At 55.7% G+C, this 70,160-nt stretch overlaps 1 protein-coding gene across 3 annotated transcripts; it reads left to right on the top strand.

The window, feature by feature from the left end:
* Positions 1-21,788: 21,788 nt before the first annotated feature.
* Positions 21,789-61,057, top strand: UNC93A (unc-93 homolog A). Of its 3 annotated transcripts, none has more exons than XM_045500281.1 (9): positions 21,789-22,036; positions 33,226-33,363; positions 39,000-39,181; positions 40,186-40,415; positions 41,911-42,036; positions 46,189-46,400; positions 48,191-48,326; positions 49,326-49,457; positions 60,270-61,057. In XM_045500281.1, the coding sequence occupies exons 2-9, from the start codon at positions 33,274-33,276 to the stop codon at positions 60,533-60,535; spliced, it is 1,374 nt and encodes a 457-aa protein (XP_045356237.1). In that variant the 5' UTR covers positions 21,789-22,036; positions 33,226-33,273; the 3' UTR covers positions 60,536-61,057. The 3 variants fall into 3 exon arrangements, with proteins under 3 accessions (XP_045356237.1, XP_045356235.1, XP_045356236.1); XM_045500279.1 differs by lacking the exon at positions 21,789-22,036 and adding an exon at positions 25,953-26,237; XM_045500280.1 differs by lacking the exon at positions 21,789-22,036 and having other exon boundaries at positions 33,112-33,363.
* The last annotated feature ends 9,103 nt before the right edge of the window (positions 61,058-70,160 follow it).

Raw genomic sequence — 70,160 nt, 5'->3', positions numbered from 1 at the left:
TCTGAGGGCAGCAGAAGCTGAGAGGAGATGTCCCAGCTCAAGGGCGAATCAGAAAAGGGGTGCAAATTCTCCTCTGCCTTTTCTCTCCGGGCCCCCACGAGGCCGGACGAGGCCCCTCACGCTGGGGAGGCCATCTGGGTTACAGAGTCACAGACTCAAATGTGGATCTCACCAGAACACCCCGTCCCAGACACAGCCAGGATGGGGTCTACTCGGGGCACCACGGACGGCCAGGTTGACACAAAACATGAGCCACCACGTTGACTTTCCTTCCACTTCTTCTTCCTACGAAAGGAAGGCATCAGATTGCTTTTCGCAGCGGCACGCGATCTGTGACCCCATCTCAAGACCGTAAAGGAGGGTCACAAAATATTTGTTGGGGTGGAGCGTGTGGGTCCCACGGAGGGGAAGCTGTGGTCCCCTACCCTCAAGGGCGAGGCCACGTCCGTCAGGCCCCCTTACAGCTCTAACAAGAGTCTATTTCTAATGGCGAGATTTCAGAAAACATGACAGCAAATTCAGGGATAGGTGGGCGATTTTCTGGGGCCCCCTCGAACCATCCCTCACGGACGGCACCGGATTCCGATTTCACAACACAAACAGCATGTTAATAAGCTGGGCCCAGACTTGTTAAGCCTGAAATAATGGTTCCTTTTGAGCCAAGCACGGGATCAAATGCGCGGTTCTCAGGCAGGAGGAAAGGGCTCCTGCCCTGTCCGTGGGCGTTTGGGCAGAGGGAGGGGCCGATGTGCACCTTCAAGGTCGGCCCTCTCCCGGTCCACGCTGCTGAGGTGGGCAGGCTCCGACGGCAGCGCTCGGCCCATGGCCTCCAGGATTTTTTTGTTTACTTGTCTCCGCTGATGCATCACGCAGCTCCAATCGGCTCTAGGGAGACTCGTGTTGGATCGGAGCCTCATGCACACACTGACCCGCGGTCTGGAAGCCGCCCAGGCCCTCCCTGCCTCTGCACAGGTGCCTGGGGACACAGCAAGGAGGGGCGGACGGCGCCTCACTCCCCACCAGTGCACGACATCGGTGGACAGTTAGTGGGGGCTCCGGGGAGAGAGATCCCTGTTTTTGCCCCAATGAGCCAGGAAACCACACACGAACCGGAATCTTCAATACACACCTGGCTACTTCGAAGGCCCTCCCTGCAGAGCTGACGGCTCCCCAGCCATCGTGCGCGAGGCCTAACGGGAAGCCCGGCCGTTTCTGCTCCAAGACCCAAGGGGGCCACTCGGGACACGGCCTCGTCTGGTTTGGAAAGCCACCTTGAAGTAGCTGTCCGTTGTTCAGGGACAGCACGCGGTTTCTACGCTTTCCTACTTCGGGTTTCCAGCCGAGTTAGTGCAAAACGGGCTCTCACCTGCCGCCTGGCGGTTTTTTCCACGGCGCTTCATGAAATTGCCCGATTTTCGAGAGATCAGACATGGAGGGAGGACCGGGAGGGAGAGAGACCTCATTGCTGTCCCCTCTGCCGGGCTCCACGCGCCGCCTGGGAGGTGGGGGGCAGGCCTGCTAGGGGAGGGAGGCTCCCGGTCCCTGACCCCTAGGAGAGGTAAGCCGCCAGCCGTCCTCCCAGGCACCTGCCCGGCCTTAGTGGTTCGCAGACCTCGGCCATGGGCGTTCTCATGCTCCTTCTCGAATTTTCCCCGCTCCACAGGGGAGGACGCTGGGCTTCGGAACTTAAGCCTGAGAGAAAGCGTGGGCGGGGTGTCAGGCTGAGGGGGTTGGGCGTGTGACCCCGATAGCGCGTGTGGGTGGCCTCATTCTCCACTCCCCACCTGGCAGGCCAGCCCCCGGTACTGCGTCTGGCTGAGGGAAAGTGGGCAGATGAGCCTGTGCTCCTGCTGGCTGGGTCCATCTGGAACCTTCGGAAAGGGAGGGGGGACCCTTCTCCTGCCTCGTTCTCTGACTGAATGGGGGGTGGGATGGCCTGCGGGGGTGGAAGGGTAGAGACACTGGAGGACTCCCGCATGACCACAAGGGAGGGGACACCACGGGACCCCAGCATGACTGACAGAAGGTCACTTACTGATGGGGAACCCTGGGTTTTTCTAAGCAAAACCGAACTTTCTTGGACAAGCGCTGAGAATGGAGAGTCTACGCGTCGGGGGAGGGAGTCCTGCTCCAAACACGGGCTGTGGCGCCCTCTCCGAGGCTTCGGTTTCCCCTCCGCACGACGGGGAGGGGCAGCGACTCCCTGCTGCGTCCCAGCCAAGGTCACAGGACATGAACCTCCGGGGGCTCCTTGGCCAACATCTGGCCCCGTAGGCGCCTGATAAATGTTTGCTTCCCTCCTCTTCGGGCGGCCTCTCCACCTGTCCCGTGACCTCAGCGGCCTTTCTCGGACCCTCGTCCACCCCTGCGTTGGGTCACGTGTGTGAGAGGAAAATCGTCGCACCTGCCCGTGGCTGCGCCCTGCCCTCTGTCCTTTGCGGTGATATCTCACGTCGCACCCGGGACACGCGGGTCTGTCGACAAACCTCCACCAACTGATGGAAGAGCCTGGGTCCCACCGTTACCGGGGGGACGAGCTGCCCCAGTGGGAGCCAGACTGAAATCCCACCGCAACAGCTCGTCATGACGCATCCCCGCCGAGCTCGCATTCAGGCAGGACACGCTGAGCGCGGGCCCCCGGGGGGGGGGGGGGGGGGAAGAGAGAGCGCGGCCCCGGGGGCCCCGTGTTTGAAAAACTAACCGACTTTGGCCCGGCTTTATGCAGGAACAACTGACAAGCGAAACCTGTCCGTGCAAGGCGTGACGTTCTGACCCAGGGGTGCCTGGGCCACGGCTCCCGCAACCGAGGCGATGAACACACTTCCTGAGGATCCGGTCTCCGGGCACGTTCAAGTTCACAATACTGAGAACGGCCCTCGGCGTGCCGCACCTCCGGCCCCCAGAACCTACTCGTCCTTCACCTGGGAGTCGGGACCCCAGCCCCAGGGCGGGCAGGCACCGTTGCACTGCCTGGGGCCGTCAGCCCATTTCCATCCCACGGGCGGGTGAGCGAGCGTGTCCGTCCGTCTGTGCGGAGCTTTCCCACCTGCCACGACGCCCCCAGGCTCGTCCCTGCGACGGCGGCACCACTTCCTCCCTTCTCGTGGGGGTGGCCGCACGGTAACCCCCAGACCAGGTCCCCGCCTGACGGAGGAAGTGCGGACACTCGCTCAGGGTCCGAGCGTCTGGAAGCCCAGAGCCCCCTCTGAGGTGGGTGCAGGCAGGTGCCCCACTGCACGCGAGGGGGACTCGGGGACAGGCCAGCGGAGGAAGCCCTTCCAAGGAGAGCCGCCAGGCACATCCAAGTGCCCAGGCTCAGATGCAGAGCGCACCCCTGAAGATGCTACGTGGGCGTCACACACGCACTTACGCACAACGTCACACACGCACTAATTCGCTACGTAGGCGTCACACACACGTTTATACCACGTACACGTCACACGCACGTACGCTTATTACCACGTATACATCACGCGTACGGGCACCACACGTGCGTCACACACGCATAGCACGTCTCCATCGCGCACACACACCTGTCACCTCACACACACACGCCGCGTGTGCATCATGCACACACGTGTGCATCTCCCACGACTCCCTCCCTATGCGCTGGCTGTGTGCCGTATGTCACATCGTTGTGGTCACACTCGCCTGGAACGCCTCCTCTCCTGGGTGTGGGGTCCACACCCGCTGCCAGCTGGGATCCGCCCCTTCTCTCGAATAGACGTGAACTCCGAACGCCCCGGATGCAACGAGACGGCGTGCACGGGCTGAGGCGAGGATCGCCCTCCGTAAGCTGGGTCTTGCGAAGGGGACCCCCCTGGTGTCCGGAGGGTGCGCTGGCTGAGCTGGGACACCGGCTCCCGTCCCCTCCGGCGCGGCGGCCAGACTCCGCCTGAGAGCAGACGCGAGCAGCCAGCAGCGGAGAAGCGGGCGCGTGTAGTCAGTCTGCGTGCACGGGAACCTGCAGAAAGGGACACGAAGCCGTGAAGGAGCGCACGGGCACCGGCTTGTGCACACCAGGGCACGCGCGCCGTCCTGCGCAGGAACGCGGAGCCGCGGGCTCACGCGGGGTCCGCTCTGGCCGGGGGGGGGCGGGGCGCCGGGGAGGCGGGCGACAGCGACACTGGATGGGTGGTTTTAGCAGGTCCGTTCGTCCAGGCGCGTTTCGTGTCGGGATTACCGTCGGCAGTTGTCGCCTCCTGGACCAGGATGTCCTCTTCCTGGTGGGGGAGGGTCCAGGAAATCTCATCACCTGCGTTTAGCTAGGACGAGGGAGGGCAGGGAGCCCCCCCTGCAACTGCTGCTTCCCTCGAGCGGAACAGTCGGCCTAGTGAGGGGCATAGCGAAGGCGTGTTCTGAACCCCTTCAAGAGTTGGCAAGGATACCAAGAAGCTGAGAGGTGGCTGGGCTTGAGAGACGGAGCCAGCGGTGAACACGGGGTGGGGAGCGGCCGTCCCCGCACAGCGCGCACTGTCACTTGAGCCTGCAGCCAGCCTGCAGACCGTCGGTCCGTCGCAGGAGGTGTTAACACGCTGGCGGAGAATCCACAGCCCTCACGCTTAAGCGTCAGCGTGGCGTCACAAGCGGACCCTGCCCACGGCTTCCCGCCCGCATTCCCACACTCGGCCGCACCCGACTCACCCGGAGCGCCCCACCCGAGCTTTGGTTCCCAGGGGACACGATGCTGCCCTGCCGGCGTGGGGACACATCTCGGGGGGCGGCCATCCTCCGTTCCTGCGGGGCAAGCCTCCGCTCACGTGGCGGCCCAGGCGTGGCTCGGAAACCTTCCCGGGGCCAGCGGCCAAGTCCAACAAGCGGGGTGGCCTATCCTCTCCCAGCTCTGGAGGCTGAAATGTGAGCAAGGGTCAGCTGGGCGGCGCTCCTGCAAAGGCCTTGGAGGAGCCCTCTGTTCCGGGCCTTTCTCTCGGCCTCTGGTGGGGCTGCATTCCTTGGCGGTGCTTGGTCTGCACACGCGTCTCCCTGGTCACCGTCTCCGTCATCACATGGCTTGTCCGTGCGTGTCTGTGTGCGTCTATGTGTGTGCATGTGTGCATGCGCGTGCATGTGGTGTGTGCGTCTGTGTGTGCATCTACGTGTGTCTATGTGTGTGCATGCGGTGTGTGCGTCTATGTGTCTATGTGTGCATGTCTGTGTGTGCACCTGTGTCTGTGTGTCGTCTCCTTTCCGCCCCGTGGTTTGTGCACTCCGGGGTCCAGGATTGGATTCCCGTCACTGCTGACCCTTTGGGCATCAGAGAAAGATTCCAGGGGCAGTGGCCTCGTGTCCTTGTTCACACTGGTCCAGGGTCATGTCCCTGTGTGCAGTGACCTCGTGTCCATCCCCGGCCTGGCCACAGGACCAGTTCACGCCCTTCTGCTCCTCCTATCCACCCCTTCCCCGGGGCCCTTGTCTCTCACTCACACATGGAGCACAGGTCGGCATGGGAGCACCGTTTCCTGCCGCCTCCTGTAGCACGGCCTCGGTGGGACAGTTCCTCTTGCCCCCAAACGCCGCTCTCTCACGGGTCTGCATCCACTAGGGGAAGGTTGAAACCCAGACCTCAGCAGCAGCTGGGTGGGCACCTTCCGGCACCTTCTCAGCCTTGCTCTGCTTTGTTTCCTGTCCTCTAGCAAAACCGGTGGTGGAACGGCTGCGTGCACGCACTAGGGACGTAAGAAAACGCAGCCCTCCACACGCACCCCCGTGTTTTTAGCAGCGCTGTCGACAGTAGCCAAAGTATGGAAAGAGCCCAAATGTCCCTCGATGGGTGAATGGATAAAGAAGGTGCGGTCTATACATACAATGGAGTTACTACTCAGCAATCAAAAACAATGGAATCTTGCCTTTGGCAACTACGTGGATGGAACTGGAGCGTATTATGCTAAGTGAAATTAGTCAGAGAAAACAAAAATCAGATGACTTCACTCATTTGAGGGCTTTAAGAGACAAAACAGATGAACATAAGGGGAGGGAAACAAAAATAATATAAAAACAGGGAGGGGGACAAAACACAAAAGACTCTTAAATACAGAGAACAGAGGGTTGCTGGAGGGGGGGTGGGAGAGGGGGTGGGTTACATGGGGAAGGGGCCCTAAGGAATCTACTCCTGAAATCATTGTTGCACTAGCTGCTAACTAATTTAGATGTAAATTAAAAAATAAATAAATGAAATGCCGCCCTCATGACCCGTGAGAAACTTCTCTAGGGCTAATACCGTCCGTAAACGTTGGGTCTTGTGAATCTGTGTTATGCCTAGTCACCTGGTTGTCCTGCTAAACCCCCAGTCTCGGGGGGTCACCGTTAGGCCGGGTCAGCCCGTCATGCTGCCTCCTCCCCGGACCCTGGGACAGCCGCAGGCCCTGGAAGAATCTGGAAGGATCGGTCACTGCGGAGGCAGCTGGCTGCTTCAGGGACATGGGGCTCCGTGGACTTTCTGTCTGTCCATCTGTTTATGACAGTCTGATCTTCCATTTTCCAGAAGATTCTCAAGGCTGCCCCCAAAACGCAGAGCCGTGTCTGGGAAGTGGTGCCCCAGACGTGGACTTTCCTGACACCTGGTGGCCACTGCCTGCCCCCCCGGCATCACAGGCTCTCTGCCGTCGTACGGTCGTTGCTGAGGAAGACAGATGAGCAGGAGAGAAACCACAGAAGCCCAGCAAGCATGCGGGGGAGCTCGGGACCAGTAACGCAGGGGGGTGGCTGGAACCTGGCTTCAGCGACATCTCTGCCGAGGAACAGTGCGTTTGTAGACAAGGGACAAGAGAGGGAAGGGGCCTGGGGATTCCACGCTGGCGAATACACGGGGAGAGGAGGGAAGATGGGGCTGTCTACACAGGGTCTGCGATCCGGGTCCTCCGGTGCCAACTCTGCGCGGAGTCTAGGCTCCTCTCGTGATTAAGAATCACCTTGCCCTTCCTGGTGGGGGGAGGGCAGCGGGTTTCTCTGTGTCCGCCTTTTCTCAGCTGCCTTCAGCTGGGAAAACTCCTACAGCAGGGGCCGTGTGACCCCCAGCAGCTTGCGGGAGGCCAGCTGTGGCCGGCGGGCCGGGCGGGGGGGGGGGGGGGGTTGGCTCTTTCCGGCTCCCCGCCAGCTGCCGGAGGAGCCACTGCGACATCTGTACGAATGTGGCCAGGTGGCCCACATTTAGTGTCTCCCGAATAGTCAGAGGCAGCGGGCCTGGCTTTGTGGAAGTCACAGAAGTGTGCGGACTGGCCGGACCAGCCGGTTTGCCCTCAGCACCCGCCCCCCAGCAGAGTCGGCCAGGCAGTTGCACCCAGAATGACCGGACAGGCAGCCCTCCCCGAGGTTCGAGGTTCGCGGCCTCGCCTTGGTTCCTGCCCCACTCTGAACACTCGCTGGGCCCTCGGGAGCCGCGGGCACTGGCATCCCCTTGCGAAGGCGTCTTTCTTTTGATTTGGATCTGAGCTCAATTCTCCGGGATCAGGGAACAGAGGACAAGGATGGGCTCTGGCAACATTGACGTTGGAGGAATTTAAGAATATTATCATCTGGAGGGAAGAGAAGAACTTTTCCCTCAAAAGTTAAGGAGTTTCACGAGACTCTCAGAAAGGAGGCCTTTTCCTTACGCTACTGAAAAATTCTTACTCTGTGTGGGACCATCCAGGGACCACCGGGTGCTGTTTGTTCAGGAACACCCAGACGGAGGTGGGACTGGCGGCCCCAGGCTGAGACTCTTCCTGAAAATCACCTTTCAGACATAATACGTAGACGCAATGCACGGAACACATCGTACGGTTGGGACTTGCGATTCGTTGCCAACGTTCTGTTCTACGTGCGTGACCGTCTTAGGCTGCGGGCTTCCAGGAATCAGAAAACATATTCTGTCCTTGATTCTGTTCTGAATAGGACCCTAATGATGTGTCCAACACTTACAGCACGTCTGCAGAAAATATTTGTAGAGTTTGCCTCGGACAAGGTATGGCCACAGAAACAGCAAGGGGCGAAGCATTTAGTTAGCACCGATTGTGTGCCCACAAGGTGCAGGAGAGAAGCAGGAGCCCCGCTGGAGAGTCGCAAGAGAAGTGGGTGAGACAGCACACCACGCCCTGTCCCAGGGGGAGACGCCCAAGCATCCCCGGTGGATCTGAATCTGTGTTTCAGTGGAGTCCAGCTGGGAAGATAAGACTACAAGAAATACCTCAAAGACCCTACTGAGCCACACACAGTTTTTCGTGAAGAAGTGTAAAAACACATGCTCTCAAAGAAGTCTAAGAAAGCAAAGGCCGTCAGAGGCTCAAGAAAGCGTTTGCTTTGGATAAAACCCGGTGCCCGTCTCCTTCGGCTCCTGCCATGGCCTTTCCTGGACACCTGCTAGTTTGGGGTCTGAGAACCGAAGCTCATCTTTGAAGCTACAGGAGCATCTGTGCGTGGGGTGTTCAGAAGCAGAGAACCGGGTCCCAGGATCAGCAGACTCCCCTCCTGGCTTGGCCAGCAGCCTCATGGCCCCTGCGTGGCTGCCTTAGGCCAAACGGCACCCGTTCAGACACTTGAGAGGGTAGAGCAGGGGTGGGCACAGATTCATACTTGTTTCTGAGAATAAAAGCTCTGTGCTGTACAGGGAAAGATGCTAAACACGTTGCCACCGTGTCCTGATGACTGTCTCCACAGAAGGCAGTGGGCGCCCTCCCATCTCAATCAGACCGTGCCTTTCAAAGCTTCGCTCCCTGTTCTTCAGGTTTCTCATCATCAAAAGACTTCCTGTGCCTAACCAGGCATGGGTGAGCTCCCCTGTTTTGGTCCTGCTGTTTGGAATGACGATTATTCCAGTTAAAGAGATCCGAGAAAGCCTAAGGCAGGCTTAGTTTGGAAGCCTTAAGCAACTCCATTTGTGCGGCACAAAGCTGGGTTCACACTGGCCCCCAGAAGAATGAAGGGCGAGGCCCTGAGCGCTTCGGGACCCGACCTCCCAGACCAGCGTGTGGGGACCCACCCAGGCCTAAGCTTCTCTGCAGCAGGTGGATGGGGTTGGTGGGCCCTTCCTGTGCCCAGGGTGAGTCTGGACCCCAAATCCAGAGCTGGAGTTTGCAGGGGGCATGGGTACCAGAGGAAGTAGAGGACGCAGGTACCAGAAGGTCCCCACTAAGGAGTGGCAGAATATGCCATCCCAAAATGTGTCTCTTTGGCACAAGGATTATTTTGAGCTGATTCTTTTGAGAAATAGCAGACACAGGAGAAGCTCTGAAGCCGAGAGGTTACCCTTTTGCAGGGGACAATTACATTTGTAAAGGAAATGTCCATCTGTGAGGGCGTCTCCCTCCTGTACCAGGAAGAGGAGGTGACTCAATCACGAGGGAATCTTGTCAGTGGAGAAGACAACAACCTGACCCTTGCTCACCGTGTTCTTCCTGGTCACTGCCCGTGACTGGTCTCCCCCACCCCTTCTCTTGTCTTTAGCTAAAGATGGTATTGAATTCAGCCTGAGTTCTAAGCCGTTTCTGGGAGTTGCTCATTTTTCCCTGGGTGCCTCCCATGGAAATATACGTGTTAATAAACTTGCATTTGTGTTTCTTTTGACACCTGTCTCCTGTTACAGGGTTTCCAGCTGAGAGCTTAGAAGTGTAGAGGAAGAATTATTTCCTCCTCCCCTACGTGACCCAAGGTCAGTGTCATTCTCATGAAGGAGAGATGGAAATTCAGACTTCTCCTCCTTCCCTTGGGGGGTTTGAATAAACAACTACAGTCGTAAGATGATTTGCATGCTGTAACTGGAAATGTGTAAGATTGAGAGCTAGCCATCCCCTCCTTCTCAGCTTACCAAGCATCTGCCAGAGGTAAGGAACCTGATGAGCGATGTGAGGACGTCACTGTTACAAGGTAAACTGAGGCCTAATAAACATTTGAAGAGTTCATTTGAGCAAAATTGATCTCAACTGGGCAGCAACAAACCAGAAGTGTTTGGCAGCCCTGCGTGGACAGAAGCCTGGCAGAGACTGATACAGAGAGAAGGCAAAATAAGGAAATTACTGATGGGCTGAAGCATAGAGCCTAGTGGCTGTTTCTGACGGGTTGTCCTTACGTTTTCACTCCGTAGCCGGAGACATTTTGGGCTTAGATCTTGCTTTGTTACTTAGGCTGCAGACGTATTAGAGCCTCCTCGTGGCCGCCTTGGTAAACTAAGTTCATTGTTATGTCTGCCTTGTGGTCAAAGTCCATCCTCGAGGGGCTGACCGCGATTTGGGCATCAGCGCCGCTCTTGGGCACATCCGAGTTGAGCGACTCTCGTCTTGTCGTGAGACGCGCAGGGTATGGCGCCAGGTCTGCAGAAAAGCCGTCTTCCCTATCCACCTGGCTTCTTTTACTCTTCGTGCCCGGACCGTGTGATGTCCTGCTGAAGGCTGGGAACTCGCGCTTTGAACCAGCAGAGAACGCGGTGCCTGAGAGACCACAGTGGTGGCCGTGATGGAGACAAAGCCAAGAGCCTGTGGTGCATGCCTCGGCCAGGCCGCTGTGAACCAGACCAGCTGATATCAAACACATGGGAGAATGTGCCTGAAGGGGCATCCGCCTGGCTTTACCGAGTGGCTTCTGTCATTTCTTGTGTTTGTCACGACACCAGTGCGTCCGTCCAGGTGCAGCGGGAGGGATGTTCTGTGGTGCACACTGGCTCAGCCAGTAAGTACTCGAAAGCAATCCTATTATCCAAAACCACCTTAGTGAGAAAGCCCCGTGACCCTCGTCGTGCTGCTACGGCCTTGGCCATAGATTCAGCGATTGTTACCAGAGTTAAGGAGCAGTGTCCTCCCTGCATTAACAGAAAAGTCAAATAGCGAAACGGCCAAAGGAATGATACAGGCTTCACACTGGAGATGAGGGTCCAGATCTGTGAGGTCAGGACAGTGATCTGCTTCATGGCCTCTCACGTCCCCAGCCATTGTGAGTTTCCAGAGTCTGAAGGAGCCTCTTCTCGCTGAGACACGTGGACCCAAGGTGCGAGTCGCTGGCTGGGCTGCCCTCTGGGGTGTGGTCCGTGCAGGGAGGCTGGAGGGCAGTCTCTGCTCCAGCCCGGTGGTATAATCCAAGCGTTGTCAGAAAGCTGTGTTTGTTAGAGTCTTTCCGTGTCTGTGTGAAAGTGAGGCACTTTGCGAAAGCATCAGAGCAAAGCCATAGCTACAAGTGACAAAAAGACTTTTAGAACGGCCTTGGTTACAGGTACGATGAGAGCTCATCTGATAAGGAAACCTAGTTATTTCTGAGGCAGTCAACAATTAAGATCATGACTGGACAACGAGGGTACAGACAAATTTCTGTGAAGTTCAGGTGATTTCTGGACACCTATGGTGGTGACGCACATCCATTCCCACGTGACCTAGGGAGATGTGTATCCCCTCGTTTGACAGTGCTTGCCAGTTCCCACACTAACATGCCAACGTAAGCCCGCTTAGCTTGACATCTCTTCCGCCAGGGTCCTTCTGGGAAGTCTCAGAGTTCATTTGAGGTCAGGAAGATTCACAGTCTACTTTCTGTAGACAATTGTTTCCTTTCAGCCTTATTATTTCTGGTGGGGTTCATTATAGGTACTGATTCAAAGTTTTAGCCCTTAAGACCCTTCATTTTTAGTGAAGGTCAAGAAAAAGATTGTGGACTCTTGGTTACACTGGCATTCTGTGGATTGGCTACTTTATGAACACATTTCATAGTTTCCAGAAGTAATATGCTTCCTCATAGCAGATATTTCAAATCGGCACAAAAAGTGTTTACAAATCGGCTCAAATGTCTTCAGCAATTTAATAAGAAGCCCAAAAGTAGATAACCTTCATTGCAGTATTTTATCTTATTTGGAAAAGATCTGAATATTTAATGAATATCTTAAATTTTAAGGTTTCAAGTTACCAAGAAGATGTTGGAAAATAATTTTTTAAGTTTATTTATTTATTTTGAAAGTGAGGGAGGGTCAGAGAGAGAGAGAGAGGGAGAGAGAGAGAATCCCAAGCAGGCTCCATGCTGTCAGCACAGAGCCTGGTGCGGGGCTTGAACTCACAAAGCGTGAGATCATGACCTGAGCGGAAATCGAGAGTCTGACACTTAACCGACTGAGTCACCCAGGTGCCCCAAGATTCCGGAAAATATTTTTAAGTAGACATATCATAAAACACAATTATTCTTCAAAAGTATATTTATTAACTTTTATTTTACATCTGTTTAATGTACTTGTTTTTAACAATTATAGTTAGATCGTTCACGAAAATTTTATGAGATGTTAAACCAACTCTCCATCGTCTTGTCATTTCTCTTGATGACAAAGTCTGCAAAAGGGGCAATGCAAGCCAATATGGTTCTCAGTAAACTCAGGTAGAACAAAAGTTGTGTCATTTGATGCTGATAGCTCTGAACATGCCTATTTTAATTAAACCAACAAAACACAAACTAGCTTTTATTTACCGACAACTATCCTAGATCACATGCACTTGAAAAACATTTGGGTTAGGTTCTGTATTTCTGAAAGAACACTTAATGTTTACAAACACGTAACTTTTTGTTAAGCCAAAGGGGCTCCCACCTGACAAGGGAGGCTTTGTCCGAACCCGGGGTCCTGGGAAACAGCCACAATGCCCCCCTTCCGTGTAGCCGAGGCCCCGTGACCCTCTCGTGCACGTGTAGTTATCAGAAGTCAGTCTGTGACTTGAAACTTTAGACTAAGGAGACCTAAAGGCCACTAAGAGAAACTCAGGAACCGTGCAGATGGGACAGTGTGCTGGGAAAGGCGAGGCTTTCACGTGAGGCCAGGGTCCACGCTCTCTGCCCTAAACTCCAGAAGCCCAGCCCGACCCGCACCCTTCACGAGGCCAGTCGCACACAACAAATGGCACAAAGTGTTTGGCAAACTGGAAAGCACGTGAAGGGAGAGTGACGAGCAGAGAAGCGTCTCCCACGTGGGCAGGAAACCTGCTTTGGGGTCAGGCACAGGCCACGGGCCTCGGTCTGCTGTCCAAAAGCCCACATTGATGGCCAGCTCTCGGACCCTCCATTGTCTTCCTTCACAAATGGTTTTTATTTTTAAAATTCATATTGTTACTCAATATAAGTCTGATACTCAGAGCATACCCAAGGGTGTGGTGTCGCATATGTGCCCCAAAACATCCCCTCGACCCCGTGTCTCCACAAGCTGTCAGTCATTTGACTGTTAGTGTCTTTGAGCTACTTAGGGTCTCCAGGGCCAGCTGCTACCTGGGTGGCTTTGGGCAAACTGTAAGTTCAGTAAACTTACACTGCTTCATGGGCTAAGTGGGGAAAACACCTCTACCTTACAGGCTTATCGTGAGAACATCATTAAATAACATATGCAGATCATCTGGTTAGGCAGCTGCTGTTGGAAAAAATCGCCCAGACATAGCAACGAGACAAAGAAATGATCTGTCTGGTTTCCCTTTAGCGGAATCCTGGGATTGTGCCTAAACCCCCCAGGATGCTTCTCCGGGAGAGCGCATCTTTGATCGGTGCTGTTTCACCGCCTCACAGCCCTGGAGGGATAGCAAGTCACTCATTGAAAATGGATAGTAAAGCAAATTATTGCTGTCCATAGTGATGCAAAATAAATTTTGTTCAGTAGAGAGTCAATGGGTTTCCTATAGGAAAGATAATCCCAAAGGCTACCTTCCTGCTAGATATTAACTGGTTTTGCATCTACTAGAACATTTATTTCAATGTGCTTGACTATATTTCTGTATGTGTATTTGTGGTATATGTCCACACGCACACACACACACGTACACAGCGGACCCTTGAACAATGCAGGTTCTGCATGAATCGGCTTACATACAGATTTTTTCAACAGTTACAAGTACCGTAGATATATTTTCTCTTTTTTATGACTTCCATAATAGTTTCTTTCCTCTGGCGTACTTTATTGTAAGAAAAAGTCTTATATTTTGTATATGTGTTCATCGACTGTTTATGTGATCGGAGAGGCTTCTGGTCAACAGAAGGCTACTCATCCAGTTTTTGGATGGTCAAAATTCATACCCAGATTTTCGCCTGGGCAGGGGTCGGTGCCCCAAACCCCGTGTAATTCGAGGTCAGCTATACATGCGTTCCGTTCTTCCAATTCTCTTTGGAACTGGCTTTAACAACGTTCTGGGTTCCTCACGGATTAATGGTTCGGATAAAATCTTTGCTGTGTGGCCATTGAAAATTTGCGTGAGAGTCAAATTTGTGTGAGCGTCACGATTCTGCCATTTTGAATATTAGGCTTCGGCCATGCCCCGTGGGGCAGCACGAGTCACTACAGAGCTCTACACACCCCACGTGGCAAGTGCAGAGCTGTCCCCAAAGCCGGGTCTGCGGGCTCGGATGGCCGTGGTTTTCCCTCCACACCCCGCCGTCTGCTGGGAGGCTGACAGGAGGCTCCCGCCCATGAAGCGATGAGGGGAGCAGGTACTTCGGACGGGCCCCCTTGCTGGCCGTTCCGGGGACAGCAACAGACACAGCCGACGCTCTGGAAACCCCACTGAGGGAGGCACTTCTCGCACCCCCTCGTCTGAGCTCAGGCCGCTGGTGGGGGTGTGGGGAGGGGACTGGGCCGCTGGGGAAGTTTGGAAAGTAGAGGTGCTTGGGGCACGTGGGGCTGGCCCCACAGACTCTCCACAGCTCCGGGCACAGCAGCCACGTCCACGCAGCTCCGGGGCACATCCGACACGAGTCTTAAAGCTGGCGTGGCTGGGAGGGTGACGAGTGGCCCCAGACTTGGGCACTGGGATGGCGGGAAATGACACTGACTTAAATCATCTATCACTGGGAATGACTTCTGGAAGCTGTCCCTGCTGGGCCCTCTTTGGGGGTGAAGCATCTTTCTCCCTGCGTGTCTAGAGAGTGTGAAAAGACGAAGCAGTGTGGAGCATTCAAGAAGGTGGCGGGCAGCGGGGGTCTGCCTTCTCAGCCTCCTCGCTGTCTGGAAGGTATCTGGATGGCTCTCAAAGCCAGCATTGGAGCCACTGTGAGCCATGGCCTGAGGACGGGACAGAAGGAGCCCCGGTCCCCGACAACCCATGTGCTGCCCCCAAGGGAGACCTCCTTTAGCCTAGAGAGGAGGGAACGCTCACGGCCGGGCGGGAGCCCCTGGAATTTACGGTCCCTCAGGGCCAAGTCTAACCCTACCTAATGCACCCAAGGGACTCACGCAGGCACGACTGGAATCCGGTCACAAGCTGAGTGACCGTGGAAGACGTCCTTTCCAACGGGAGTGACAATCGCATCTCTGGGGAACAACTGAGATCATCAAACGCTAATTTGGTCCAACCATCCCACCCCCAACCATCCCCCCCCCAACCATCCCACCCCTGCTGGCTTTGTGCCCACAGTTCCGAAGACGAACCCCCGCGTCACGTCGCGTGACCACGGCTCGTAGCTGTAACACGGCTCTCAGTCTGAACCTGGCCTGACAATTGATCTCCGGCAGGAAGTCTGCCTGTCCTCAGGCCTGTGCTGATATCATGTCAGGTTCAAGTATAGATGCACATCATCCCAGGGAAAATGCCAGCAGGGTTTTGTTAAACGTAATAAATTATACTGTATCAAAATACATTAAAAAAATGGAAGTATTGAGACACCAGCAAGTGCTGGCTCAATTAACATCTGCTCTTTCTCAGGAGGAAGGATGTAGCCTGACACCGGAGCGGACACTGTCCCCACCACCACTGGAGCGTGTCCCCTGAGGACCCGCCCGGCTCAAGAGGTCACTCCCCGCCACCCCCGCCGGCCACACTCCCCCCAGGACCAGCGGGACAGCCCCAAAGGGCCAGCCCCGAGTCAGGGCCCTGGGTGACCCCAGGCCTCTGCCGCAAGCATTTTGGTGGGAATCCAGCCTTCGCTCGCGGCTGCGCGAGCCCGAGGCAAAAGCAGACCGTGAACGCCCTCACTCTGCCTTCCCGGAGAGCCACCTGCGGAAAAGGCAAAGATTCCTGAAAACTCTATGCTTTTGGCAACGGCTCGGTCTGGATGTGCTTGGCTAGAAGGCGCCCAGTTAGGGCACAGCTGGACAGGGGAGGCCGTCTCCTCCCCAGGATCCCGAAGTGCAGAAAACACGTCAACCAGCACCGTCACGGCCAAGTTAGGGCAGGACCCCTCGGAGCCAGTGACCCTGGGGATGGTGTCCCCGCACCCAGGCCGGCCGGGCCCCTACACTCACTCCCAGGGCGTGGGCTTGCCCAGGGCACCTGCCGGCAGGACAAGACACGAAGGAGGCTCGGAGGGAGTGTCGGAGGGAGTAGGCATCCCTGGAGGGCAGGGGGCGGTGTCCCTGCTCTGACGGGGCCAGCACACCCTCATGCCGCCTCTGACTCTCCTATTCCCGATCCCTCTTCTGCTTTCCTTCTGCCCTGTCCTGCCTCCTTCCCCGGACTCCTTACAAAACGTCCATCTCACGCTCTGCTTCCCGGGACATCTGGAAAACCCTGAAAATAAGGGCAGTGAGAAGCACCGGTCCCACCAGCTATCAAGGCGCATTGTAAAGCGTCGGTGACACGAACAGTGAGAGGTCACTGCAGAGACGGAACGAGGGACCGACATCCACGCGGGTGTATGCGTGAGAACGTAACGCCTGACGAAACGGCAGAGCAAACAGTGGAAAATGTGGATTGTTCAACACACATCGTTGAGCCAAAAGGCTAACGGTTTTGAAAAAAAATTAAGTCGGTCCCTGACCCTCCTGCTTTTACCAACATAAATTCTAGTTGATCCAAGATTCAAATGTTAAAAAAAAAGACAACGCGTGAGTACAAAAGGAAAAGACAATTTTTAAAAATATGTCTGCTGTGGTTTTCATAAACATGAAAAAATATACCGTCGCGTGTTTTAATGAATTACAGTTTTAAATTTGTGCACGGCCAAATAGAGCATTAAACAAAAGAAGGGCTACTGGGTTTCTTTATTTTGCCAGGAACATTGACATGAGATCTGCCCTCTTAAAAACTACAGAGAATTCCACCTGTATAAAATAAGTCTGCATATGAGTTAAGAGAGTTAGAAAATAGGAGAAGAGACAGAGGAGGATACGTACGCAGGACGGTAACCCTGACCTCCCTCTTCTTGCTGGTGTTAACAAAGGACAAGTCTTCCGCAGAGCCGTGACAGCCGTGGTCACCGCCTCGTCTTGAGCTGAGCCGCCTCCCCCCCAGCCACACTCAGTGATTCGACCTGTCTCGGGAGCCATGGACTGTCCCCCTGTCTCACCACCCGGTGCCTTCAGGTTTCGGCTTCGATGCTGCCCTGTGAGGCCCCCCACCCCCACCTAGACACGTCCTTCTAGCCGTCCAGAAGTATCTGCTGGGCCCACGTCTTAGTCCTTCTCCGTGTAAACGCCCGTTAATGCATCCGGATCTCCTGCCACACGAGAGGACCAGTGGTTCAAGGACAGTGACGGCTCCCAGCTTTATCTCTGGGTCTTTCCCCAGCTCCCGGCACGTCACAGGTGCCCAGCACGCACACGTCCCATGAACGAGCACATGCACTGGGGGAACTAAGTCCGAGAAGCCCCCGCGGACGCAGCCCGGCCAGGGCCCGGGGGTGGGGTGGCCTTTCTGGCGCCATCGCCCGTGGGAGCAAGCGGGCAGGATCACACAGCTTGGAGTGGTTGCTGGAAAGTCATGTCTGCGAGCGGGATCCGGTGACCCGGAGAGCCATGGCCTTCCGAGAAGACAAACACGGGGCCTCCCGGGAGCCCCGCCTGAGTTAGAGAGACGGTGCTTCGTGAGCGCGCTGAATGGGACGGGGGTATAGACACCCGTGACTGAGAGTTGAAAATCTTAGAAGAAAGGCATGATGTTGGTACATGACAATTGCCTCCGAGGCAAGGTGATGCTGCAAGAGGTTTACGTTGCGTTTTTAGAGTTTGAAAATGTAAAGCGCTGAGGACTCCCTCCCTCCGGCAGGTGGGTGGTGGATGAAGAAGGAGCTGACACAACGAGCTGTCCCTCCACAGAGACCCTCGGGTGAACCCAAACAGTGACACTCTAGAAGGGAAGGCGTCCCCGCTGGCCTCACGCAGAAAGGTCGGAGATTGGATTTTTCCCTCAGTCCGTGTGCAAGGGAAGCCATCCGGGTGTCGCCTGGCCCTGGGACCATGCGTGCTGTCCCCGGGCGTTCCTGTCGCCGCCTGGCCTCATGCCGGGTCAGTGCTCCCTGGACACCCCACCACACCCGCGGCTGAATCGGACCAGCGGTGGAAATCGGACTCGGACTGGTCCCCATCGGCCTCTTTCTGTCTTGGAATTTTGCTTTGAGGCTGTTAGAACTGAGACAGCCTTCGCTTAGGGGCAGAACTGGAGGGAAAACAATTTTTTTAAGTGAGTTTTCTTGTAAGGAAGTAGAGGGATGGCTGGATCAGGCAGCCTGTCCCATGGAGCTTGGCCCTGGCCGTGCCCGCCGAAGGGCCCTCACCTCGACCTCGCAAACTCAGCTGCCATCTGGCGCTGCGAGGAACCCTACTCAAAGTGAGCACCAGCCCTGCGTGTTTCCCTCAGTAGACCCGCCCACTCTCTAGAGGCTTCTACTGAAGCCGAGGTCCCCACAACTGCCGAGGGAGACATCCAGGCGGGAGCCCCGGGGGGGCTGCAGCAGCAGCAAATCCCTCCCCACCGGAGTCGCCTGTGCGCCGTGAGATCAAAAGGCGGCAGGTGTCCTCCTGCCCAGGAGTGGGAACGAGCGGACGTGTAGGACAAGACACGGTGGCCGACTTCGTTTTGAATACCAGGCACCCGGGAGCCTCGGCGCCAGAGCAGGCCTCCAGCACTCGCTGCCCGGCCTCAAAGAACAATCGGGAAGGTGCTGCGTTAGAGACGGGGGTGGGGAGACAACGCGTCTGGGGGGTCAGGTGGGGCAGCCACACTCCATGAAGGGTGTGTTTTCACGACGCGATCTGTTTGTGGGGGGGGGGGACTCCAGGCCCCAAGACGAGACCTGGAAGGGTCCCGGTCTTGCCTGTTAGAAGGGCACTGGGGGGGGGGGGGTCCCGGCCCCCGTGGGAGGAGGGCCTTCTCTTCTTCCAGTGCTGAACCCCACTAAACAGTGCCCGGTTCACAAGGCTCGTCCGCCGTCCAGCCGGCCGCACGCCCACATCTGTGGAGAGGTCTGGGCCACACCCCCTCGGGCCGACCCCCTCTGACCCAGCGCACCCCCTTGGCATCCCCTTCCGAGGACGCGGGCCTTATGCCCTCAGTTAGAGAAAAGCCTTAACCGTTCCCCTGGGAAGAAACAGTTTTCCCCCGCGTGATGCGAAAGAGGACTGACGCACCGGCCAGTCTTCCCTGAGGCTTCGAATGTGAACGCGGGTGTGAGGTCACAGACAAGCAGCGGGCAGGTCGGGAGACGGCTTTGATTCTGGCTCCCGCGGTCCGGCCGCCCCCAGTGTGAGATCAGAGTCGGCAAGGCGGCTGGCTTTGGGGCCGCCTGGGGAGGCGCGGGCCGGCTTCCGCTGGGCCCCTCCCGCAGTGGGGCACCCACACTCAGAGGAGCCCGTCGGTCAGCGGGTGACGAAACGACTCTGTGCTCCCGGCCGGGTCCAGGGAGCCAGGCAGCCTCAGGCGCAGCGGCTCAGCCATGAGCCCGGGGGGGGGCAGCCGGGTGGCCGGGTCGGCCTCGGCACAGGTGCACGACGGGTCATCCATGAGCGCCACGGAGGTCATGAGAAAGTGTGGACCGCGGTCTCATCTGTGTCCCTCACACGAGTCCTCTCCTGGGGCGCAAAAGGAGAAGGGGGGGGATTTTGTAACCGGCGCTGTGCTCCCATCAGGAAAAGTTCAGTGTCGTCAGTGGAAAACAACATCCCCCACAAAAGACAGTGAGGCCGACGGTAAGATCCCCTTGCTTCCCGAGTCCCAGGCAGACGTGTGGACCCGTAGAAGAGAGTGAAGGCAGGTGAGGCGGTAGGAGCCCCGGGGGGGTTGGGAGTGTGTCCAGAACACCTTATCTTTGCGATAAGCCCAGCCCTGAAATGGGCTCGTGCCCTCGCTTCCTCCTTGCCTACCAGCTAGAAAGGAACAGGGCAAACACTGAGGCCACACGCACACACCTGCAGGGGCCTGTGCACGCACACATACACGTCTATATGCATAAACACACACGCATATGCACATATATGCACACATATGCACATGCACACACACACACACACACAGGCACACATACACATGGATATACACACACAAACGCAAATACGTACACAGGCACACCCATCCATCTCAACTTTCGTTCGTTAGTAGTGGGTCTGAAAGACAAGAGGCCGGGTATTGGCGACCCCCTCATAATGACGAAAGAGACATTTGAGCTGCTTCTTTGTCGAAAGTGTCATAAAAGGGAAGAACTTCCAAGACGCCACGTCGGGCATCACTTAGGATGCCAAAGTGTGCTAATTCCCGGATATTTCAACAGTGAGTTGGCTGTTCCAGACACCGGGCCACATCGGTCGGTGGTTTTATAGAGAATCTCACAGAATGTCGGATCCCTTCCGGGAGAGTTGTAGTCACAAGTCAGATAGTCCCTTACCCTGGTGGAGTCTGCGTTCTAAATCCAAAAATGTTTACCGAACGCCGAGCACGAAACACAGGACAGAGCGCCGGTGAGACCCCAGGACGCCTGGCTGCGGACGGACAGCGGGCCGTGGGGCCTCCCAGCCTCCCCTCCCGGCCGCCCTGCGCAGCACAGCTCAGCCTCTGCAGACACCAGAGCCGCGAGTGCGGCTGGAGGGACACACACAGACACTTCCAAACGCCGACCACTGTCGACTGCAGCAGGAAAAGCCTTCTCTGTGTGTGTATTTTTATTCATTTTTATTACTTTTTAACGCTTACTTATTTTTGAGAGGAAGAGCTAGCAGGAGCAGGGGAGGAGCGGGGGAGGGGGGGGTGGCGCGGACAGAGAGAATCCCAACAGGCTCCTTGCTGTCAACTCAGAGCCCGACTCGGGGCTCGGACTCACCAACCGTGAGGTCACGACCTGAGCTGAAAGTAAGAGTCGGAGCTTAACGGCCCGAGCCACCCAGGCGCCCCATCTGTGTGTTTATTTTTAAATCGTAAGCCTCGTTTTCTGCCACAGACCCTGAGAACAGCGCCGAGTGCTGCTGAGACGGGGGTCGAGCACGGTAAACACCCGCGGTGTGGACTCAGCGGGGAGGGTGCCGTGTGGACGCTGCTTGAAGCATCGGGGCCACGAGTGGAAAGACCCGGCCAAGAAACTAGTCCGAAGGCTACGAATGTGACCTTCCTCCCTCGGTCCCCGCTCCCATCCCGCTTCGCAAAACGGAGCTCGAGCCACGGCCACCGGGAACGCAGTAAGGACCGTGCCATCACTCACACGTGGTGTTAGAAAACACAGACTATCGGCGATGACTTGGAAAGACGCGACTTGGCTCGCAGAACCCACGCACAGCCCGTTTTCCCGAGGAAATCCGGTCGTGAGGTGAGGGGCAGGCCCGCGTGGGGTTCGGAAGCTCGGCCGACACAGCAGGTGCGCTGCTGACTCCCGGCTGGCGAAGGACCCTCAGGGAGACATCTGTGTGGAAGGCTCCAGGTTCACACCGGCTGGGCGCCCTGCCTTGGGAACGCGGCACACGGGGCCCCGGTGGCGTGACCGTGGCCCCCAAGGGCCGAGTTGCCCCGCAGGTCGTGCGCTGTGAGCGCAGAGCCCTTGCTCACCTGTGAGTCACGATCCCCCGGTTCCCGGACACGTCATCAGCCTGATTTCTCTGTGCCTCCCCACCGTGTCACGGCCTCTGGTCCCACGGCCCCGCCACAGGTGCGTGGCTGCCTCCCAGACAGGACGGGGGGGGGGGGGGGGGGGACAGCTGATCCTCGGGGGCAGAGAGCAGGGCCCAGCGTGTGGCCACCACGGCGAGCGGGCCTAGCCAGGGGTCTCAGGCCGCAGCACCGCATGTGTCCCCGCGGCCCTGGAGGGAATGTCCGCAGGGAGCCGTGTGCACAGCTGTCGGCCAGGCCGCCTCCAGGGGCTCAAGCACACGTCCTGCTTCTCTCCGGCTCGTCCCAGACAGGCCGGGCCTCGAGGAGCTGCCGACCCCATGTGGAAGCAGGTGGGGATGAGGCAGTCACGGGCAGCAGGGTGGCAGTGGGGTTCCGCCACGCTTCCGAGGGACGCCCGCGCCTCGTGCAGGGGCGGGGGGTGGCGGTGAGGCTCCGTCTGGAAGCACAGGAAGCTGTGAGCAGGGCTAGCGGTTTCTGGTGGCAGCTACTTGGACAACCTGTTTGCATTGGCTTCGGGGGCCGGGGAGGCGGGAGAACGCCTCAGAGAGGGTGCTGAAGAAGTCAGAGGCCTAGAAATAATTCTGAGTTTCAGTTTAATGTTCAGAGTTCTTTGTCACAAAACCCTTTCTATAAATATATTTTCCTTTAAAAATGTTTACTCTCAGGGGGCCTGGGTGGCTCAGTCAGCCGAGCGCCTGACTCTCGATTTCAGCTCAGGTTCTGATCCCACAGTTCGTGGGGTCGAGCCCCGCGTCAGGCTCTGTGCTGGGCGCGGAGCCTGCTTGAGAGTCACTCTCTGCCCGCCCTCCCCCCACTCGCACACCCTCGTTCCCTTTCTCTAAAAAAAGTAATAACGAAGTAAAAATCTTTATGCTTTTTCACATTAAATGGTCTTCCTAAAAATGTGGGAACGGTATACAGGTGCATGGAACAGAGGGCACGTTCACCCCCTACGCCCACACTTGTGTTGTGCAGAGAAGGGTTTGGCCTGAGTCTGCTTGTAGGCTCATTGTATGCGGGTGTGCAAAGCGTGCACCTGTGTGTATATTGGTACTCACGTACGCATATGCACATGTGCCCGAGAGGTTTCTGTTTTCTTATTAAATGTCTTCATTTTTCATTGAAGTATAGTCAACACACCGTGTGATATTAGACCCAGGTGTGGGAGCGAGTGATTCGACATCCACACATCACACGCCAAACCACTGATCCCTTCCCCCACCCCTCCCCTCCGGTGACCAGGGTGTCCTCTGTGCTCAAGAGTCTGTTTTTCGATTCGTCTCTTTCTTCTTTATCCGTTCATTTGTTTTGTTTCTGAGCCCCATGGAGATGACTGTTTCCATTAAAATGGGCTCGTGCTACTTTTGTTCAAAAACCAAGCAATAACGTTCAGTAGAAGGGTTTATAAAATGTTCTCAGCCACAGCACGCTCTCATCCGGTCTGCCTTTCCACATCTTGCTGGCAAATCTTTCCCAGAGAGCCAAGCAGTTCCCAGATAAGCAGCCGCTGGATGATCTGCAATTTGCAAACAGGTCCTGCGACTTGCCAAAGCGAAAACAGGTCTTACGCAAGGGTTTCCCGAGGTACGACTGAATAGAGTCGTTCGCGCTCCTTGCCATCAAAGGCAAACCAGGAAAACATCCAGCGTTCTCCAGGATTCAGGACGCCGTGTGCCTCGATAATGACGGGAGCGAAGGAGGCACAGAACTAGGTAAAATCCACACGTGTGACGTTGCTGACTTTGGGGACATAATTCAAACTTTATGGACGTTTGTGTGTTGTGGGATCAAAGGCACAAAATTATCCTTGGAGATTTACCAAGGTAGTTTTACATCCCCGAAGCTTTGCCTGTGCAGACCAAATAATGGATTGAAAACTACCCAGAACATTCCAACATGACCACCACTCTGCCGCTCGCCCGGGGATCACGGGCGAAGGTGTATTTGGCCCTTGACTGTCCCAGCTTTCTTAGCTACTCACAGGACCCTGTTCAAGCAGAAGGTCTCGGGCTCTGCTGGGCTCACAAGATGTGGGGCTGGCACTCTCTGTGGGAGAAGACCCCTCTGGGTGGGCATCGGTGGAGCCGGGCAGCCGCTCTGTCACCCTCATGGAGATGGGGGCGGGGGCTGAGTGTGATCGCCCTCCGCATACGACCCGTCATACGACCTGCTCTACTGGGGGACGGTCTGTACCCCACCTGAACTTGTTTGATTTCTCTGTTTGCTTCGTTGCAAACAAAGCCCTTGTGTTCCGTCAGTGTCCAGATACGATTCTGGGTGCTATGGGCGTGTCCGACCCAGGGCAGGCCCAGCAAGTAGCTTGAACGACTGCAGAAGTTGGTGCTGGAGCTCGGGCAGCAGAAAGCCCATCGGAGGGAAAGGGAGCGTGCACGTGGAAAACAAAAGGGGCGTGGGGGCGTGTGCACGCACGCGTGTGGGCTAAACCTGGCGCCTCCCTTCCCCTCCCAAATACGAGAGTGTGGGGCGCCTGGGGTCTCAGTCGGTTTGGCGTCTGACTTCAGCTTGGGTCATGATCTCGCCGTTCGTGGGTTCGAGCCCCGCGTCGGGCTCTGTGCTGACAGCTCGGAGCCTGGAGCCTGCTTCGGATTCTGTGTCTCCCTCTCTCTCTGTCCCTCCCCCGCTCGCACTCTGTCTCTCTGTCTCTCCTTCAATTAAAACGAAACTTTAAACACAATCTTTAAAAGTATATGTCCAAATACAAGAGGACGGCGTGGGGCGTTTCCCCTCTCAGACTCGTTCCGCGTCGCGACGCTGGCAGGCACGCACACGAGCGCTAAGCGTGGCCCGCCAGCCTTTCTCTCTGGGACAAGGTGACACTGCTTAGCCTTTCCAGAAGCCGCGGCTCAGGGGCTCTGCAGATTCCTGTGGAAGATGCGGGCTGCGTGGTCAGGCCTCTGAGGCTCAGGAGGAATGAGTGCGAGGGACCCCAGGGGCGGGGAGGACCCAGAATCGCAGCACGGCTCCGAGGGAACACCGTGAGCATGAGCACAGTTGGGAATATTTCAGGTCCTTCTCCGGGCCCTGCTTCTGCTGACTTTGTCCTGAGCAGGGTCTCCGCTCTCTGATAAGTGATGAGGAGCAGGAGGGGCCTCAGCCGAGGGAGGACAGGACCCAGGAGGACCCCAGCCCACTCCAGAGGACCACCTACCAGCGTGCTCCTCACAGGCACCCGCCTCACCCACCGGCCAGCCTGCCCCTTCGAGGCTTCAGACGCTTTGAAACCCTGGCTGGGAGATGAAGAGAATGCTTTCTGGAGCCAGAGATCAGAGAGTATAAATTGCTCTTCCAGGAAAAAAAAAAAAGGAGCCACCAAATACATTTGTTTCCAAAGTATAAGAATTCCGATCTTCAAGCAATAATTTGCTCCTGTCCTTACATACGCATTTTTCATCTTTATTAGATGAAAGTGTAAGTAATGATGACGACAAATTTGAATTTGTATGGTGCTGCTTTTATCAACAAAGGTATCAAGTTTAAATGTCAAGAAAATTGATATTAATTTACTTCCGGAAGTAATTTCTTTAAAAGAGCCGATCCCGGATTAGACTTCCGAGAATTAAGGCTGTCTTTAGCTTCTTAGCTGGAAGTTTGCTGATTTAAAGTGTGACCTTCTAGGATGCCCCCTGGGAGCATTAGGGGAGCTCAGTGTTAGCCCAACAGTGGCACCTAGTGGCTGGGAAAATCTCCTGCCTGTCAGACCCCATGAGTCTAGAACATTCTTTGTCTCAGCGGTGTGCCAGGCACTGAGTCTTTCACCTTAATATCCAGTGAGCGATCCTGAGGATTCAAGCAGATCTACAAAACCATCTTTTTCTCCTCCAAGTGATAAGGTGCTGATGTTAATTTTATTTTTTTTAATGTTTATTTTTGAGAGAGAGGGAGACACAGAATCCGCGGCAGGCTCCAGGCTCCGAGCTGTCGGCACAGAGCCCAACGCGGGGCTCGAACTCATGAACTGCAAGATCATGACCTGAGCCGAAGTCGGACGCTCATCCGACTGAGCCCCCCGGGTGCCCCTGTTAATTTTAAAGAAGGAGGTGGTTATGGGTATTTTTGACCCCAAAGGCGTCAGCCATTTGAGGCTCACCCCGGGGCCCGGGTTCACAGTTCCAGTTATTATTATTGCTAATAATGTTGAAACTGGCTGACAAGTCAAGACAGCTTTCGTGTTTCTGGAATTTCCCATGCTCGTCCCTGCAGGAGTGTGTAAATTAGTGAGCACACATTTCTGAGGCTGGGCCCTCTGCTTATGAGGAACGCACTGTGGCCCCCTCTAAACTTGTCCTCATCACAGGCACGGCCTGGGCACGGTCCTAGTGGACCTCCCTTAGGAGATATTCTGGATGTCGTCACTAGGATGGCAACAGAGCTTGTCCCTGACTTCGCTCCCTCTCCCGAGAGCCACTCACGACTATTGAAGAACAACACCAGTGAGAGAATCCCGGAACAGGGGAGTGGGGCCGAGGCACCGCCTGCACCTCAGAGACCAGGCCATCCCGCAGCAACAGGGTAAGAGAGACGACCACACGGCCACACGCTGGCCACTCTGCCCCTCCCCCAGGCCAGCACAGCGCCATGAGGACAGGTCTCCCCCGAGCCTCTGGTTTCTCCAGTGGGAACAGGGAACCTGGGCTCACAGCTAGGCTGCCCGGCACGTGAGTCATTTTGTGGGAGCCCCTAATCTGATTTCATACCGTGGGGAATGCAGGGGAATGTGCAGGGCTCGACCACTGGGAGTGTGACTGTCAGGGAGGAGGGGGGCGGGGCTTGTGACAGCACTTGGACCTTGGCAGACCAAGTTCATATTTGCGGTGCCCAAGCGGGGATCCCAGTGAGAGGTTTTGTTCCTCAGCAAAACTGCAAAAGTCAGGGGCGCGGTCTGCCTGGGGAACGGGATGGGGTGCAGACCTGCCTGATTCGGATCCTCAGACGAGGATCCTGCCAGCCCTGGAGCCCAGTTCGCCCATGCCCAGGCAAGGTGCTGAGTCACAGCCCCGCTCACCGTGGAGGCTGCCTTGTGGCCCCGTTTGAGCAGAAGGGCTGGCAACCAGTCCCGGAAGCCGTGCACCCAGTGCTGCTGGAGCCCAGAGGCGGGCGGGCAGAGCTGACGGCCCCCAGAAAAAGCCAGCACTGAATGTGGGGGCTTCCCGTGTGGCACACGGCAGGGAAATTAATGCACAGCCGAGTCCCAGCCCCTCCAAACCAGACAGCTTGTTTGGGAAACCGAGAGAAACCTGGAACGTCTTTTCCTCTTCCCGTCCGGGCACAGGGGCTGAGACAGAGCCCCATCCGCGGTGCAGAGTGTCTTCCAGCCCCGTATAGACAGAAGGGTTGGTGACAACGCCTGGAAGCCATGTGACCCAGCAGTGCTAGAGCAGAGAGAGGGGCAGACAGAGGCGATAGTTCGCAGAGCAAAGCTAGGGGCCCTGTTCTTCCAGGGAGCTTGGGTACGGGTTGGCTTGAGTCAAGAGACAAAGAACTCTACCAGCTTTAGAGCTGTTTCCCCTGTTGTTCCTGGGCATCCCTGCCCATCTAATTCACAGCCCCGCTCATCACTGAAGACAGCTTTCAGCCCGTCAGGCCAGGGAACCTGACCAAAGCACGTGAGAAGCTGAATAGCCCACTCAATGGTCCTACGTACAGCGGCACTTGAACCGAGAGTCCAGCCTGTGACTTCCCCCATCTGCAGAGCTAACCGGGGGCCTCACCTGACCAGAGAATTCTGGCCTGATTCAGGTCCCCAGACCATGGGCTGTACAGGTCCTGGTCCTGCAGCCCTGCCAAGGCAGGGAGGCTAATTCACAGCCCCAGCTAGTACTGAATATTACCCAGCCCTGGCCAGCTGGTAAATCTGACCAGAGAGTCCAGCCAGACATGGAGCCCATCCTACAGCCTCACTCGGGTAGGGAAACAAACCAGCAGTCCTATTCAACAGTTCTCAGCCAGTAGCACAACCCCAATTCCCAACCACAGAGCTGGAAAAGCTGTCTTGCCAAAAATAGACCGTAATAGTAGGGCCTATCTGCCCAAGGACATTACCAGCGGACACACCCAGAAACTCAAACTGAACTGACTGGTGAAGAACTCTCCCTGCCAAAGCAAATCTGGAACATCTAGAAGAGCTCAGTTACTCAAATGCACAGATACCACTGCAGTGAATCAAGGATCATGAAAAATCAGGTAAGTAGGACACCACCAAAGGAAACCAATAAAGCTCCAATCACTGACTCTAAAGAAATGGAGATCTATGAGCCATCGGACAGACAACTCAGAATAATCCTGTTAAGGAAGTTTAGTGAAGTGCAAGAACACAGACAGACAACTAAACAAAATTAGGAAAACAATGCACAAACAAAATAAGAAGTTCAACAAGGGATAGCGACCATCGAAGCAAACAAATGAAATCCTGGAGTTGAAAAATTCAATAACTGAGCTGAAGAATTCAACAGAAGAGAAGTTTTTAAGCGTAGACTCAGCCACGCAGAATAAAGAATCAGTGACCTGGAGGACAGGACTACGGAAATTATTCAGTCAGAGGAGCAAAGAGACAAAAGAATGAAAAAGAGTGAAGAAAGCCTATGGGAATTCGATAAAAAGAAACAATACTCACATTATGGAAATTCCAGAAGGAGAAGAGAAGGAGAAAGGAACAGAAAGTATATTGAAAGTAACAATGACTGAGAACTCCCCAAACCTGGAGAGAGAAATGGACATCCAGATCCATGAGGTCCAAATAGGTTGAGCCCAATTAGGGCTACACTGAGACAAATTGTAATTAAATTGTCAGCAGTCAAAGACAAAAAAAATAAATAAATAAAAATAAAAACGGAAAAACAGGAAACAACAAAATGGCAATAGTAAGTCCTTACCTATCAATAATTATTTTAAACATAAAGGGATTGAATTCTCCAATTAAAAGACATAGAACAGCTGAATGGATAAACAACCAAGATCAAACAATATGCTGTCTAGAAGGGGCTCATGTTAGCCTTAAAGACACTCACAGACTGAGGGTGAAGGAATGGAAAAGACATTTCAAGCAAATGGTAACAACAACAAAGCAGGGGTAGATATATCTACGCTGGACAAAACAGACTTTAAACTAAAAACGGTAACAAAGAGACAAAGAAGATTATTAAATGATGATAAAAGGGTCAATACATCAAAAAGATATAACAATTATAAATATTTCTGTACTCAACATTCGATCCCTAAATATATACAGGAAAAACTAGCAGAGGTAAAAGAATAAATCAGTAAGAATACAATAATAGTTAAGGACTTTACTACCCCATTCTCAACAGTGGAGAGATCGTGCAGAGAACCAATATGGAAACAACAGATTTGAACAACACTGTAGACCAAATGGCCCTAATAGACATGTACAGAGCATTGTAATACACGTTCATTTCAGGTACACGTGGGCCATTTTTAGAATAAACTATATGTTAGACCATGAAACAAGTCTTAGCAAATTCTAAATGATTGAAATTATATCAAGTATCTTCTCTGACCACAATGTCATGAACCCAGAAATCAATAACAGAAGGAAAACTGGAAAATTTATAAACACGTGAAAATTAAACAACACTCCCCTGAACAACTAATGGATCAAAGAAGAAATTAAAGGAGAAATAAAAAAGGTTTTTGACAAAAACAAAAATGGAAACATAATGTATCAGAACTTGTGGGGTGCAGGAAAAACAGTTCTAAGAGGGAAGTTTTATCGCAATAAATTCCTATATTAAGAAGCAAAAAATATCCCAAATAAACAACTGAACTTTATGCCTTAAGGAAAAAGTGAACACAAAGTTAGAAGAAGAAAGGCAATAATGAAGATTAGAGCAGAAATAAATGAAATAAAGAAAGAAAAACAATAGAAAAGATTAGCTAAAGTAAGACTTGGTTCTTTGAAATGATAAAATTTACAAATCCTTACCTAACCAAAAACAAAAGAGAAAGGACCCAAATCAACTAAATTATAAATGAAAAAGGAAACTTTAGAGTGGATACCACATAGATTCAAAGGACCATAAGAGGCTATGAGGAGCAACTATATGCCAACAAACTGGACAACCTAGAAAAAAAATGGAAAAATTTTTAGAAACATATAACTACCAAGACTAAATAAGGAAGAAATAAAAAATATGAAGAGACAAATTTCTAGGAAGGAGATTGACAAAGTAATAAAAAAATCTCCCGGTGAAGAAAAGCCCAGGACCACTGGCTTTATCAGTGAATTTTACCAAACATTTAGAGAAGAATTAACGCTAATTCGTCTCAAGCTCTTCCAAAAAAATGAAGAGGGGAGGATGTTCCTAAACTCATTTTATGATGTCAGCATTATCCTGATACCAAATCCAAAAAAGGATGCTACTGGAAAAACAAAGAAACAAACAAAAGGCCTACAGGTCAATATCCTCGATGAATATTGATGCAAAATTCTCAATAAAATACTAGCAAGCCAAATACAGCAGCACACTAAAAGGACTGTCCACCATGATCAAAAGGGATTTGCCTCTTGGAATGTGAGGATAATTCGCACACAAAAATCAATCATTGTGATACATCACATTAATAGAATGAAAGAAAAGAATCATATAATCATTTTGGAGCACCTGGGTGGCTCAGTCGGTTGAGCGTCCGACTTTGGCTCAGGTCTTGATTTCGCAGTTTGTGAGTTTGAGCCCCGCGTCGGGCTCTGTGCTGACAGCTCAGAGCCTGGAGCCTGCTTCAAATTCTGTGTCTCCCTCTCTCTCTGCTCCTCCCCTGCTCATGCTCTGTCTCTCTCTCTCCTTCAAAAATAAATTTTAAAAAAAACATTAAAAAAATTTAAAAAAAAGAATCATATAATCGTTTCAATAGAGGCAGAAAAAGCATTTGGCAAAATTCAACATTTTTTTCTCAATAAAAACTCTTAACAAACTAGGTATAGAAAGAACATATCTTAACATCATAAAGACCATGTATAAGAAGCCCATAGCTAACATCATGCTCAATGGTGAAAGTTTGAAAACTTTTCCTCTAAGATCAAGAAGACAACAGTGCCTGCTCTCACCACTTCTATTCAACATAATATAGAAGTCCTAGCTAGAGCAATCAGGCAAGAAAAAGAAATAAAGGGGATCATAATTAAAAGGGAAGAAGTAAAATTGTCTCTATTTGCAAATGATATTATTTTATATAGAGAAAATCCTAAAGATTCAACCAAAAAACCATGAGATCTAATCAATGAATTCAGTAAAGTTGCAGGATACAAAATCAGCATATGAAAATCAGTAGTGTTTCTATACACCAAGAACAAATGTTCACAAAAGGAAATAATTGAAATTTATCCCACTTGTAAGTGGGATAGCATAAAAAACAAAATACTTAAGAATAAATTTAAGGAGGTGAAAGATCTGTACTCTGAAAACTATAAGACATTGATGAAAGACATTAAAGAAGACACAAATAAATGGAAAAGTATCCCATGTTCATGGATTAGAAGAATTAATATTGTTAAAATGCTAATACTACCATAAGCCTTCTATAGATTTAAGGCAATCCCTATCAAGATTCCAATGGCATTTTTTACAGAGGTGGAAAAAACCTCCTAAAATTTATATGGAACCACAAAAGACCCCAAATAGCCAAATAAATCCTAAGAACAATGCAGAAAACATCACTCCCTGACTGGAAGCTGTATTATAAAGCAGTAGTCATCAAAAGAGTAAGGTACTGGCATAAAAACAGGTGAATACACCAATGGAACAGAAATGGAAGCCCAGAAATAAACCCAAGCATTATACAGTTAACCAATGTTTGACAAGGGAGCCAAGAATACTCAACAGAGAAAAGAAGACAGTCTTCTCAATAAATGGTGCTGGAATAATTGGATATTCACATGGAAAGAATGAAACTGGGCCCATATCTTACTCCATCCAGAATTAACTCAATCAACATGGTTAAAGACTTAAATATAAGACCTGCTGTCATGAAACGCCTAGAAGAAAACTTAGCAAATCTCCTTGACATGACTCTAGGTGGTAATGTCTGGGTGCAACACCTACAGCACAGGCAACAAAATGAAAAATAAACAAGTGGGACTTCATCAAACAAAAAGCTTCTGCTCAGCTGAAGAAACCACCAACAAAGTGAAAAGACGACCTATGGAATGGGAAAAGTATTTGCAACCCATGTATCTGATAAGGGGCTAATATCCAAAATACATAAAGAATGCACAAAACTCAATAGCAAGAAAGGACAAAAGACAAATAAACAGCCCAATTAAAACATGGGCAAAGGGCCTGATAGCCACTTCTCCAAAGAAGATCTACAAAAAGACAACAGGTACGTGAATAAATACACATGTCTCGAATCATTAGAAAATGTGAATCAAAACCGCAATGAGATATCACCTGACACCCGTTAGGATAGTTAAGATTAACAACACTGGAAACAAGGGTGGGCGAGGATTCAGAGAAAGGGGAACCCTCATGCATTGGTGGGAATGCAGACTGGCGTAGCCGCTCTGGAAAACAGGATGGAGGTTCCTCAAAAATTAAAAAAAGAATTGGGGCACCTGGGTGGCTCAGTTGGTTAAGCGTCGGACTTTGACTCAGGTCATGATCTCACAGTCTGTGTGTTCAAGACCCATGTCAGGCTCTGTGCTGACAGCTCAGAGTCTGGAGCCTGCTTTGGATTCTGTGTCTCCCTCTCTGCCCCTCCCCCTGCTCACTCTCTCTCTCTCTCTCTCTTTCAAAAATAAATAAACATTAAAAAAATTTTTTTAAATACTTTGGCCCTTGGATCTTACAATCATGTTAACTATTTTTCAGAAGTTGAGCTATGTATCTTGAAACTCACATTTATGCTCTGTTCTTTAAGACAAGTACATTCAGGGGCGCCTGGGTGGCTCAGTCGGTTGCGCGTCCAACTCCGGTCCGTGAGTTCGAGCCCAGCGTCGGGTTCTGTGCTGACATCTCAGAGCCTGGAACCTGCTTCGGATTCTGTGTCTCTCTCTCTCTGACCCTCCCCCGTTCATGCTCTGTCTCTGTCTCAAAACTAAACAAACATTAAAAAAAATTAAAAAAAAAAAGACAAGTACATCCATATTCTGCACCATTGACAATTTCTTTCAATGTGAAAGTTACCATTATATACATATATCTATATGTATGTAATGTAATCATATTATACATGTATTATGTTATATAATATATATAACGTGAAAATCATTAAGGACTATATCTGCTAGAAGTTAATAGGGGGAAAGTTCAAGTACAAGCTGATAGAAGTCCGATCTTTTGCCCCGTTACTGTGGATTGTAGTTACTGTGGATTGCAGAGAAGGTGAATACATAGCAGCACCCCTAGTGTTTCACGGTGTCGGTGATAACCAAGCTCATGAACTCCCAGCAGCCTTAATGGCCTAGGTGCCTCTAACTCCGACAAGAGACGGAATGTGACTTCTTGGTACAGACCGCTTTTCCTGTGCCCCCGTTGGTTTCTTTTAGGGAACTACGAACCTACGTGTCCACTGATGGTTGACGTCTTCAATCAGGATGACGGAAAGCAGCCTGAAGAATGTTCTCGTGGTTTCGTTTGGATTTCTGCTTCTCTTTACGGCCTATGGAGGTCTGCAGAGTCTGCAGGTAAGTGAGGACACTTCTGAACAAACGTCCATCTCTTGGCCTCTAAGAATCCGAAGGGTCACAGAAGACAAGGAATGTAGGATTTCTTGTTAACCGATTCACTCCCAAATCCTCTCAAACAGTGGTTTTGATGTGCTGACAAATGTGCAGCCCCACCCACTCCAACAGGATTGCACAACAGTGAGTGTGTGTTTGACCCTTGGACAAGGACTGTGGGTCCTGGGCTCGTGATGTGATTTGCCTTTGACACAGTTAAAAAGAGAGAGGCACACAGGAGCGGCGGGGTGGCTTAGTCGGTTGAGCAACCAACGTCAGTTCAGGTCATGATCTCAGGGTTCGTGAGTTCGAGCCCCGCATCGGGCTCCGTGCTGACAGCTCAGACCCCGCTTCAGATCCTCTGTCCTCTCTCTCTACCCCTCCCCTGCTCGTTCTCGTTCTCTCAAACATAAGTAAAACACTCAAAAAAAAAAAAAAAAAGGGAGAGTCACAGGATGACTCATTGTGGATTCTGTGCCTTCGTGCCTTTGGCTTTGTGGTTGGGGTAGTAACATGAATTTATCCTATTTTGCTAGACCATAGAGATTCCAAGCTTCTTTTTTTTTTAATTTTTTTAATGTTTATTTATTTTTGAGAGAGGCAGAGACAGAGCATGAGCATGAGCAGTGGAAGGGCAGAGAGAGAGGGAGACACAGAATCCAAAGCAGACTCCGGCCCCCGTCAGCCTGACATGGGGAGTGAGCCCACAAACCACAAGATCATGACCTGAGCCGAAGTTGGACACTTAACCTACTGAGCCACCCAGGCGCCCTGGATTCCAAGCTTCTTTAAGCAAAACAGTGAACTAGGACAAAGTTGTCTCCGTAGCTTTGACCCCAACCCCCATGGCAATCTCTCCTCCTCAAGCCTCTAAAAGGCTGTAACAAGAGTCACAGTTGCCTAAAAGTAGATTGGCTGTATCTTCCCCAGGTCGTTACTTTTGTTGTTGTTGTTTTTTCCTTTTTAAAGTTTATTGGAAGGAACGTGTAGGTTTCATGAGCGGTAGAAAAGTGTCAGATGGTTTCCCGCTCTTCTCTTCCTCATTTCCTGCCGTCTGTTTCTCTCAGTAACTAGCTCCTTTCTCTTGTTTTTGCAGCTTCTGCTCCATAATGATTTTTGGTTCTGATGTAGGAGACCTGTTTTTGTTTTTGTTTTAAATCCGAGTTAGTTACCATACATACACAGTGTAGGGTTGGTTTTGGGAGTAGAACCCAGCCATTCATCCCTTGCATACAACACCCAGTGCAGGTGTCCTCCTCGATGCCCATCCCCCAGCCCCTCCCACCTCCCCTCCAGCAACCCTCAGTTTGCTCTCCGTATTTAAGAGTCTCTCATGGTTTGCCTCCTTCTCTTTCTTATCTTGTCTTTCCTTCCCTTCCCCTGCGTTCATCTGTTTTGTTTCTTAAATTCCTACATATGACTGAAATCATATGGTGTTTGTCTTTCTCTGACTTATTGTACTTAGTGTAACACACTCTAGTTCCATCCACGTTGTTGCAAACGGCAAGATTTCATCCTTTTTGATTACCGAGTAATATTCCATTGTGTATATGTTGTCTTTATCCATTCATCACTTGATGGACATTTGGGCTCTTTCCATACTTTGGCTCTTGTCGATAGCGTTGCTATAAGCATTGGGGTGCATGTGTCCCTTCGAGTCAGCACTCATGTATCTTTTGGATAAATACCTAGTAGTACAGTTGCTGGGTCGTACGGTAGTTCTATTTTTAATGTTTTCAGGAACCTCCACACTGTTTTCCAGAGCGGCCACACCCGTGTGCATTCCCACCAGCAGTGCAAGAGGGTTCCCGTTTCTCCACATCCTCGCCAGCATCTGTTGTTTCCTGAGTTGTTAATGTTAGCCACTCTGACAGGTGTGAGGTGGTATCTCGTCGTGGTTTTGATTTGTATTTCCGTGACGATGAGTGATGTCGAGCATCTTTTCATGTGTCGCTTGGCCAACTGGATGTCTTCTTTGGAGAAGTGTCTTTTCACGTCTTCTGCCCATTTCTTCACTGGATTATTTGTTTCCTGGATGTTGAGTTTGACTAGTTCTTTATAGATTTTTGGATATTAACCCTTTATCCGATACGTCACTTGCAAATATCTTCTCTTTATTTTATTTTAAGAGAGAGAAGGAAAGAGAGAGAGAGAGGGGGAGCAGGGAAGGGGCGGAGCGAGAGGGAGAGAGAGAGAACCCCAAGCAGGCTCTGTGCTGTCAGCACAGAGCTAGATGTGGACTCAATCCCGTGAATCATGAGATCATGACCTGAGCCGAGATCAAGAGTTGGACACTCGACTGGCTGAGCCACCCAGAGGCCCAGTTGCTTGTGTTTGGAAGTGTACTTAACACAGGGGCCACAACCCAGAGAGAGCAGGTGGCCCCCACCCCCCGCACACCCAGGCCCACCCCAGTCTGCCTGGGGTCTTGGGAGTAGAAGCACCCACGATCATTGCTGAGGTGCCCTCTTCCTTGGAAGACATCAGAGGACCAGACCTCCAGCTCTGTGCACCATCCCGCCACCCACTTCCCCCACCCTCTGTCCCAGCCCGAACTGCTTTATCTCCTCCTTTGCTGGTCCAGAATATGTAAACATGGTTTAACTGGGATAACTGTCTCCATTGGTCAGGACTGGCTTAAGCAAAAGAATTCAATGACATGGACAGAAGTGACCTGAGGCATGACTGCATCCCCGCGATGCTGGAAGCACCTGTCTGTCCCTGTCATTTCCTTTGGCTTTCAACTGGCGGGCTTCATTCCCAATCCCCAGGGTCCCAGCCCTGATCTGGACTCACCCCGGGACCCAGGCACGCGTCTACACAGCCTTTCCCCTGCAGCAGCTGCAGCCTTCACACCCCTGTGGCTACTGATCTGCTAGTCGTTCACATCTCCACTCGGATGTCACCTCTTTCCCTCCCTTGCTCCCTGGAGCTGAAGTCTGGGTGGGGTGCTCACAGGTGCTGAGGCAGACGCCTGTGACCGCGTGATGCCAGGACCACAGCCACCGCTCCATGACCGAGTCCCCCTGACCAAGACGGGCCAGACACGCAGGGGGCAAACTCTGGATAGTTCTGTGAATGAGAGTCATGGGTGCGTGCTAATCTCCAGCTGAACTCTCTTCTCAGGCTCTCTATGGGCTTAAAGATCCGACCCTACTCCCCAGTACTGAGCTGGGACCTATCTTGGCAGGCTGCCCGGCATCATCTCCCAGAAGAGCTTGACGGCTCTGGCCATCGTGCAATGTTCCGTGCTGCCTCTCCGCCCAGGATGAGGCCCGTGAACACGCATCCCCACATCTCCTGCCCTCGGCACCTCCCACCCTTCCCCAGGTTCCCCCTCATCCTCCAGATCTCATTTGGTCTTCACTCCTTCTAGAAAGTCTTCCTGACCCCACTGGGCTGGCCCGAGTTTCCCTTGCAGGACTCACTCCCCACTGCAATAGACGGCTGCTGTTAATGATGCCTCTTGGCTCCTGTTCACCGTGCACTCCTGGAGGGCAGCGGCTGCTGAAATTTCCTTTTTTTCCACTAGAGCAGGTGCATACAGCCTCTGCGGGTAAGCGTTTAAGACTCTATTTGTTGAATGAGCTGAGCGAATGTCCCAATTGTTTATGCAGGCAGGTCTTGCACAATTCGAGCTCAACATGCACACGTACTTATCTTCACACGTGTATTTGCCGACTGGCTCTCCTAACACACGCAAACACAGGTGTTTGAACGTGGCCATTCACGTAGAAAAGAAATTTGCTTTTAAAATTCCACTTTGGCTTCTGGCATCCGTCTTCCTTTTCGGTGGTTTGCAGTCAAATCCGATTACAAGTGCCTTATGCACTTCGCTGGCTCGCGGCAGTGCTGTCGGAAGAAGTCCCAACGCAGAGAGACGCCTCGCGCCTCTCACTCACACCCAAGGAGGCGAGCCCAGTCGTACAGGAGGAGTTAACGCGCATGTATGAAGGAAACAAAGCCTCAGGCTCCTCCAGCTCTCTCGCTCCGCACTCCTAGCAGCCAGAGTCATAAATGGAAATTTCCAGCTAACCCCCACGGCAGAACAGAGTGCTCAATTTCCACCTTCCAACCAGATGTCAGAATTCTCTTGGGACTAGCTGTTTTAATCATCCGTTTTAATTCATCCGCAAATACCCGTTTAAGTCCCTGCTTTGGGCTAGGCATCGGGAGAGATTTGGAAAAAGCGGAACATTTCCCTGCGTTCGAAGGTATCCTTGTCAGCTGGGGTGACATCGTGGGTCAGCGTGTGGTGTGTGCCAGAGGTCAGGCAAAATTCCAACAGCAGATCAGAGCACAGGTCTCCGTGGATGACGTTATTCAGGAGCCCTCAGACACCCCTGATCTGCGCTGGAACAATGGGCACCCTCTGGAAAGCGAGGACAAGGAAGGTGGGAGCACGTCGGGGGGGGCGGGCAGCAAAGGTCCTTGTGTCCTGGACCGGTGGACACAAGGCAGAGTAAGAAGTCAGCCCGAGGGTTTGGGGTTCCGGTGGGCAGATCGGCAGTGACGGAATGTCAGAGAGCAGTACCTGGCCGCGTGGTACAGAGTCCCTCGCCACAACACGTCTGGCAGGGGCGACCAGGCAGGAAGGGATGTTCATAAACCAGGCATTAGAATACCAGCTTCCAGATCATCTGGGCACCCCACTGTGCGTGTCAGTCTGCGAGCAGTGTCCCCTTCTTTATCTCTTCCATGAGGACAGTAACTCTGTTTCCTCAGCTTAAAGGGGAGAAATACAAAGCTCTCCTAGAGATAAAAACGGACTCACAGAAGGTGTGTGGCCATCTGCCCCAAGCGACCCCAGCACCGGGCCTCAGGCTTTCCCTCTCCCCAGGATCTAGCAGCAGCTGACTCATGGTTCGGACTGTGCTTCCTCCCAGGCCTCACCTGTCAGCTGGGGGGGAGCACCTGTCAGCTGGGGGGGAGCACCTATCATCTGGGAGGGGAGAACCTGTCAGTTGGAGGGGAGCTCCTGTCAACTGGAAGGGAAGCACCTGTCAGCTGGAGGGGAGCACCTATCAACTGGGAGCGGAGCATCTGTCAGCAGGAGGGGAGCACCTATCATCTGGGAGGGGAGAACCTGTCAGCTGGAGGGGAGCACCTGTCAGCTGGAGGGGAGCACCTGTCAACTGGAAGGGGAGCACCTGTCAGCTGGGAAGGGAGCACCTGTCAGCTGGAAGGGGAGCACCTGTCAGCTGGGAAGGGAGCACCTGTCAGCTGGAGGGGAGCACCTGTCATCTGGGAGGGGAGCACCTGTCAGCTGGAGGGGAGCACCTGTCAGCTGGGAGGGGAGCACCTACCAGCAGGAAGGGAGCATCTGTCAGCTGGGAGGGGAGCATCTGTCAGCTGTGAGGGAGCACCCGTCAGCTGGAGGGGAGCACCTGTCAGCTGGAGGGGAGCACCTGTCAGCTGGAGGGGAGCATCTGTCAGCTGGAGGGGAGCACCCGTCAGCTGGAGGGGAGCACCTGTCAGCTGGGAGGGGGCACCTCCTCAGAGTAGCCTGTTGCTCGTGGCCTCAGGGACCTAGTGGTGACCCAGAGCTCTGTCCCCTTGGCTACTGGCCCCTCTGACCAGGGCTGGGTTTGTCCCCACAGAGCAGCCTGTATGGCGAGGAAGGGCTGGGGGTGACGGCGCTCAGCACGCTGTACGGCGGGATGCTCCTGTCCTCCATGTTCCTCCCACCGCTCCTGATTAAGAGGTTCGGCTGCAAGTGGACCATCGTCATCTCCATGTGCTGCTACGTGGCCTTCTCCCTGGGCAACTTCTACGCCAGCTGGTACAGCCCACACGGCTCGCGCCCGGGTCTGGCTCAGGACGCAGGTTCCTGCTCAGGAGCACTGAGCTGGAGCCCGCTTGAGGGCTCCCCTCTGCTTTCACTTTAAAATGAGCGCCGTTTCCGGAAATTCCTGTCTGCTGTTGGGACAGGACAGGCTTTCTTCCCCTTTTTCCAGCCAAGATGTCTCCGTCCCTTTCTGCTGGACCCATCTCCTCCCCTGCTTCCCAGCCCTGACCTTCCCTCACGTCTTTCACGGGCCTTGAGTTTCCCTGTCTGCACCAGGGGCACTTTTGTGGCCCCAATGATGAGAGCTAGACCTTGACGAACACGTTGAGGGTGAATTTCAGGAGACTTAGCAGAAGGTGACCCGAGGACCCAACACCGTGGCCTCACCCCATCGCAGAGAGTGGACATGTCAGTGTGCAGGGGTCCAGCCTGAGACTTACCTCCTCCCTGATGGAGAGGCGTCCTCTGGGACCAAGCTCCAAGGGCACCGGCCCCACAATCTTATTCCCGGGAACACACCTATCAAACATCCCTTGGAGGGACACCTGTTGTCACCTAGGACATAATGATTACGGTGATTTCACGTTCTTCTTTTTCTTATTGCCATGGAGTTTTCACACAGAGTCCTCAATGAAGAAGGTAAACCAATCACTCAATCGATCGATCAACGTTTCAAAAAATAAATAAATCGCTTTAAACTAAAGCTGTTAAAAATACTCAAAAACCACCTAGCCTTATTTGTAATCCCAGCTCATTGTTGGTTGCTTGCAAACACAGAGAAAACTCACTGGCAATGAATTTGTCTCTTGCAAACTAACCAGAACCAGAAAAGGCACCGAGTTGGGTCCTTTATCTGGGTCTTGTGGTGAAGCCGTCAGTCTAACCAATCCATAAACATGGCAAGGCTTACGACGGGCTAGGCATGGAGTTTCCTTCTCCTCAAAGGTAGGGAAGATTGGAGGGGGGAACGTACTGTCTGTCTGTGTTTTATTTTCCAGGTTCACCTTGGTTCCGACCTCCATACTGCTGGGTCTGGGAGCAGCTCCGCTGTGGTCTGCTCAGGGCACGTACCTCACCATCATGGGAAACACACAAGCAGAGAAGGCGGGGAAAGTTGGCAGAGACGTGGTGAACCAGTATTTCGGCACCTTCTTTCTCATCTTCCAGTCGTCCGGGGTGTGGGGCAACCTGATCTCATCTCTGGTGTTTGGCCAGACACCCAGTCAAGGTAAAAGGAAACGGGGCTCCGTGAGGACCCCCGAGAGGGCCCCCCATCCCATTTACACGTGTCTTTATTCCACAACTGGAGCAGGTGAATCACCTGAAGACGTGGTCTTCAACTGCCTGTGCCCAGCCTTCCCTGGTCCCCAGCTGTTCCCTGGAGGAGTCTGGGCGGGTCCGTCTTGTCCACAAGTGCCCTGGCCATTCTGACCCTGCCCTCCGTGGGCAAGGGGAGCCCCCCAGAGCAGTGTCCTGGGAGAACAGAGGGCCACTGCCAGTGGACCTTGGGTTCCTGGAGTCATCACTATCCTTTTAGACTAAGAACAGGCTCGACTGATTTATTGTCCCACTGAATTGATCCACTATCCGGTGTCTTAAATGCTCCACAAGCGACCTGTTGTCCCGTAACCGATTTGAACATTTGACGGCTGATGTCTTAGCCCATGTTTTCATCTGGACGTAAAGTGTGGGTCTGTTTTATGCCTGCACCCTCTGACATCTGAAGATTTAAACCAAGGACAGAGGGAAATAAATCTCTTCAATTCTTACCGGAAACCTTTATCGATGGGGGTGGGCAGAGGTCCTGACTCCTGACTGCTATCTGGATTATTTCTGTCTCTTTGCCCTGGACCTGCATCCTGCCATCCCCTATGAAGTCCTGCCTTTGGGGGACTCCCAAATCCCCCTTCCCCTGTTCCTCATGTGATGCCATCACTTGCTAAGTGCACGGAGAAGGGAAACCAGCAGGTCATAGACACCCGTTTTTACTCATTATTGCTGTCAAGGTCAACAATAATCCAACAGAAACTGGGACTAAGGTTCGGTCTCTACAGCATGACTGGTGGGAAATGGAGTGGACAGGTTTAAAGCCATTCGGGCAAGAGAGCTTAATTCTCCAAGCGGCCCCGGGACCCAGACCCCGAGGAGCGAGGCATTCCAAGGGCCCGGCGAGCGCACCAGCCAAGGGGGACTCGTGGCGCTCCATGTGATGACATCTGTATCATGACAGATGTCCTTTCTTCCTTGACGTCCGCCTCCTCCAGAGACTCTGACACGGTCTGGGAGCCACTGGTGGTGCCCATTTTATTCTTTTAGCAGATTGGGAAACCAGCATTCAGGAGAGGGCCAAAGCGACCTGCCCAAGGTCATGGGACCACTACAGATGAGTGTGAAAGAGAACGCAGTGGTCCTGACACCTAGCCTAAAGCACCTTATTTCTTCTTGATTAGTTCGGAAATGTTGAATGTTTTCATTATGTCCGGAAAGTAATACAAGTAGCTGTTGTGTAGCGTGTCTTAAAATCATGTATACAGACACGTGCCCGGGGGAAGTGTATTTGGAGGCACTTGGTCCAACAGACCCGTGTCTCGTGGCTTTGACCCATCGTGACTCTTGGCCCTGGGGTGTCCAGGCCCCTGTTGGATGCACACTTGAATCCTCATGCCCCTTGTCCTATCAATTTTCCACGTTCTCCTGTCATCTTTTTGCTTCCGACTGCACAGAGGCCATCCCAGAGGAGCAGCTCCTGTCTTGTGGGGCCAGTGACTGTCTGATGGCCACAGCGTCCACCAACAGCACCCAGCGACCCTCGCAGACGCTGATCTACACCCTGCTGGGCATCTACACGGGTATGGGCTCACGGCGGGCCGAGTGCCAGGGGAAGCAAACCTAACTCTTCCCTGGGTTGACAAAGAGCATCTTCCCAACGTACAAGTATTCCTGTAAAGTGTGCTCAGCTTTGCACCGATGCGTTCTTCGTAGGAAATCAAGTGCAGGAGACCAGGGCTGTCTAATAGAGTTTCCTGTGATGACAGAGTCATTTTTCTTCTGCAAAGTTCTGTAGCCGTCAGCCCCATGTGCTTATTTATATTTTTACAACCTAAATTGAAAATACTGTTCCTAAGTCACAACAGCCACATTGCAAATGCTTGATGGCCACGTGGGGCCGATGGCTACCATATTGGATAGGACCAGGGTATATATACCACGGTATTGATGGATTGGCTACTTGTGTGTCAACTATGTCCAAGTGACCCCGGAAGTCCAAAACCCTGTAAGTTGTCATCTTTTTCTGAGGAATATATTTGAATGGCTCCTGCTGGTGTGGGGCCGGGGTCCTTCCTGCAGCGACCATTCTCCAATCAGGAAGACCCCAGGGTTCTCAGCTACTGGTCACAATGCAGCTGAAGGACGCACACATTGGAAGTTCATGGAAAGATGGCTGCCCAAAGGGAGTTCATTCTTCTACTGGTTCTTATCCTTAGAAGCTCATGTTAATGCAAAATATTTATGTGAATCATTTTCTAAATGACTTCCCTGTTAGAGTCACTAGATTTATAATTAAAGGGGGTATTTTTAGAGTAGTGTTTTTTGTGTTGGCTGGGTCGGTTTGTTTGTTTTTACCATTTGAAGAGAATTTAAATCTATTCTTTGTCCTTCTTAAAGATCACGGGTCTGAAATATGTTGAATTTGGTGGGACTGAGTCCAGGATCCTAATGGGATCAAAGGTTACCAAGGCTGCGTGTGCCGTCAGGATCCGTCCCTATGCTGAGACCATCAGCTGCCAGAAAAGTCACCTCCAGATCAGAGGTCACTGAGTGAGAACTTGTAAAACAGCCACTTTGTGTTGGCAAAGCGGAGCGGGCACCAGCGAGAGCCACGCCATGACGTGGACTTTCTCCGGTCCTGAAACTAGTAACTCAGGACCTTCGATAAGCTCAGAGCCCAATGCAGGAGAAGATGTGTATTCGGCTAACAGAAATTCGATGCACGTGTTTTGAACGAGGTTTCCAGCTGACACGTGGTCACGTCTTCTCGGGGGATTGGGGTCCAGGGCAACTTTGACGAGGCGGTGGTACCGAGCGGGTGTCGAAGGACGAGGAGAGGCTTACCGGGCAGAGAGGGAGAGGGGAGAGCGCTACTTTGCACTTTACTGTGCAAAGAAGCACAGAGGCGCTGGTGTGGCCGTGGCGGACGAGGCCCTGGAGGGGACAGAGGAGCCGGAGACAGTTGTGGGACGAGCCATGACCCACCGTGAAAAGCCTCGATGCTGTGCTAGACGGTCTGGACAGGTGTAGACTCCTTTCCTGGACAGACTCCAGCATTAGCATCCTTTGGAAATACAGAAAACTCGTGGGCAGAGAAGCCGGCCCTTGTGAGACCCCCCCACCCCCGCCCCAATCCGCAGGAAGAATGAAGAGTAAAGGGCAGCGAGCGTTTAACCACAAAAACTAAAGCTTCTGCGGACCCAGAACTGCGTGTTTGTCCCCCCGTCTGCGAAACAGCAGTGCTCCAGATTTTTCCCTCACCGGCTGGACACTAAATATTCTAGGCTTGAGGACCGAGTGGTTTCCGCTGCAACTATTCAGTGATGTTTTTGGTGGGAAGAGAGGCCACAGGTAACATGTAAATGAAGAGTGAGGCTGTTTTCTTTTCTTTTCTTTTCTTTTCTTTTCTTTTCTTTTAATGTTTATTCATTTCTTGAGAGAGAGACAGAGAGTGAGCAGGGGAGGGGCAGAGAGAGAGGGAGACACAGAATCCGAAGCAGGCTCCAGGCTCCGAGCCGTCAGCACAGAGCCTGACGCGGGGCTCGAAGCCATGAACAGGGAGATCACGACCTGAGCCGAAGTCGGACGCTTAACCGACTGAGCCACCCAGGCGCCCCGAGGCTGTTTTCTAATAAGACTTTACTTACAAAAGCAGCCAGGAGCAGCAGCTGGCCCGCGGCCTGCATTGCCCTGGTCCCAAGGAGCAGCACAGGCCTCGGAAAATGCGTTTTTGCCTCCTCAGCCCCCGTGTGAGGTTCCCCTGCTCAGCGCGCGGCCCTCAGTCCCCTCCCACGGGTCTCTGGCTGCTGCCCCAGGCCCGACGTTACCCAGAACTCATGCCCACGGCATCCAGGGGCCCGAGGGAGTGGCAGGCCAGACGGTCGTGTCAAATGGGCACTGTGCGTGTGTCCCATGAAGAAATTGTCTCTGATTATTCGTACCCTGGCCTCACACAGGGTTTCATGGGTCTCCTTCCTGTGAGCAAGGCCGCGTTACCGTAGAAACACACACGCACACACAAAGCAAACCGAAATGGAGAAGAACGGACTAAAGGAAAGAACTCCGCCTCCCCAGAGTGTTTTCCCGCCATCCCTGAGCTCTGTCCTCACGAGGAAGTTCCTTTCGAAGCCATTCCCTCCAGTATGCTAGACGTGCGACACACGCACGTTCACGCCCCTTGAGAAGGTTCTGGGTCACGGGCGGCCCTGGACCGTGTGTGATTTTTCCTAGTAAACCCGTGGCTTCCGTACCACGACCCAGCCGCAGGGCTGCCTCGCGGCTCTTATCCTGGGAGTCATGTGTCCCGATGGCTTCACGCGCCTGCCCACGGGGGAGGCCGTGGCCCCAGTCAGCGGGGAGCTGACGGCACGCCTCCTCCGCATGGTTACACACCCGTCTTGCCTGTGCATGGACCGCTCTGGAAACCGCTTCGCAGCTGAGATGCCCAGAGGCCCCCTGCACGTGGCTCTGACTGGTGGCACTCACCGGGTCTCCAGGGGACAGGTGGTGACCGCCCACGACCTCGGACGGCAGTTCAGCAGACGTCCGTGCGCCGTGTGTTGGAAAGTGTCGTCAAAATGCGGAGTTGCCCCGACCTGGGGAGAGAGGATTGTCTTCAGCCCAGGGGAAAGTGGCTGAATGACAGAAATCAGGCTCAGAAGTAGATCGGCGCCTCCGGGGTGTGCGGGGCGTGTGGGGACGGGTCCGGCATCTCTGCCGACAGCGTGGAAGGGGGCGGGTCGTGAGCCGGGCGCTCCCCCAGCACCGGGCCAGCGCACCGTGCAGGCGGACGCGGAGACCAAGTGCAGATTAAAAAATAACTCGAGTCCCCTTCAAGGCTGCCGGGCCCCAGCCATCGGGCTAGAGATCCCTGGCGGCCCCTCAGAGAAAGGGAAAAAGCCTCCCGGCTCCCGAGTCCCTCTGTGGCTCGCAGAGCACCGTGTTTAGCGCTGAGCCAGGGAGGAGAAAACCGGGTATACGCGGACCCCACACCACCGGGAAGGAAAGAGGCGTCCGTGTGAACACTGAGTCAGTGAGCTGTAGCCCTCGATCCGGGTATCGAGGGGGGTTCGTGGTGCAGACGGAGGTCCGGTCACCACTGGGGAATCACGAAGGCGCATGGTGTCTCCCACGGCGGGGGGGGGATGAAGAGTTGTCTTGAACAAAACCCGCTTGCACAGTTAGCGCACTCGCACCCACCGCGAAGGGGGCACCCCCCCTGCCGTCCCTCCGCCCGGGTCCTGGGCTTCTGCGGCCCCGGGCACAGCACCCCACCTGCAACGGCGCCCCTCAGCGCCCTCCCGCACCCAAAGCCCGCAGGTGTGCAGCTCTGCTCTGTCCTTCCCTTCGGCCGGTCCCCTTGGGGGATCTGCCTCCTTAGCGCACCTTACTGCCACCTTACTGTCTACAAACACGCGCTATCCCATCGCATTCAGGAGGCGCCACACTCATGCACCTAGCTCGCCCCCCAGGGCTTCCAGGTAAAGATGCTGGAATAGACACGAAACTCAGCAAACGAGAACCGCCGAGACTCGTCATCCCGAGAAGGGAGACTGGCCGTCAGTGGGAATTCCGTGAGGGTCAGGACAGGGGAGTGGTCGCTCGGGAAGGGCGCCGGGGAGTTTGTGTTGCTGGCCCCGAATGGATGCCCCAAAGGAGAGGAGGGGGCAGGTGGGGGGTGAGTAGCAGGCAGGTCCTGGACCTCGGCCTCACGCCCTCTGTCTTCCCTCCAGGGAGCGGCGTCCTGGCCGTCCTGCTCGTGGCCGTGTTTCTGGAACCCATCAAAGACGCGCAGAGGAAACGCGAAGGAGACGAGGGGCCGCCTTTCTGGTCCACCCTGCTGTCGACCTTCAGGCTCCTTGGAGACAAGCGCCTGCGTCTCCTGGTGCTGCTGCCCATGTACAGCGGGTTCGAGCAGGCCTTCCTCGCGGGCGACTACACCCGGGTACGAGACAGCGAGGCACGCGGGCCACCTGTGCGGCCTCACCTGCGCCCGTGGGTGTCAGGGCCACCTGCCCCGGGGCCGGGCGGGGGCCGGGGCTCCTGAGGGAGGGGGACGCCAGGTCCTTCGCGGCCTGAGGAGAGCTGTGCTCATGGTCTAGGTCACTCCCGCCTCCCCGGGGCTGGGCCTTACCTCCAGGGACCATGCGTCCCTCGAGATGTGTCTTCGGGGGGGAAGGGGGCCCCGGTCATGCGCGAGCCATCGCACAGAACACCTGCGGGATGCTCGCCTGCAGCCGACACTGCCCGTAGTTTAGAGTCAAAAGTAGGGAAAGACATAACATCCACGAATAACACCTGGAAGTCCCCCTCGGGCCAGTTTTCAAATGATGCGTCTCAATCCGGAGATGGATGTGGCTCTCGGGCCTGTCACCCTGTCCTGCCCTAGAGGCCTGACCCACGCACTGCCCGCCCCCTTCTGTGTGCAGGGCAGGCCTCCGTGGGGCAGGGCAGCAGAGGGAGGCCCGTGCCCTGGGGCGGGCCCAGCGGGAAGGCTCGGCCACCATCCAGCTCGCTCCCTCGTGGCACGCTCACCAAGCTGCTGTCTCTCTAGCTCCCTGCCCACGTGGTGTCGGGTCCGGAGGAGCCTCCGGGGCCACGGAAAGGCTGCCTCAAACAGGGGCGGTGGACATTGGAGACCCTCTCTTCCAGAAAGGGCTGGGTGGGAGCTGGGGCGCCGAGGGGCTGGGGAGCCAGTCCCAAGGCTGCTCCCCGAGGATTGCCCTTCCTTGTCCGGAATCCGGAATTTTCTCCGAATTCGTGCCCGCCACAAGCCCCCTCCCAGGTTAAATCCGAATTCCAGGTAAACCGCTGTATCTTTTAGGCTGCGTATGTTCCGGGCGGGGTTTGTGCGTCCCGGGTCCTCTCTGGCACCCTGCTCCCGGGACGGCCCTGACGGAGGGCGGTGGGGTCCAGAGAGTCCACACAGATGACGGAGCCGTCCCTTGGCCTTTGGTCAGGGCCCCTCCCACGGGCCTTGCCGCTGACCTCCGGCCTTCCTCCTCCGCCTCTGCCGTCCGAAGCAGCAGCCTGTGTCTGTGTGTCTGTCCCGGCTGTGCGCGGGGACCGGAGTGGTGGGTGTGGGCGTGAGGGCGTCGGTGGTGGCAGCACCGGGGCCAGGGGTGCGGCCGCCGGGACCTCACGGCCTCGTGCGGGAGCACTTCTCGCCTCCGCTGAGATGCGCTCCGTTCTCCTCACTTCTTCTCTATCAGGTGTTTGTCTCCAGGGCTGTCGCAGGTTCACCGCAAAACCACAGGCAGTTCAGGCTCCCAAGTCCCCCTGCCCCCTCCCCACGCAGCCTCCCCATCATCCACATCCTGCGCCAGAGCCAACAGTGACATCCCGTCACCGCCCCGTCGGGGGCCGTCCTGGCGCTGGACGCCGTGGGTTGGGGCAGACACGCAAGGACACGTGGGTAAGACACTAGGGTGGCTTCGCCGCCCCAAGAATGCCGGGGGCTCTGCCCGTTCACGGCTCCCCACGCCTTCCTCCAACTGTCGTGCAGAGGAGGAAACGACCGAATCCACAAGGAGGGGCCCAAAGTAGCGCCTCCGTGGTCCGTGAGAACACACAACGTGAGGCAAAGGCTGCGTGGGGGGAGCCCCGTCCAGATGTGTGTCCTTGTTACTTCCTACCCGGCTCGAGCACGAGGCTCCAGGCCGGTCCCGCCTGGCGGCCGTCACGCTGTAACCCCCGAGAGCCGCCCGCTCACGTCCCCTGTGCTTCGTCCTGCAGTCCTACGTCACCTGCGCCCTGGGGATCCGGTTTGTTGGTTACGTGATGATCTGCTTCTCGGCCACCAACTCGCTGTGCTCTGTGTTGTACGGAAGGCTCTCCCAGAAGACGGGCAGAGCCACCCTCTACGCGCTAGGTATGTGGACACGCTTCCCAGACGCGGGCGGGAATGGTGGCCGGTGGAGTGAAGGGCGCATTCCGCTCAGCGATGGTGCAGGGGCACCACAGGGCGGCTCCCTGAAGGAGGCGACCCGTCCTCACGCGGTGCACAAAGACGCATCCGCCTCTGTCCCTCTTGGGAAGGGAGGAAAGAGGAAACACACAGCAGTCGGCGCGAATAACGAGAACTAAGGGCATCAACGGTCACCTGGCCACCCAGTTAGGGTCTGAAGCATCTGGGGCAGTGGGGACACAGCGAGAAGGGGAAACAGTAAATGTTTGTCAGCTCCTGGTGGGAGTAACCCGCATAGGTTCCCAGGTCATCCTGGCAATCGCCCCGTGGGGGGTGGGGGGGCACTGCCCACTCTGCAGATGAGGAAACGCAGGAACAGAGAAGTGTGGTGGCTCACCCCAGGCCACACAGCCAGGGCGGATGCACCCGTCTTCAATGCAACAGCAGTTTCTGGACCAACACGAGGCATCTCTCACCGCCTCGTCGAGACAGACGCCGCAGGGCGTGTGCACAGACCGTGGCCCAGAACTCAGGGCCCGCTGGGGTAAAGCCAGGAGGAGTGAGCCTGGGAGCTCCGGCCGCCCCTCCGTTCTCACCCCTGCCCGCTCGGGAGGGCGGTGCCGTCCCCAGGCCGCCACCACTCAGGGAGTGACTCCTTCCTCACCTCGGGGTCTCCTCGGCCGGGGCACAGAGGCCTCCCCCTGCCAGGCGCAGAGCACACCCCCCACACGGTGCCTGATGCAGGGGAGGCCTGCGGTGAGCAGACTGGGTCACCCTGCTGGGCACGTGGCAGTTGGACTCTGGAGGGCACACACGCGGGCCAGCCGGCCCGGCCGGTGTCAGAATCCACGCGAGGACGTGGGTTTGGGGCATTCCCAGGAAACGTTTACACGGTGCGGCCAACGGAGACTCCGGAACCACTCGGAGCCCTCACTTCCGGCGGTTTCCCCTCTGCGTCCACAGGTGCGGTGACCCACCTGTGCTGCATAATCGCCCTCCTGCTGTGGGAGCCTCACCCCCACCAGCTGGCCGTGTTCTTCGTGTTTTCTGGCCTCTGGGGCGTGTCCGACGCCGTCTGGCAGACGCAGAACAACGGTGAGCGCCCCCGCGTCTCCCGCCTGGCCCGGCCGTGGGGGGCAGGCGGTGGCAGAGGACCCCGTGGCCGGGGCCACCTGGGGAGATGACGTGCCCGGCGGGGGGGTAGTGGGAGGCCCGCTCCACGTTCTTTCCGTGGACTTGAGGGACTTTCTCTGAGCGTCGGTTCAGACCCGAGGTGCAAAAGACGAGAATCACCCAAGGGCACAGCTCCCTTCCCTTCTAAGAATGGTGGTCCCTCCCCGGCTTTCTGCTTGAGGAGCGTGCCCGGTGCCGGGCCCAGGAGGCTGGAGAGGCCTTCAAGGCGGCCTCGGTCCAGATGGGGAGATGGCTGTGTGACACCCGTGGTGGACGAGCTGGCAGGTTACCGTGACAGCATCCAAGCAAGGACACTGGGACTGAGGGTTCGGCTTTCTGGGAGAACAGAGTCGGGGGTGGGGAGGCGATCAGTGGGGGCTGCGTCTGGAGGTCACGCCTGAGCCAGGCCCCGGCTGATTGTCCCCAGATAGAGCTGTGGTGTCAGCGGGGTGGGGAGCTTGGGAGGCAGGGGGAGGCCGGGGGGGGGGGCACGGGGGTGGGGGAGGCCAGGGGAGCTTGGGAGGCAAGGGGAGGCCAGGGGAGGCCAGGGGAGGCCAGGGGAGCTCGGGAGGCAGGGGGAGGCAGGGGGAGGCCACAGGGGTGGGGGAGGCCAGGGGAGCTCGGGAGGCAGGGGGAGGCCAGGGGAGCTCGGGAGGCAGGGGGAGGCAGGGGGAGGCCACGGGGGTGGGGGAGGCCAGGGGAGCTTGGGAGGCAGGGGGAGGCCAGGGGGGGGGGCCACGGGGGTGGGGGAGGCCAGGGGAGCTTGGGAGGCAGGGGGAGGCCAGGGGAGGCCAGGGGAGGCCAGGGGAGCTCGGGAGGCAGGGGGAGGCAGGGGGAGGCCACAGGGGTGGGGGAGGCCAGGGGAGCTCGGGAGGCAGGGGGAGGCAGGGGGAGGCCACGGGGGTGGGGGAGGCCAGGAGAGCTCAGGAGGCAGGGGGAGGCCAGGGGAGGCCAGGGGAGCTCGGGAGGCAGGGGGAGGCAGGGGGAGGCCACGGGGGTGGGGGAGGCCAGGGGAGCTTGGGAGGCAGGGGGAGGCCAGGGGAGGCCAGGGGAGGCCAGGGGAGCTCGGGAGGCAGGGGGAGGCAGGGGGAGGCCACAGGGGTGGGGGAGGCCAGGGGAGCTCGGGAGGCAGGGGGAGGCAGGGGGAGGCCAGGGGAGGCCAGGGGAACTCGGGAGGCAGGGGGAGGCAGGGGGAGGCCACGGGGGTGGGGGAGGCCAGGGGAGCTTGGGAGGCAGGGGGAGGCCAGGGGAGGCCAGGGGAGCTCGGGAGGCAGGGGGAGGCAGGGGGAGGCCACGGGGGTGGGGGAGGCCAGGGGAGCTCGGGAGGCAGGGGGAGGCCAGGGGAGGCCAGGGGAGCTTGGGAGGCAGAGGGAGGCCAGGGAGCTTGGGAGGCAAGGGGAGGCCGGGGGCGGGGGGGGGCACAGGGGTGGGGGAGGCCAGGGGAGCTTGGGAGGCAGGGGGAGGCCGGGGGAGGCCACGGGGGTGGGGGAGGCCAGGGGAGCTATGGAGACAGAGGGAGGCAGGGGGAGGCCAGGGGAGGCCAGGGGAGCTCGGGAGGCAGGGGGAGGCCGGAGCAGCTCGGGAGGGATGCCACAGAGCAGAGTGGGGGGGCTCATCAGCAGCAGACGTCCACCCCTCACAGTCTTGTGCCTGCCAGTCTGAGACCAAGACAGCAGAGGCCGCTTCCTGGTTCAGAGAGCTGTGTCCTCATGTGGCGGAAGAGACAGGGGGGCTCTCTGGAGACCCCTCATAAGGACACAGGTCCAGCTCACGAGGAGTCGCCTCGTGACCGAATCGCCCCCCAGAGGCCCCACCTCCTGACACCGTCACCTCGGGGTTAGGGGTCAACCTATGAATCTGGGGGACACAGGTGTGGTGGCCACGGAGGATGGGACACGCTGAGGGGACAGCTGGGCCAGGATGCCGGGTGGTGGAGTGGGGAGGCTGGAGGCTGACGGGGGCCAGGCCGCCCGGGGAGGGTCCAGCTTCGCTCAGCAGAAAGCGCTCACCCCGGGAAGGACGAGGCCGGCCCCATCAGGTTACAGAGGGACGGATGTCTGCGATGTTAACTCGGGAAGACAGCACAGAGCTGCACGGAGGAGGCGGCCGTGGCTGCACGGAGCAGGAGGGGAGGGAAGGTGAGGAGGCCAAGCTTCCGGACAGAATGCACAGCGTGCGGGAGCCACCGGGCCAGCGGGCAGGCAGGGCCTGTGGCCTCAGGAACAGCATCCCAGGATGGGGGGGAAGGGCAGACACACGGGGGGGGGGGGAGCAGAGACACAGAGAGGACGCGGGTGGGGGCTCTCAGCCCTGAGAGGTGCTTCTGTGTAAGGTCCACACTCACAAGGATGCGTCTAGATCCGAGTCAGGGGAAGAGTGAGGGAAGGGCCAGCAGAGGGAAGGCGGCTGAATGAGGGCATGAGGACGAGGAACAGGGGGACAGGAGCACAGAGGTGTCCCCCTGGCTCCGAGGAGGACAGCCGCCCTTTGGGGACCACAGGAAGGAAGTCGGAATAAAGATCCACAGGAGGACTTGTCACCCCGAGGAGAGGAGTTAGCAGAGTTCTCAAAGAGAGCTGGCCAGGGACAGTGGGGACAGCAGGGGACAACAGGGACAACGGGGACAGCGGGGACAGCGGGGGACAGCGGGGACAGCGGGGGACAGCGGGGACAGCAGGGGATAGTGGGGGACAGCAGGGATAATGGGGGACAGTGGGCACAGCAGGGGACAGCAAGGGACAGCGGGGACAGCAGGGACAATGAGGACAGCGGGGACAGTGGGGGACAGCGGGGACAGCGGGGACAGCAGGGGATAGTGGGGGACAGCAGGGATAGTGGGGGACAGTGGGCACAGCAGGGGACAGCAAGGGACAGCGGGAACAGCAGGGACAATGGGGACAGAGGGGACAGTGTGGACAATGGGGACAGCAGGGACAGTGGGGGACAGCAGGGGACAGCAGAGACAACAGGGGACAGTGGGGGACAGCAGGGACAGTGGGGGACAGCAGGGGATGGGGGGACAGCAGGGATAGTGGGGGACAGTGGGCACAGCAGGGGACAATGGGGACAGTGGGGACAGCGAGGACAGCGGGGGACAGCAGCGACAACAGGGGACAGTGGGGACAGCAGGGGACAACGGGGACAGCGGGGACAGCGGGGGACAGTGGGGACAGCAGGGGACAGCAGGGACAGCAGGGATAGTGGGGGACAGTGGGCACAGCAGGGGACAGCAAGGGACAGCGGGGACAGCAGGGACAATGGGGACAGCGGGGACAGTGGGGGACAGCAAGGACAGCAGGGGACAGTGGGGACAGCAGGGGACAGTGGGGGACAGCAGGGACAGCAGGGGACAGTGGGGACAATGGGGACAGCAGGGACAGTGTGGGGGACAGCAGGGGACAGCAGAGACAACAGGGGACAGTGGGGGACAGCAGGGACAGTGGGGGACAGCGAGGACAGCAGGGGACAGTGGGGACAATGGGGACAGCAGGGACAGTGGGGGACAGCAGGGGACAGCAGAGACAACAGGGGACAGCGGGGACCACGGGGGCAGCGGGGGACAGCAGGGACAGCAGGGGACAGCAGGGACAGCGGGGACAGCAGGGGACAGCAGGGACAGCAGGGACAGCTGGGACAGGCCGCATTAGTGAGCTATACTGCATGCTAGATGCTGGGAAGGCACTCAGGGACAGAGCCCACGGGCAGGCTCACTGTCACCCACACTCGGGGAGCCGGGGGGGAACAAAGCAGAAAGGCAAGGTCACATGCAAGGGCCGGGCCCCGAGGGCAGAGTTAGGACTGGGGCCCAGGCCTGGAGCTGCCACCCAGAGCCCTGGCCGTTCCTTTAGACCATCTCTGGAGTCGGCCGGGAGCGAGTGCAGAGCCAGCCGGTGTCCCCGAGGCTTGGCCACCCACACACACAGGCCAGGAGGCAGTGACACGGCACTTGCCAGGTCACACAGGGTGCAGCCTGAGACAGAGGCCACCAGAGGTCGGGCTGAGGGTGATGGGTGTCCGTAGGGTGCGAGGCCCCACAGGGATGGGTGGCGAGAGACAGCAGAGGAAGGGACCACCGTGGCACAGGGGTCCAAGGGCCTGGCCCTGACTTCAGGGGCGCGCCGTGCTGGGCTGTTGGCCGTAAGGCTTCCGGGCGGGAGGCTGTGCACGGAGGGTCTCACTCCCGCTGAGCAGGAGGACCCCCCGTGGGAGGGAAGCGAAGGTCACCTTGCAGGTGACAGGGGCAGCGGGGGTGGGTCTGGCTGCACAGTGAGTGGCTGGAGCCCAGCAGGTGGCCAGGGAGGCCCCGTGGAGATCTGAGCAGGGGGCTGGACCAGCCCCCAGGGAGGCCTGATGTGGGAGTCAGCCGGAGCCGGGCGATTGGGGCGTCAGGGGGGGGCTCCCGTGTCAGCTGTCGGCGGTGATGGGATGAGCCAGAGCCGAGGGGCCTGGGAGGCACCGCCAGGACGGGAGCGGGAAGCAGGGGTGCGGGAAGCAGGGGTGTGGGCAGCAGGGGTGGAAGCCACGTGACCGCGGGCTTAGATTTGGGGAGTGGGTGAAAATGACAGCCGAGTTTCCCACAGACCCATCTACAGCCTGGGATGGGGAGGGGGTGTCAGGGGCCCAGGACTGGCCAGGAAGAGAGCCGCTTCCCCTAGAGATGCGACCACCCAGCCCTGATCTGGGAAACAGCAGGGGGCTAGAAATTCGGTCAGGCCCATCCCCCGACTCCTCGCGGGCGGGAGGCCGGCTGCTGCCCCTGCAGCCACGACCTCGGCCCTCACGGCCTCCGGACCCCGCGGTGGCCCCTTCCTTACGACCTGTGTGCTTGTCAGCTCACAGGGCAGCTGGAAAACGTCTTCGGACAGAGCAGACCCTGCTGCGTTTAAGGGCTTCGGGCTTCACGGCCTGTCTACTGTCCCCATAGCGCCGGTGAAGGAAGGACGCGCAGACGCTGGCGTTAGCGTTCTTGGCGGTCCCGAGTTGTAAACCGGGGACAGGTCACGTCACCCAGCGAACCCGCACGCAGGGGTGGGCGACTGCGGGCGTGTTACTGCCAGCTTGCGGGCGTCTCTGAGCCCTCGGGACTTTCTTCGTGTCTGCACGTTAAAGGTCAGGCGAGGGACCGGGGAAGGGGCCGCATGACGCGTGACACTCCTTACGGTAAGCCTCCAGCTGTTTCAGGCGACTGGGGCAAAAATGCTTGGCTTTCTGTCCCCCCGAGACACGGGAATCGCGGCTCTCGCCCTCCTTTCCCAGCCTCGGACGCGGGAGACTGAGGCCGGGCCTCGTCCAGTTTGTGCAGACCACGTCAGGCGAGGTCTCGCGGGTGAGCGGAAGGACCGCCTTGAGTTAAAATGAGCTATTTCCATCTTCTTGCACAGGCACAAACTTATTTTTTTTTCAAGGAGAGACTGGTTGCGGGGGAAAATTGTTCTTTTCATGATTTAAGACTTTCTTTTGGAGTCTGAGCTCGCGGTGGCCTCAGCGGGGAGCGATGGTTTACTCCCCGAGTCCCCTGCAGGCTGACTCCACCAGGCTGGCCTAGAACTCACAGCCGGGCAGCACGGAGCGTCCCCGCGGTCTTTGTGTGTATGAAGGCTGCAAATTTGGTCAGCTTTGGCCACCACGGCCCCCGCCAAGAGCAGCTCTCTCTTGTGTTTTGAAAGAGCGAGTTGGGTTTCTCATCTTGTCCCTGGACGTGTGTCTCTCGTTTGAGACAATACGTGAGGCGAGCCCATCCTTTCCCGATCCGTGAGGCAGCACGCAGTTGCGTGTTCTCGCCGTCGCTTCCCAATTCAAACACTGACGCAGAATAAGCCGGATGCCTGGCCCACCCGGCCTCCCTCTGGGAGCGGGGCTGTGCAGCCTGACGCTGGACATCCCCCGGGGCTCCAAAGGCTCCCGCAGAACCTTCGATCTGGGCCACTTGTTCCCGTCTGTTCATTCGCCCTGACGGTTCAGGAAAGACGGGTGCCGTTGCTATAGCAACCCTCACACACCAGTGTGCTGCATTTGAGATTCAGAACGTCTGGGCTAAAAATACTCCCTCGCCCTGCTGGCCGCCCAAAGGGCTGTTCTGGGTTGATGAACACAGAAAACGTGAGCTCTCGTGTGCCCAGTTCACTTAACCTGTCTTTTCCAAGCAAACAAGACGGCCCGAGGACCCGTTCACGCCTCGTGCGAGGACAGGAGTCAGCCTCTGCCCGCGCCCACCCACCGGCGCCTTCCTGGGGCGGGATGGGGCTGGCAGAAAGGCTCCTTTTCTTTTTAAGTAACCTTTTTATTTTGGAATCATTTGAGCTCACAGAGAAGTTGCAAAGACGGTCTGGAGAGTTCCCGTATACCGTTGACTTAGTGTCCCCTAACACTAACATCTTACAAAATCGTGGTAACACTTGTCAAAAAGAGGAAGTAATGTTGGTACATGAGTCAACTCAACTTTAGACTTTATTTGGTTTTCTCTAGTTTGTGTGCTCCAGGGTCCCACCCAGAGGCCACACCCAGGGCCCCCAACCAGGGTCCCATCCAGAGTCATCCAGGGTCCTTCCCGTGGCCCGCCCCAGGCCCCCACCCGGGGCCCCCACCCAGGCCCCCACCCAGGGTCCCATCCAGGGCACCTATCACGTTGAGTTGCCACATCTCCTTTGTCTGATCTGTGAAAGTTTCCTTGTTGTTCATGACCTTGACAATTCGGAAGAATACCGGTCAGGCATTTGGTAGCCTGTCTCTCATTTGGGGTTATCGGATGTTTCCCATGATTAGGCTGGAGTTATGGCTCTGGGGAGGAAGCCTCCAGAATAAAGTGCTTTTCTCATCACATCGGTCACTGAGGATGAGAAGAACCTTGATAGGCGGTCAGCCTGGACCCGCCAGACTCAAATTTAATCTTGAAATCTAAAGATGCCAACCTCCAGACAAACGCATTAGCTTAAAGTCAGAGTGGCCGTGTCACTAGAATATTCATGAAATTGGGGTGTGTTTGCTCTGGCACTGTACCTACTAAGGGGGCCACCATACCTGTTGGCCATGGAACATGGAAACACCTGCCACTCACAGCCCTGGTGTCTCAGACTTGGATTTTCTTCCTACTCCCCCAACCCCCACCTCCCCTCTGGTGACCATCAGTGTGTTCTCTGTAGGTAAGAGTCTGTTTCTCGGTTTTCCTCTCTCTTTTTTCCCTATGATTGTGTGTTTTGTCTCTCAAATTCCACCTACGAACGAAGTCCTATGGTATTTGTCTTCCTGTGACTGACTTATCTCGCTTAGCGTAATACACCCTAGTTCCATCCGTGTCGTGGTAAATGGCAAGACTTCGTCCTTTTACGACTGACTGATATTCCATTGTATACATGCCACATCTTCTTTATCCACTTGTCAGTCAGTGGACATTGGGGCTGCTTCCGTCATCTGGCTCTTGTGCATGATCCTGCCATAAACGTCGGGGTGCTTGTGTCCCTTTGAATCGGTATTTTTATACCCTTTGAGTGAATGCCAAGCAGTGCAATTGCTAAATCATAGGGTAGTTCTATCTTTTTTTAATGTTTATTTATTTTTGAGAGAGGGAGGAGAGAAAGCACGAGCGGGGAAGGGGCAGAGAGAGAGGGGGAGAGAGAATCCCGAGCAGGCTCTGTGCTACCAGCACAGAGCCCGACGTTGGGGCTTGATATCATGAACCGTGAGATCGTAACCTGAGCCGAAACCAAGAGTCGGACGTTTAACCTGCTGAGCCACTCAGGCGCCCCAAGGTAGTCCTATTTTTAACTTCTGAGGAACCTCACACTGTTGTCCATAGTGGCCCCACCAGTTTGCTTTCCCACCAACAGCGCACAAAGGTCCCTTTCTCTCCACATCCTCACAACACCTGTGCTTTCTTGTGTTGTTGGTTTTAGTCATTCCGACAGGTGTGAGACGATATCTCATCCCGGTTTTGATTTGCATTTGCCTAAGGATGAGTGACGTTGGGCACATTTCCTGAATCTGTTGACCATCCATAGGAAGACGAGAAATCTTCAAAATACTCTGAGGAGCTGCTAACTCCCAGGTCTTGTTATCAGACTCTCTTTGTGGGTGAACTTGTACTAACATGGACGCCTCGCAGACCCGGACAACAAGGGCACCTCCTCTGAGCCTTCCAAACAGCCTCCTGTTGTCCCAAACACACGTATGTTGTTCATAATGTGCGTCTCACGTTGTATCGTGCCGGTGGCCTTGCCCTCCTGAGTCCCTCCCGTGGTAGGTGGACAGCCGAGCAACCAGATGCCAAGAAAAACCTTCTGGGTGTTGATGTTCACAGGCAGGGCCACAGGAAACCTTGCTGCTGGCCCCCAACCTTCCCCGCGGTGCTGGAGGGCCACTCTTCCCTCCATCCCTCCCCTGCAGAAGGTAGGGAGAGGGAACAGGGCAAAGGGCAAGGGAAGGAGGGGAGCTGGGGGAGGGAGGTGTGTGGGAGTTCCGTGTGTGCTCTCTCTCCCACCGTGCACAGCTGCCCACCGTGCAGGAAGGGAAGGATGGTCCCAGGAAAGTCCCTACGACTTCCCAGACTCCCGCTGTCCCCAGGAATAACAGGCGCAGATCACGTCTGGTCGCACTGAGGCTGGGGGCAGAGGGCAGTCCGTTCATCCTGCCCGAGCTACAGGACTACACTTGACACCTCGGTCTACTTATTGTCTCAAGCTCTCTACTCTGGTTACACGTCCTGTGTTACCTCCACTCCCACCCGGGGTGGGGGACTTCTGGGCAATAACCAGAAGGAACGAAGAGGAAGAGGCAGCTCTTGTCCTGGAATCACCCCCCGCCCCCGTTTCCTTGTGTTACTATTTATCCTCTGAGCGAGCGCATTGGGTCTCTGACATGGCGCAGCAACCCCATGGGACGCGGGCTCGGTGTTTTACCTGTTGGTTCCCTACTCGCTTCATGAAGTCGCCGTCCATCCACGGGTCCACTTGGCCATTCCGCGAGCACTTTTGCTGACGCTTTGAGAGCGCTGGAATTACTGTGATGAGGATGGGACGCTGGGCGGGATGGCCTCGTGGGGAACTTGACCGAAAAAATCAGAGGCGTGCCGCCGCTGGCCGGCCACGTGCAAGGGCACGAGGCATAGAAGCCTGGCAGTGGGGCCGGAGTGGGGGGCACGCTCCACAGCGACAGGTGGTGCTGGGCTGGGACAAGGCCAGGTGACAGCGGCATCTGCCCCCCTGATGAGATATTTGTTCTACCCCAAAGCCAGGCGGGGCCACTGAAGGCACCGGTGTGGGAGGGATATGACACGTTTACACCGTAGAAAGATGGCCCTAGCGGCAGTGTGGGGTAACACGGAGCAGGTAAGACAAGAGAGGAGGAAACAGGTCTGGAGCTGACGAGAGACGAGGCAGGGAACCGTCCAGACGGGACACATGGGCCACAAGGAGAGGGAACCCAAGCCCAAGTCCAGTGAATGGGCCGAGGGCTTCCTGAGAGCAGACATCGCACCTTGTTCATGTTTGCAGACCTCAGTGCTGTGACTGCCATGTAGTTGGTGTGGACGGACAGCGGTGTAGACGGAGGCAGGAGGGGTGAAGGGGACCCGAATCCAGCTTGTGTGATCTTTGGGAGAGACCCGGCTTTGTTTCTAAGCTGAAGGGAAGGAGGGGAGAGCACAGGCTGAAGGTGCAGGAGAAGGGCTCCAGTGATGGGGTCAAGTGCCCGAGGAGACAGGAGCGGAGTGTGGCCTCTGTGGAACGTGCCCAAGGAGAGGTGTCCTTGGCGAAGAGACAAGTCCACCGGCCAGAGGGGAGGGTGTGGTGGCCGGGGCAGCTCAGGAGGACAGAGCGGGACAGGCGGGCACTGGGCATCAGCCGGGATGCTCGGGACGACCCCTGGGGGTCCACCGTCCCTGCCGAACGCTGTCAGCCTCCCCGCACGTCTGCCAGCTCCCTCAAGTCACGGAGGTGGGGATGCTTCCAGTCCTCAGCCAGGAGCACCACACGTCTTAGCACCCCTGCAAACTGGAAACAAAAATCGTTTACTTCCACCCAGAAGCATGTATCAGGTTGCAGCAGGCTGCTCGGGCCGCCAACAGACTACGGTGGGTGGGGGTTTGGCAACACTCGAGGCTGTTTCCCACAGTCCTACAGGTCCGGGTGTGGACAGGCTGGCTCTGCGGAGGCCCCTCTTCTTGGCCCGCGGACGGCTGTCTCCTCCCCGTGTCCACACACGATCGTCCCTTTGTGTACGTCTGTGTCCTGACTCCCTCTTCTTATAAGGACACTAGTTATGTGGGACGGGTGGGAGGGGCCTCCCTAACGAACTCATCTACCTCCATTACCTCTTTTAAGGCTCTGTCTCCACACACAGTCGCATTCTGAGGTCCTGGGGTTAGGATTGCTTGCGTTCGTCTTTGCTTGGGACCCCAGGGAGTGGTCGTGCCTCGTGTGGCACACAGGTCAGGCCTCCAAGCTCACCTTTTCCTTTCCCACGTAGTCACCCACCGAGTGACGGCTTGGCCCGAGTTCCCACCAGTGCTAACGTCGCGTGAATTCTGTTTCCTTTACGTACGATGCTTCCTCACTGCCAACGATGTGTCGCCTGACTTGGCAAAGTCCCCACCGTGAAATAATTCCGGTTTTGGTACGAAGCGAAAATTCCTGATTTTGTTGAGAAAATTGGGCAGTAGGAAAGCCACCGTTTTCAGCAATAGTTGAAAGCAATCGTTTGAGGTTTTGAAGCAACGTGTTCATGCCCGTGTCTCCCCCGCAGCTCTTTACGGCGTTCTGTTTGAGAAGAACAAGGAGGCGGCCTTTGCCAACTACCGCCTGTGGGAATCGCTAGGCTTCGTCATCGCCTTTGGATACAGCACGTTTTTGTGTGTCAACGTCAAACTCTACATCCTGCTGGGGGTCCTGAGTCTGGCCATGCTGGCCTACGGGACCGTGGAGTATCTGGAGGCCAAGAAGGCGGCCAGGCCAGCCGCTGCGGAGCAGGCAAAGCCAGCAGAGGGGGAGGAAACGGAGACAGCCATGTGAAAGGGACGCGCACCAGGCCCGGGAGCCCCGCGTCCCCAGGAGATCTCCATCTGAAGTGCCTCAGACTTTGTAACCGATTCTTCTCAACTACGGCGGCGACACTGAGCCGTCCTGAAGACATCACACCGTCACATGGTTTTGGGTGATTTTTTTTTTTCTATTCTAATAAGCGTTCCATCCACCCTGTCGCTCGCAGAGATCGAGAGGGAACGTGAAGGGATCCATTCAGCTCACAAAGGAAGAAAGTCGGGTGTATCATCAGCCGACGGGAACTTGCTTAGATACAACAAGTATCTGTACTTGCTTCTGTCGTACTCGCTGTTGTGGTCGTTCGTGAGAATTGGAAGGATGTGGACGTAGGGAGTCCAACACCGTCGTTCTACAAATGGGTAAACTGCTGTCCAGGCAAGCCCGCCGACTCCCTCCCGGAGTCAGTGAGCGACAAAGCCAGGCAAGAGTTCACATCTCTTGAAGCTTATAGACGATGAGTTTCTAAATAAACGCAACTACATCATGGACTTATCTTCTGTGCAAACACTTTTATTCTAAATACTCAGTAGAGCACACACACACCAGTCACCAAGTAAGTGAGTGAGCCTGCCGTAGACGAGAATGTGTAAGACAACTGTTACACACCCACCTTCCGATCAGAACCCGCATCCACCAACGGTCTATTCCCTCTATTCCCACCCTCGTCGTCTTTAACAAGCTGCTAACGCTGGCCTCTGCCCCCTGCTGAGCCTCTCCCTTTTCCACGGCTCTCAGAGCCCTCTGGCCCCTCCGACGGTGTCCTGGGGTTTGTCACCCTTGCCCCCTTCACCCCAAGGCACCTGCTCTTTGCCCAGGCTTCTCCCTCCACTTCCCGTGAAGCCCCTCCCGCTTCCCCATGAACAGGCACCCCCACCCAGGCCCCAGCCTCTGTTACAGCCCGGCACTCTTTGACCTTCAGCAAAGCCCCATCAGGTCAAACCTCTGTTGAAAACCCTTCCATGGCTCCCCATCTCAATGAGGCGAGTTGGGTCCTGTCCCAAGGAGACCGCCAGGCTCCTCTCCAGGACATCTTGTTCCAGACCTTTGCTCGCACGCCTCTGCGACCTTGAGAATCTCCCGGCCCCTCCACACCAACGCACCCAGCTCATGAGAGGCACGGTCCCCTCCACCTTGGAGGCTGAGGCTTCCGTAAATAAACCGTGTGGCGTTCCTGGATGCAAATCAGGTAAGACAGGCCGGTGTGGAACTGATCTTCGGTTTCTCTCTCGGCTCAGAGCCTCTGAGAGGGAGACACCCCAACTCGCTTAGGAATCCCTCCTACCTTCCAGAGGCGCCCTGGATGGTGATCCTGGAAAAAAACGGGCCACATCGTCCTGACCCCACCGGGCGTCTGCTGAGACATAGATGGCGCTGAGAAGCGTGCCCTGGGCCAAAGGTCGACAGGAAAGCACTCCCCCACCCCAGGCTGAGAGCAGAACCAGAAGTTTGTGCAAAGCCCTGGAGAGACCTGGAGAGGCACCTGTCCAACCTGGCACCCCACGGCAGAGCCCAGACACAGGGGGGACGCAGGCAGGCCTGATATTGTATGTTACTTTATCTTATTTTGCCTCGTTTTATTTTATTTATTTTTTTCATTATTATTTTGGAAGGCCGGGGAGGCGCCCTCGGTGATTGGTGACATTGGGCAGCTTGCTGTCGAGTGTCTGGCTTAAACGGCAAAGGCTGGATGCTCTGCTCTGTCGCTCGGGGTGCCAGCCCCTTCCTGATCCATTGGGCACTCGAAGATGAGGGGAGCGTGGGCTGAGGGGCCTGCTCTGGAACTTGGGGCCCCAAGGCCAGCCTGGTCCCAACGCGGGGAGCAAAGGCTCTCTCAGTAAGGGCTGAGGGCACGGTGTCCCCCAGCACCCCCACAGCAGGGGTCTCACTGGCCTTGAAAGAGGCTGAGGGGTCCCACGGGTCCTGACCTCGTTTGCCTTTGTTGATGCAGTGACAGAGGCCCACAGGTCAGCGCTGCCGCGGACACGGGCTGTGGTCCGGGGCGGCCGGCCGGTGCTCCCGGAGGCTCTGGGCAAGCGGCACTCTCCCATCCGCCAAACGAGCCGCCTGGCTGGACATCGGGTCTCCCCGAACATCGCCTCCTACACCATCACCGCCTTCTCTTCTCTCTCCCCGCTCCGAACTGTCTGATGAGAAGAGTTGGTGAGCGTGCCCCTGTGCCCAGCTGCGGGGCCTGGCCGGCGGGTGAAGGATGGGTGGCCAGTGGCCTCGGTCAGACGAGCACTTCTTGCCTCGCCTGTGCCAGCGGGAAGCCTGGATTGTAGCAGAAGGGAAGTGACTGAGTCTCGCTCTCAGTCTCCCACTTGTACGGTGACGATCTCCCCGCTTCCCGGAATCCGGACAAGGTGTTGTTGCGCAACTCCGCGTACAACGGGGTGTCCCCGCCTCTTCCCCGGACTGAGGTTAAAAGACAGCCCTGCCCGTGCGACCCTAGACTCCGTGGCGTTATTACAAACCTCAGCTGATCTGATCCAACAACCATAAACCGCTTGGCCCGACTCCCAGGGCTCAGCAACAAATACCTCCTTTTATTACTTGCCCAGAGTAACTGTAGGGGGTGAGGTTCAACAACTGCGGAACGTATGAATGTATATATGTCACAATGTATGATTAAAAGCCTTCCTGAAACCAGAGATAAATCTAAAATAAAATGGCAAAGGTAGAAATAGGAAACTTAAAGGCACCTAATAAAGAGAAAGTAAATGTCTTAAAAGATCTAGGCTTGCAGCCGGTAGGGAGTTCCTGCAATTTACAAAAATGAGCCCAAGCGTCCTGGCAGCCAAGGCAATTAAAAAAAAAAAAAAAAAAAAAAAAAAACATTATATAATCATCGCTACTTGATAAAAGGGGCCGTGTCAGTGTTTTCACAGAGAATCATTTTCCAGGTCCTAAAATGTAAAGGGGTGTTCATGCGGGTCCCCCAGTGGAGACCGGGGGCAGGCACCGCAGATGCGGTCTGACGGACCTCCGCGTGTGTTTTATGGCGGTTTGATCGCCGCGACCCTTGACAGAGCAGAGGGCCTGCAGTCCAAAGGGGGTCCTGTGCCCAGGTGGCTCGGGGAGCCAGCACGCCCAGGGCGCGGGCTTCGGGGACGGCTGGGTCACTTTCTGCTGCGGGAGCCTAGAGCCTTCTCCTCCAGAGCCAGGGCCCAGGGCCTTCGGAGATCCTACCCTACCCCCGACGGGGGCTGGATCGGGGTCCACTCCAACCTGGGTTATTCAGGGAGTCACCGCACACAAGCCATTTCACTGGTCAGCAAGTGACCGAGTCAGAGAGGAAGTACCAAGGGACGTCACCACTTCCGGCCTCACGTCGAAATCAAACCCAGAGAGTCTCCTTCCTCCGGGGCCTCTTTCCAGGCCCACTTCTGGCCACTGGCCCCAACTCGAGTCCTCCCAGAAGCCCCTGCGCCCCCTTCCCGACCACGTGACCGTTTGTCCCCCGCCCCCCCGCCCCTGGCCCACAGTGTGCTAATGTCCCCAAGCCCTGCGTCCCTGGGCGCTCACCGCTGCCTTGCTGAATCACTTCCTCTCCAGCTCACAGACCCACGAGGCCTGGCCTTCTCTCTCCAACGTCGGCATAAAATATATGCGATGTGGGCCTCGTCACGGAGTGCGTCCCAATCGCCTCACCCCAGCTACACCAGGGGTCTCCGTGCACGCGTGCTCTGGTGAGATGACGAGGCAGGCGCCTCACTCTCCCGAGTCTGCTGGCCTCCAGACCCCCACCAGGCACCCCCGGAACCCAGCGCAGTGGGAGAGTACCATGCAGCACGGGTGTCCCGTGAGTGGCAGGGCAGGCCCCCAGCCTCAGGATCAGCGCTACCAGCGCCCCGAGCGCTTGACCCCCCCGCAAGCCTTCCACGGGCATGACCTCATTTCGCGACCTCCTGACTCGTGGGCATCCGGCTTGGTCTTTCCTGACCTCTGACCCAAAGGCACTAAGTCCTTCTCAGGTGCCCGGGCCCCAGCGCAGGGGCCTGACTTCGGGCAGTCTGGGGTGGAGCCCGGGTACCAGCAGTTTTAAAGGCTCCCCCTGTGACGGGGCGCTTGGGGGGCTCAGTAGGCTAAGCCACCGACCTCGGCTCAGGTCATGATCTCGCAGTACCTGGGTTCGAGCCCCGCGTCCGTCTCTGTGCTGACAGCTCGGAGCCCGGAGCCTGCTTCCGATTCTGTGTCTCCCCCTCTCTCTGCCCCTCCCCTGCTCGTGCTCTGTCTCTCTCTCTCTCTCTCCCAAAAATAAATAAACAAACAGACAAAATTAAATAAATAAAATCTCCCCTGTGGTTTGGCTCTGTGGTTGATACATGAGTCTAACTGAGCATTGCTTTTATTTTTGTTTATTTATTTAATATTATTTTAGAGAGAGAGAGAGTGTGTGGGGAAGGGGCAGCGAGAGAGAGAGAATCCCAAGCAGGCTCCACACCCAGCGCAGAGCCCGATGGGGGGTTCCATCCCAGGACCCTAAGATCATGAACTGAGCTGAGATCAAAAGCCAGACGCTCAACCGGCCGAGCCCCCAGGCGCCCCGTAACCAAGCACTGCTTCTAAAGCAGATTATTTCTGGGTCCTTGACGCTTCGTGCCCACTTAATTAGCTCATGGCATGTGAAGTGCGTTTTTTAAAGTTGGAGACAACTTCTAAAGAATTTCTGGAACTAAATATTCACTCATCATTTATTCGCTCATTGCAAATATTCATTAGATACTGTTATTGCCGTGGTTCGCGTCATCTGACGTCGCAGGAGTCCGTTGCCCCTGGGATGCCATAAAACAACACAAAGATAATAATGGTTTCACCCACATTTAGCCAACCGGCCTAGGGAAACTCCACACCGTGGCGCACTGAGGCCCCAGGAGCACACACACCTTGGCCATTGGTACCTCCAGCCTCGGCCGCTCCCTCACTGTGAACGGCACCCCTTTCTCTCCCCCCCCCCCCACCAGCCTCCAGTGGCCCTGCACCCCCGCCCAGGTGGCCTGGAGCCCCTCGGAGGCTCCCCCTCCTCCTCGGCCACCCGCAGGCAGGCGGGCATCCCGAGGTCCGGCCCCTGCCAGGGACCACCCTGGTGCTCTGGTCCGCCTCCCACGCAGAGTCACCGGCCGCAGGCTCCTCCCCGACACTGCCGTCACCCCACCTGTCACCCCCCGTCAGTCACCAGCCCTGTCCATTTTGCTTTCTGGAATTCTTCCAAACCCCTTCTCTCCCCGTGGTCTCTGTTGGCGGATGACCCCATCAACAGTCGCTCGAAGTATAAGGCTGACACGGTACTGTCCCTGCCCCTTCACCAGTAATGGCCGTTCTCTTCAGGACAAAACCCCAATGCCCCCACCTGGGGTGCGGGGCTCCCCATGACTTGTCCCACCTCACCTGACCACCCCCCCGCCCCGCCCCAAGTATCAACATCCCTGTCTCTTACATCTCTGTGACTTTGCGGTCATTGCTGGCTTTATGAAAATTCCCGTCCTCCTCCTCTGCCTGGCTGACTCTCTCAGTGCTCAAGATTCAGCTTAGATGTCACTTCTTCCTTGTAAAACCGGCCTGCTCCCCCCAGGCAGTGACCTGCCTGCGTCAGGTGTCCTTTCAATGCGTCCCGGAGCCTCCTGTCCTCTCCTTCATGCCGGCTGGCACCTGCAACCATCTGTCCCCTCCCGTGTGGGGGTGAGAATGTGGGCAGATCACACAGCTGGAAGGTAATCTGGCGGTCGGGCCATTTCCCATCCCTGCCATCCCGTCCCTGCCTCCCACGGGGCTTATCAGCCTGCAGGGCGCGGATGAGGACAGACTGCCCGGTGAGCGAGAAAGCCAAGTGGGTGGGACCCTGCATGCTCCCCGCTTTCCCGCGGCTGGAGCCCCGGCAGGAGCCCAGGACACAGCGCTTACACAGCGCCCCCTGGCGGGCAGGGCGGCCACCGTCGCCCTCACGCGCGGGCAGAGGGGCATCCTGTCCCTGGAAGGTGCTGACGCGTGCTCACCAGGCCACCCTGCAGCTCCCCCCCGGCCCTCTCCGTAAGTGTGGCCGGGCACCTTCCCGACGCCCCGCGCCTCGTTCGGTGTAGAACAAAACCCTGCCTCCCAGCGAGGTGCTCCTTTGCCCTTTCCCCCAACTTCCTTACAGAAACAGAACAAAACAACGGAAGGCCTCCCTACCAGCCGCTTTGGAAGGGCCAGCCTTTATCGGGGAGTTCAAAGGCAAAGCGTGGAACGGACCTGCATCTGTGTTTCCCCTCGGGATGGTTTCCTATAGTACGAACCGTTCCTCATTACCGAGGGATTCTCTCCTTCCGGTCTCTGTCCAGCTATCCCCCCGCAGGTGCTCAGAGACCCAAGTGGAGAATTGAAGCGATGACCGTGAGGCCCACGGGGGATCTCTGGACAGCCAAGCACGCGTGCTGGGATCTGCTCACCCACTCGGCGAGCCCTGGGGGCCATCCGCAAAATCCTGAGCGGTGATGCCCTTGAAGAAAAGCAGATTTGGGAACATTTCCAACACGCTAGGGGCCACGGATCTGATTCAACGCTCCAGATACGTGAGGAGCCCCAGGTGCCAGCATTTGAAGGTCTTTCCAGCCACCTGTCCCTCGCCGACCTCCCTCCGTGACCTCTGTCCCACGGCGGTTTTAGAGAAGACAACCTCGATTTCTGCTGTCCCAGCAAGTATTTCCTGCACCTGAACCGGATCCGTGAGGCTTCCGTCGGTGACCCCAACAGGTCCCAAGCAGGCAAATGGCCCTGAACCATTCTCGTCACACCAGGAAATTCTCGGGTCAGCAAATTAGACCGTGTCTATGCACTCACTCGAGGACGGGGTCGGGACCGATGCTGGTGTAACTGAGGGGCAAAGTCGCTCTTTCTCGGGTGGAAGTGCCCGCTTCCGGGGCAGGTGATGTGATGAGGGACATCGGGAGGCGCTCAGCAGACTGGAGCCCGGTTAGGTAAAGGGGAGCCAGCCTCCCACTGCAGCCTGGGGCTGGGACAGGTGCGCAGGGAGGGAAGGCCGGACGTGCACAAGGCCAGAAAGCACAACAGATCACGTAGGGCCCCCAGACCAGGTTCGACTGGATTCTATTGTGAGCCACATGGGAACCTGAAGAGTTTCCTGTGGCTTCTGTAATGAAGTCCATAAAGATACATTTGAGTGGCGAACACGGTGGGAACTCATCCTGTCACGGTCTGCAGGCTGGAAGCCCAAAATCAAGGTGTGGGCGGGGCCACGTTCCTCCGAAGGCCGTAGTGGAAAATCCGTCCTGCCTCTTCCGGCTCCTGGCGTTCATGTACGTCTCAGGTTATTCCCGGGCTCGTAGATGCATCACACGGGTCTCTGCCTCCGACCTCACGCGGCCAACTTCCGTGAGTCCGTCCTCTCGTGACATTCTCCTCCCTGTGACTGTCTTTGTGTCTTTCCTCCTCTTCTGATAAGGACCCCGGGGCCCACCCTACCCCAGCATGACCTCATCCTAACTAATCACGTCTCAATGACCCTGGTTCCAGAGGAGCTCATGAACGTGGGGGGACACTCTTCACCCCCATACAGAACCCACAAGATAGAAGCGACGCCGTATGACTTCATTGGAAAAGGCTCACTCTGGCTGCTGGTAGCAAGGCACAGTAAGTGCCGAGGTGAGACAAAGAGTCACAGGCCATTGCCTTGGGAAGCTGTCGAACTGTTGGAAGAAGAAGCAAGAGGGACCCAGGCGGTCACGGTGGCAGGGAATGGAAAGAGGGTGAACTGGTGGGACCGGGGACGTGCTTGAAGGGCAGAGGCCACACGATGTATTGAGGCAGAAAAAGAGCCAAGGAAAACTCGGGAGTCTGGCTTATCAAGTAACTGGGAGAAGCAAATGGCCGCTCACTCAGACTGGGGAGGCTCGCAGAGGAGAAAACCAAGAGCCTGGTGTTGAGCACGTGACACGTGAGGCTCTCACACATCCACGTGGCTCTGGTGGGCAACGGTGAGACGTCTGGGGCTGGAATGTGGGGGTGTCCTAGGAGACTGGGACATCAGCATAGAGAGAGGATGTGAAAGCCATGGCGCAGAAGGAGACCAGCCGAGTGAGTGGTCCTGGAGCAGAGCAAAGCCCTACGGTCTCACTCCCTGCACCTTCCGTCTTCAGAGGCCAGGGTGAGGAGGAGGAACCAGAAGGGAAGTGACCGTGGGGGACAAATAAGTGCCCCCAAGAGACTGACATGGCAGAGCCCAGTTAGTGACAGGTCCCAAAGACGCTCAGCCCTCTTGTCAACTGCTGGGGTGTGTTGGGCGGATACAGTAGAGGACAGATCATTGATTTGGCAAAATGACATCACCTGTGCGAAGGCAGAGCAACTCAGTGGGACTCTTGGGGACGAAGACTTGAACCAAGTGGCTTAGAAAGAGTAGAGAAGTGGAGACAGGAAGGATTCCCAGCCCTTCCCAGAAGGTTTCTTGGGAAACGAGGCAGTGGCTAGAGCCCGATATGGGAGGGGGTGAAGGATCAGTACAGGACTGAAATATTGGGGGGGTTGGGAAGGACAGGGCATTAAGATTATTCTAGTTCGAATCCCTTGTGTGGTAATGACGAGAAAAAGCAAGAATAATCAGCAAGGTTAATGCCTCTGATGACTTGTCCTGGGTCACAGAGTTGGTTAATTGAAGACATGGGATAGAACTTGATTTCTTAACTCTTGGTTGTTTTTCTACGGAAAGGGTAAGTGAGGAGGGTAACTCCAAATGCTACTCGTCAACAGAGATACATGCCCTTAATTTTTTTGGAACGTTTTACTGACTTGTAAAACAAAGGAAATGTACAATTACACAAGTACGGCTTGATAAAATTCTACGACCTGAAAACACCCATACGGCCAACACCCAGACCAGGAAACGGACACCTGCAACTTTCTATCACTTCCTTCAAGGGCAACAATTGTCACACCATGGATTCTTTTCTTGTACTTAATTACATGTATTTCTCTCCTGATTAAGTTTTTGTTGTAGAAGTTTCATGTTTGTAAACGTCCTTCAAGAAGTACTCAGGAGATCATGGTAACCAGAAAAAGCCCGTTCTCCATCCTTCCAATGAACCGGGTGCTGTGCTAGGTAGCGTTTTCCGTGAATGTTAACTGGCAGATGTCAAGGGCTTGGTTGTTGGTTGGGAAGATGTTTCGAAGGCAGGAAAGATTTCTAGGCTCCCAGAGACCATGCAGTTTCTCACACGTCTCTCCCTTGGGCCTGGTAGGTGGTAGAGAAGAGTCTCTTTCCATCAACCACCTGGGGTGTGAGTGTGATGCTCACTTGGGGGAGGTGGGATTGAGGCATAAAAAAAAAAGTGAAAATTCCACTTACTGGCTCCCTGTTTCCTTGGACTCCACCAAAGTTCTAGATTTAAACATCATAATGAACCTAACGTCCTCTGGATCCTGTCAGAGCAGGTAAGTGTGTCCCAGTGTGAGGACCGCTCACCCTTGAAGGTGAGGCGAGACTGTCATGAACAGCGCACACCGGGGAGGCCCCGCAGCTGTGATCAGCGAGCCCCAAGGGTGTTGGCTCCAGCATGGGGAGACCCCGGAGCTGTGACCAGGGAGGCCCCGGGGCTGTGACCAG

The sequence above is a fragment of the Leopardus geoffroyi genome, chromosome B2 (genome assembly GCF_018350155.1).
Source record: "Leopardus geoffroyi isolate Oge1 chromosome B2, O.geoffroyi_Oge1_pat1.0, whole genome shotgun sequence".
In the NCBI taxonomy this organism is placed as follows: Eukaryota; Metazoa; Chordata; class Mammalia; order Carnivora; family Felidae; genus Leopardus; species Leopardus geoffroyi.
Note: the sequence above shows the minus strand (reverse complement) of the source record. Positions and strands in the feature narration are given on the sequence as shown.

Coding starts and splice junctions, on each gene's coding strand:
- UNC93A (XM_045500281.1), top strand. CDS start 33,274: ATGACGGAAAGCAGCCTGAAGAATGTTCTCGTGGTTTCGTTTGGATTT. Junction 33,364..38,999: donor GAGGTCTGCAGAGTCTGCAG/GTAAGTGAGGAC, acceptor TTGTCCCCACAG/AGCAGCCTGTATGGCGAGGA. Junction 46,401..48,190: donor TCGCGGGCGACTACACCCGG/GTACGAGACAGC, acceptor TTCGTCCTGCAG/TCCTACGTCACCTGCGCCCT.